Source organism: Dipodomys spectabilis, unplaced genomic scaffold (assembly GCF_019054845.1).
Source record: "Dipodomys spectabilis isolate Male_0828 unplaced genomic scaffold, ASM1905484v1 ptg000003l, whole genome shotgun sequence".
Lineage (NCBI taxonomy): Eukaryota > Metazoa > Chordata > Mammalia > Rodentia > Heteromyidae > Dipodomys > Dipodomys spectabilis.
This window is the reverse complement of record NW_024870680.1, coordinates 18,067,384-18,137,893: the sequence shown is the minus strand read 5'-3', so window position 1 is coordinate 18,137,893 and position 70,510 is coordinate 18,067,384. Positions and strand designations below refer to the sequence as shown.

Below are 70,510 nucleotides of genomic sequence, written 5' to 3'. Positions count from 1 at the left end.
AGCATGAAAGAGGAGCTAAAATTTATCAGAACACTGCAGAGAGAAGAGGAATAAGAAGGGCTAAGAAAGGTGGAAAGCTAAATAAAAGTGCCCCTTATAGGCAGAGGGCAGGCAGACTCAGTGTTAGCAAAATGAGCTCCCTTCCCATAGCTTAGTCCACTCCTTCCCTTCCCCACAGCTTAGCATGCTCCCTTCCTAGGCAACACTAGGCCCGGGTAGTAAAGGCAGTAAATAATCAACTTCCAACCCCTTTACCTTGGGATGGCACTTCTCTAGGGCAGCTACCACCATATAAAGCAACAAGAGCCCCTTAGAGTGACCTTCAGGTCAGGGCAGCTGCAGGACCCCTTATCTACTACTTGGGCAGCAGCCATAAATTCTAGTCTACCATGATGAAGTCCCTGGCCCACACATCCACGCTGGGGTCTTTGCCTCCTAGGCCCTTCTAGCCCCTCCTAAACCTCCTAGGTTATAGAAGTCACTTCAGACAATAGCTGGTGCTTCTTCTCACTTCTCCCTTGTGAGAAGGGGTTTTGCTGGCCCCTTTCCTGGCAATAAATCTTTCTTTGTTCTCGGTACCTGGATGTCTGCATGCTTTGCTGCCAAAGTCTAATAATCTTTCACTCAGGAAGATAGACTCCTTGCTCTTTGTGTTTTTCCAAGAAAACATTCCCAGCAAGATACAAAATACAGTGAAGGGAAGAGCAAAGTTAGGAATAGTAACTATGTATATTTTTATTTGGGTCCTGTGGGAGAGAAAGTCAGTAAGAGATTTTTCTGTTTCCAGCTTTCTAGCAGTTTAAGGGGAAGGTTTTACTCAACTGCTGAGCTTGCTGCCTCCTTCCTGTGAGTGTGGTCAAAAACAACAGACGTAGAGGTACCAAAGCTGGCTGGGAATGTCTTCTTAGTGGAGCCCACCTGTGCACTGAACCAGACATCAGCACCATAGAACTAGTCAAGTGCGGCATTCTGAGGCCCAGGGTAGACACAGCTCATTGGTCCACAGTTTCTCTTCCTCTTCCTTCCCCGCCCTCCTGGGTGGAGTTTAGGTGTGCAGTGCTGGGGGATCACTAGGGACGCTGGCTTCCTAGCATGCCTTTTCCCTCCTCTCCATCCATCTCCCTTGGCTTCCGAAAGCGCACTGAACAGTTGAAGCAGGACAGAGTTTGGGAACCTGGAGAAGAAAGGCACTGAAGTTTGGGTGAGTTTAATTATTTGTCAGGCCAGCTGCTCTGAAGGAAGAGGGAGCCCAGCCCACAGACTTCCTGCTGAGAGGCAGGCTGAGCAGTGCCTGTGGAGGGGAGGCCTAGGGAAGAGGATTAAAGGTGGCCAAAGGCTGCTTCCTAAAGGGACAGTTAAAAAAAAAAAAAAAAAAAAAAGCATATGCAGACCCACTTCACCAATCAAAATGAAGTTTGTGCAGATACAGACTAACAATCCTAGCAGAGACTAGACAGAGGAAAGGAGAGAGAACAGTAAAACATAAAAGAGAAAATATTCTCTTAATGCCACTCAATCTATGTTAGTTTTCCATAGCGTTTGACCATAGCATTAAACTATTGGGAGAAGTCTTTTACTAAAAGGTTGGCTAGAGTTCAGGCTTTCTATAGTCCATCTGAAAATGGAAACTTCTTTAGTCTCTTGCAAAATTTTGGAAATTTCAATGTTATTCCAGAACTTACTGGGGACTCTTTGCTTCTCCATTCTGTATATTTTTAAATGTCTTAATTTCCATTTCCCCTATGTCTTAGTCTGTTTTCTATTGCTGTAATTGAAAGTCATATACTAGAAAATTCTAAAGGAGATAACTTTGTGTCTTATAGCTCTGAAGCTGGGAGCCAAAGCAGAGAACCTGCATCTGGGAAAGGCTTTCTTGCTAATGGTTCCCTCAGTAGAGAAGCAAAGTGGTATAAGGCATTCCATGGTGAAACCAGAACAAGCCTGTCAAAGAGAGCTTACACTTATAACAAAACCATTCCTGTGATAACCCATTCATCTAATTACCCAGGAATGGATTAATCCATTCACAAGAGCAGAACCTTCATGATCCAATTACCAGCTCTGATCTCGCTTCTCAAATACCATTAACATCTGTCTTAGGGGATTAAATTTCTAGTACATGAAATTCAGTGTTAGAACACTTGCGTGGCACATATCAGGTCCTGAGATTGATACTCAGAACCATTAAAAGGAAAAAAAGTGTACGTACCAAAGCCAAGGACAGAGCCCCAGATTATCTTGTGAACAGACATTACATGCAGTAATGGGCTGGTAAGCTGGTTCTAGGTAAGTACATGGGAACCCTGATTTGTAGTACTTGCCAATTTACCTAGTATAAATGCATTCACTCTGGAAGATTCCAAGCTCTCACAGCTATGCTTATGAAATCCTTGAGTATTTCTTACTTCTTATGAACTCTGCAAGTTTTTTCTTGCCTAGAATTTCTTAGGCCTGGAAGGCTTGTCTCCTGAAGCAGTTTTCACACTTGCATCATTTGGAGATTAAATAGAAAGATTCTCCAACTAAAGCCAGTTCTGATTTGTGTTCCATGAGGACAGATGTCTTTGTTTCGTTCACTGTTCTACTCCAGTACCCACCCAGAACAGTACGGAATACTCTTCGCAAATTTGTGGTGGTGGTGGTTCTGTGGATCTTCACTGGGTTTTGGTAAGGACAAACACCTTTGCCATGTGCTGAGCCTTCCTCTGCTGTCATATTAAAGCTGTGACACAGGCAACAGAAACTTTATTCAAGTCCTAACTTGTCCTCTAGTTTCCACTTTCCTTTTCAGGAAGACTCAGCCAAACTTCTAACATTTTACTTTGCTTCTTCAGTTTATCATTTTCTTCTTTATCATGTGTCAGCAGACACTGATGCACTGATAAGTGCTTTCCTCCACATTTCCCTTTGCTTGGAAGTCAAGATGAGACTCTCTACATTCTGTCTAGTGGGGTCTAGTCATCCACAGTGAGCAACTCAAATGATTTTTCTTTTGTCAGTCATGGGGTTTGAACTCTGGGCCTAGGCCCTGTCCTGAGCTCTTCAGCTAACACTCTACCACTTAAGCCACAGTGCCACTTATGGTTTTCTGGTGGTTAATTGGAGATAAGTTTCATGGATGTTCCTGCCTGGGCTGGCTTTGAACTCTGACCCTCAGATCTCAGCCTCCTGAGTAGCTAGGATCATGAATCACCAGTGCCTGGCCCAATAATGATGTTTTGAATCAGTTAAAAACATGTGCCTTTTATCTAGTATGTAAGTTTATCTTTTTGGGGGAGAGAAAGAGGGAACACAGAAATGGTGGGACAAAGGGTGAACAAATGCAGCAGTGACACTTACTAGACACCATGTTGAAAATGAGCAATATAACTTGTGGAGGGGGGGGGGTTGGGAGAGAAAAAGAACTGGAGAAAACAAGGGAAGCGGTGACATAGTTCAAAGAGAAATGTACTCATTACCTAACTTATGTAACTGTAACTCCTCTGTATACCACCCTTTACAATAAAAATAAATTTTAAAAAATGAAAAAAAAAAAAAAGTTACCTCCCCTTCCCTGATGCAGTCTGCCTCCTCATCTGTCATTTGAATTTGTTCCTTAGTAAAAGGTACCAGAGCAGTCTCTTTTCCAGAAACAGATCATCCCTTCCTGCAGCAAACCCAGGCCTAGCCAGGCCCAAAGGATCTTTGGAAAGGAATACATGAAACACAGCCTTATCTAGGAATTTATTACAGGTGGTGGTGTAGACCAATCTGTCAAATAAATAATCACTTAAATGAAATTCAGGGAAATTTCAAAATCAGAGGTTTTTAATTCCTGCTCAGTGTCAGTCCAGGTTTAAAAATCAGTTCTGTTTAAATTGCTAGAGGAATTGTTAAATGTTTCCCTGACCTTGTTCTTGTGAATATGTGCATCTCCCCCCAGAAAGCAAATGGTCCCCTAAGAGCAAAGCTGAAATCAGTGTCCTTCATGTAAGTGATGTGAAACTTAGATTTGTCTTTTAGGGATGTTGGGTAGCCTTTGTGGGAGGACCCACACTGCTCCCCATAAACAGCAAGAAAGAAGATGTAGTTTATGGTGAGAAGTAAGAAGGTGTGCAGTAGAAATTTTGTGATGGTTATGTGACTAGTCCATGCAGTCTAGTTATGGATGCTTGGACTTACTGTACCTAGGGTGTAGGTAAGTGAGTAACTTCAGTGCTGAGGACTTGGATAGCAAAGGTCTACTATCCATGTACTGCCTTTATGCTGTCTTGATTACTGATAACACGGAGGAGCTAGATAGACTTGTCTGCCTGCCTATCTGTCTATTCTAATCTATCTACCTCCTCGAGGCTTAAAGTCTAGGCCAAGCTTGTTTGCTCCGTTTTTGACTCACAACTGGCCCTATTGTGGTAGAGCTTTTTCTCCCATCTTTGCTGGTTAATTAGAGATAAAGTCTTGAAGATTTTTATGCCTGGGTGGGCTGGTTTCTGACTGTGATCCTCAGATGTCAGTTTACAGGCAGGATCAACCTGAGCCTGACTTGATACTCTGCTTTATAACCGAGTATAATAAAGCCCATGGCTGACTCTACCCCCACTGAATCTACTCCTCCAGCTTTTTGCTGGTTGTTTTGTAAGCAGAAACTCCCAAATTTTCTTGCCAGGACTGAATTCCAACCATGAACCTCTAGTCTCAGCCTTCTAACAATTCAGTCCCTTTATTTGATAGTGGGCCTGTTGAGGTTTTACTCTTCCTAGTTCTTTTTTTTTTTCCGCCAGTCTTGGGGCTTGAACTCAGGGCCTGGGCACTGTCCCTGAGCTTCTTTTGCTCTAGGCTAGCACTCTACCACTTGAATCACAGCACCACTTCTGACTTTTTCTGTGAATGTGGTACTGTAGAATCAAACCCAGGGCTTCATGCATGCGAAGCAAGCACTCTACCACTAAGCCACATTCCCAGTCCCCTAGTTCATTTTTTTAAATATGTATTTTAAAGGAATCTATCCATTTCCTCTATGTCCCTTATAATCCCTGTGTTTGCTTTTGAGTCGTCTCTTCCCTTCCCTTCTTCCTTCCTTCCTTTCTTCCTTCCTTTCTTTCTTTCCTTCTTTCTCTTTTCTACTTAAAAAATTGAGTTTTGCTTAAAAGGAAATTTTGTTGACTAAATTGTCCTATGATCTTTCTTTTGTCTGATTGAAGTCTTTTTATTTCCTTTTTCATTTTTATGTAAGGACTAGACTTTGTCTGGGGTTTTGCACTCTTACTTGGCTTTTTTCAGCTCACCTGGCATTCTACTATTTGAGTCACATCTCTAGCCCTATCTGATGTGTTTTTATTCTGGTTTTTGTCAGATTTTTCTTCTACTGATATTTGGTTCATCTTTTTTCTAGTTCATTTTACACAGGGGGTGCCATTTTTAATCCCCTTTCCAAAGACTTTCTCTCCTAACTTCTTTTTGCTTTATAATCAGTGTTTTAATTTGCATTTAAAACAATCCTTAGAAAACCTTTTAACTAAAGTTTCCCTTTAATACAGTGTAACAATCCTTTGAGACATTTGGTTACTCCAAAATCTGATGTCTTTCTTTGTAGTCTAAGCTTAAACCCACCCATTTACCTTATTTGTGGTTTAAGTTTAAACCCACCTATTTTTTTCTCACACTATATTGACAATTTTTTATCTTGAACATGTTCACACACACACACACACACACACACACACACACACACTTGTAAACAAAGATTTTAAAGCATGCAAAATTAAATATTGGCCACACATTTTCTGGAATTAAATATTTTACAGTTAACCAAGATCTGAGACAAAACTTTTTAACACATCACCTTAGCATCCCCCAGCCCCATTTTTCCAAGGCTTGCTTGTGTTAGCAAGGTACATTAGCTAGGTACGTTATCAATTGACCTTTGAATACCTTCAGTTGGAGGAAGGTTGGATGAGGGTCACTGAAGCTAAGTGTTTAGCCCACCAGGTTGCCTGCCTCTTGTCTTTTACTCAATATTGACTTGAGCACTTTACATACCAATTTACACTGAGCCCAAGATGAACCTAGGGTAAGACTGAAGCTGCCTATGCCCTGACTCCAACTGCCTTGCTGAGCAGGCTGCAGCTTCAGCCAGATGGCTAGAACTCTGACTTCCTCCCATAGAGACACCGAAAACAAGGATCCACATTACAAACTGGTACCAATCTTAAGAAAACAGAAGATAGGACAAAGACAGACAAAACTGAAGGCTGAGTTGGGGCCTAGTGGGCCCCCAGCTTAGCTGTAACCAGATCTCTCTACTGTATGAGAGCATACTGAGCAGGCCCTGACCCACACATCTCCCACCTCAGATCCTACAGAAACATCTACAGGATGAGAGTCTGCTGAGTGGGCCCTTCCCACTCAGCAACCTCAACAGCACCTATTCTCATGTACAATAGGGAAGAAGGTAGGTCTCCAGCATGCTCCCCTTACCATTCCATTTCCAGGCAGATCAATCCCCAGAAAACAGAGGCCAACTCTGGAGGTCTCCCAACTCCAAAAATATTTTTATGGCATATCTGGTGTCTATGAGCTGATTGTCATAGCAGCAGAAAGACCATGGATCCCTGAGACATCTCAAGGAGTGCCTCCCCTGTGGGGGTTCCCATTCTGTGGCAGCCAGCTTGCAGGGACCCAAGCATACTCTTCAGCACTGGGGATCTTGCTGATTGGGATCCTGGATGAGACTCCAAATGTAGGAGTCTTTATTGGAAAGCCAGTGATTACAAGTGGACTCTTGTCACAAAGCCCTGCAGCCCCATGAATACACTTAACACTGTTAGAAAGCAAAGCCAGGACCGTAGTAAAGCAAAGAAAAAAGAGCAGAAAAATAATACCAACAAACCAAATCAACTCCAATTGCAAGCTGAAGTGGGATGTCATGGTTATCACAGGAGAAACAGGAGACACTAGACTGAGGCATGGTGTAATGGCCCTTGAACTAGTCTGGGCCTAAATAGTGTCAGGGATGGGGGCAGGGTCACAAGAAATTCAAGAGTCTTACATGTTTAAAGCACAGGACTGACAAGTTCAGTAGCCTGCCCCTGCCTCTAGGAATTCAGGCACACCCAACACCTGGGAAGTGGGACTTTACCTTCCTCCACAATGAAGACCAGATGGTGCCAGTTAAACCCTATCAACCACCATATGGCCAAGATGGTACCAGTTATATCCAGCATCCCCCCTTTCCCCACTGGTTTTATGCACATGAAATCAAAGCACTGATTTCTCAGTGAGAGAGCTGTATTGGACTTTTAGGACCAGGAGCCTGACCAAGTTACTTTAACCAAAGTTTCAGGGACGGAGTTGACAGATGTGTGACACAAAAGTCTTAGTTTCAGCAGATCTGAAACTGGCCTTTCACCAGAAATCAGCCATGTGTGATGGAGCCAGGCAGGGGTCCCATCTACTTTCACCATGGTAGGGATGGTCAGAATGATGACATAGAGTCCCTTGCAGATGGCTGCCAGCTGTCCTTGATAAACTATTTAACATAAACAACCTCCATGTTGGAAAGGATGGGCTGGACCCAGGCTGGGAGCAGCAGTGTCTCCGGCAGCATCATTCAGGCCAATTGCACACCTCTTGCTGGGTTGCCTGCAGGTTAATCTAAGGCAGAGGCCTGGTTTTAATGAAATCTCCCAATATTTTCTTGGCTGCTTCCTGAGTACATAGGCATGGCAGGCTGGGGCCCCATTGTTTTTTCAGAACAGCTTCTTACTACAGAATTCCCTTTTGATACCTGCGATAATGTACCAGGGTGACCATTTTTTTAACCTAGACTTCCTCCAATAAGGCTAGGATTTGCTCACAGATAGAAGGCTTGGGCCTGTAACACTATTTTTCCATGCCTATTCCTCTAATTTATCCTGCCTCATCTTTCCAAAAATGACTTTGTTCCCTTGATCTTAAGGGGCAGTTGATGGGTGAAGATCTGTCTTCTATAACTTCTTCAAGCTGACTCAGGGGAACTGGCCCTACCTATTTTACCAAGGGGTTGCCAGGATCAGATGTCATTAGGAGTAGTGGGACACCATGCCTTGATTCTTGTGTTTCTTATCTCCTGGGAGACATGGCATTCCACTTCAGTTAAACAAGGATTTTGCTTGTCAGGGGGTAGGGGATACTCCTGCTGTGGTCCTGAGGCTTGAACTCAGATCAAGATCTTGGTGTTGTCCCTGAACTTTGCTCAAGGCTGATCTACTTCTTGAGCCACAGCTCCAGCTCCAGTCCCAGGTTTTGATTGGCTAGTTGGGTATAAGACAAATGGACTTTTCTTCAAACCTTTTTTTCCTTTTTTTTTTTTTTTGGTCAGTGTTGGGGGTCTGAACTCTGGGCCTAGGCTCTGTCCCTCAGCTCTTCAGCTGAAGACTAGCACTCTACCACTTGAGCCACAGCACTACTTCTGGCTTTTTCTGCTTATGTGGTGCTGAGGAATTGAACCCAGGGCTGTATGCATGTAAGGCAAGTACTCTACCACTCAGCTACCTTCCCAGCCCCTGGCTTCAAATCTTGATCCCCAAATTTCAACTTCTGAGTAGATAGAATATAGGCTTGAGCCACTGGTGCCTGACAATTTATTTTTTATTTTTTTGTCAGTCATGGGGGCTGAACTCTGGGCCTGGGCCCTGTCCCTCAGGTCTTCAGCTCAAGGCTAGTGCTCTACTACTTGAGTCACAGCACCATTTCTGGTTTTTTTTCTGCTTATGTGGTGCTGAGGAATCAAACCCAGGGCCTCATTCATGCGAGGCAAGAACTCTACCACTGAGCCAACTTCTCAGCCCTGACAATTTAATTATAAGGTCTATTTCTAATGTTTAGTAAAACTAAGGAAAAGGCAACCATTACATATAGGAAATTTATAATATGTATAGCATGAACTAGTAGTAAAGTATTTAAAATTATTAAAAGTGTTTAAAAATTTGTTTTACCATGTCACCAAACATTGTAAATGTTCTTTCTGTTTTCTTTTCCGTGTGTGTGTGTGTGTGTGTGTGTGTGTGTGTGTGTGTGTGTGTGTGTGTGTATGTGTGTGTGTGTCTATGTGTATGTGTGTGCTGATACTGGGGCTTGAAGTCAGGACCTTGCACTATTATTTGGCATTTTCACTTAAAGCTAATCCTCTACCACTTGAGCCATATATCTACTTCCAGCTTTCTGCCCATTCATTGGAAATAAAATATATCTCAGATTGTTGTACCTTGGCTAGCGTCAAACTATGATTCTCAGAATCTAGCCTCCTGTATAGATAATATCACAGCTCCTTTTTCTTCTGCTGCTTTCAATATTTTAGTTTTGACCCACCCATGATTGGCCTAACTTTCTAATTTTCTCCCTTATTGTCTTGCCAATCATGCAGGAATCTCAGCAGAAGGAATCTCAGAAGTCAAGAAAAACAGTGACAGAAAAATAGACATCAATGGCTTTAGCAGTCTTGACCAACATAAAGGAAGAGGTGACCTGCCCCATCTGTCTGGAGCTCATGATAGAACCCATGAGCACAGACTGTGGACACAGCTTCTGCCAAGCCTGTATCACATCAAATGATGATTCTACCATAGTCCCAAGAGGGGAGACCAACTGTCCTGTGTGTCGAATCCCTTACACCTTTGAGAACCTCCGGCCTAATAGGCATGTGGCCAACATAGTGCACAGTCTCAAGGAGGCTAGGTTGATCCTAGAGGAAGAGAATGTGCATCACTGTGCAGAGCATGGTGTAAAACTCCAACTCTTCTGTAAGGATGATGGGAAGGTGATTTGCTGGCTTTGTGAGAGATCTTTACAGCACCGTGGTCACCACACATACCTCTTAGAGGAGGTTGCCCAGGAATACCAGGTAAGAAATTGAAGATGAGAGAGGACAGAGCACAAAATAGTCCTGGAGGGAAATCTCCACTGAGCTGGCATTCATTGTAGTTTAAATACCTCACTATCCTAGAACTGCGAAGTGTGACTCATTTCTACTCTGTGGACTTTCTCAGGCCTAAAGGACATGTCTGTGCAATCCACTGACTTACAAGAAAATGAGCCTAAGTATAAACTCTTGATAGCAGCAAATATTTCTCTACTATATCCTCCATAGATGGAGAGTTGGTGACCAACTAAGTTCCTTTTAGTGGAGCAGCAAATGAAATGAATTGAGATGTAGATTATTTTCCCTGATGCAGGACCAGAATCCTCTTCTGTTACAAAAAGAATTCATTTATCCAGGTGCTAATAGCTCATGGCTACAAAATAGCTACTCAGGAGGCTGAGATGTGAGAATCATCATATCCATGATACTCTTAGTTCCATTGAATCAGCAAAAAGCTGGAAGTGAAGGTGTGACTCATGTGGTTAGAAGACCAGCTTTGAGCAGGGGGACCAGGGGGAAAGCTAAGCCAGAGCAAGAATCCCTGAGTTCAAACTCCTAGACTGGCACAAAACAAAACAATAACAACACAGAATCAGTCTAGCTGGGGGTGATTACTTGCCTGTAGCCTATGGAGACTGAAGCAGGAAGATTCAGAGTTTTAGGCCAGCCTGGGCTACAAAGAAAGGTTGAGGCCAACTGGGGGCTACCTAGTGAAACTGTCTCAAAACAAGCAAACAGAAAGGATCATTCTGTTGTTGGTAAGAGGATTGTTATTCATTACCTGAGACAGACTTAAAGAAGACTTTTGCCACCTCACTTTTTCTTCTTTAGGTAAACTCTAGTCTCTACCTGATTTCTTCCAGGTGATCCCTTATCTAGAAACCGAGAAAGTTCAAACAGTGACTCTACTGTGGTTCCTTTCTTGTTCACAGAACAAGCTCCTGGTAGCTGTGAAGAAGATGAAGAAGAAGAAGGAAGAATCTGAGAAGTGGAAAGCTGAACTCCAAGAAGAGAAAATTTTATGGAAGGCAGGAAAGACACTTCCTGAGGGAATTAGCCAAAAGTCTGGGTGGGACATTGGGGTGGAGCTCCCTTCCTCTCTATTCCCAGAGAGTTGATAAGGCCCAAAGTCATTTGATTAGTCTTCTTCTTCCTTTCCCATGTGGGGTGGGGGCTGCAGAGTGAGGAAGTAGAAATAAGTCCCTGGTTTTTGAGGGAGCTGGACACAAGGAAGACCTCTGGTGAGAATGGCTGCTTGATCCTGTGCTCCATTCCTATGACTGATATTTGGCAGGGGATTATGCCTCTGTCTTCAGTTCAGGAATGGAATAAGAGTAACACCTGTAGTTAGTTGAAAGAGTCTTGGACACAGGGTAACTCTGGGAGAGCTAAGTCACACCCAAGCTTCCCATTTATGTCTTAGATTTGGTAGGCCTTAATAATATTGATTGAAAGTTCCTGGTTTGAAACGTCACAAAGGGAAGCAATTCCCAGGGTGTCTCCAGCCTTAGCTGATAAACTGAGTGTCTCACTCTTTCTCTACCTTGAAGAAGCACATACAGGTCAAGAGAGAAAACGTTTGGGCAAAGTTTGAAAAACTGAGAGGCATCTTGGCTTCTGAGGAGGCAAAAGAGCTGCAAAGGCTGAAGGAAGATGATGAAAGTGTTTTGAATAGTCTGGAAAAGTCTGAAAATGAACTGGCCCAGAGAAATGAGTTGGTAACAGAGCTCATCTCAGAGCTAGAGCATCGGTTACATGGATCAAGGATGGAGATGCTGCAGGTAAGTCATTAAAATAGGCGGAGATTTGGGGGAAATATATAACTCATGCTTTATCTGTTGCTATATTTGTTCTAATGAAGACTGTAAGTTCTTGGGTCACTTTCAGATGTTATGGGAATAATGAATATACATTTCAAAAAAGAAAACAATCTCATGTTTAGTAATTTCTCAAGTTCAGGAAGAATGCTGAATCTTGGAAGATATATCCAGCAATAGGTTCTTGTTCTCTGTAATCTAGTATTAAGCATTTTTAAAACACTGTGTGTGTGTATGTACGTGTGCGTGTGTGCGCACGCTCGTGCATGCACACATGCGCTAGTACTGGGGCTTGAATTCAAGGGCTCTCCCTCTTGCTTTTCTCTTTTTTGGGGGGAGGGGGTCCTGTCATGGGGCTCGAACTCTGGGCTTGTGCACTGTCCCTGAGTTCTTCAGCTCAATGCTGATGCTCTACCACTGAAGCTACAACTTTACTTCTAGTTTGTTTGGAGTTTAGTGGAGATAGGAGTGTTATATAGACTTTTCTGCCCAGGTTAGCTTTGAACTGTGATCCTCAGATCTCAGCCTCTGAGAAGCTAGGATTATAGGCATTAGTGACTGGTACCCAGCTTTGCTCTTGCTTTGCTCTTCTTCACTCAAAGCTGGTACACTATCACTTGAGCCACCTTTCTACTTCTTACTTTTTTTCTGATTAATTGGAGAAAAGAGACTGTTGGATTCAATTGCCTACTTTTTTCTGATTAATTGGAGAAAAGAGACTGTTGGATTCAATTGCCCAGGCTGGCTCTGAACTTCAATCCTCAGTTTTCAGCCTCCTGAGTAGCTTGGATTATAGGCATGAACCTCAAGTCCCCTTTCATTATGAGTTGATTTGTAGACAGGTTATGAGACATTTTAACTTTTTCCTTTGTAGAATGTGTTGCCACTTTCCCCCTTCTTTCTTTTTTCCAAAAGTATTGTGAATGACTGGCATTATTTTTCCTCTAAATATACAGTATCACCAATTCATCAGTCTATGTTTTCTTTTTGGAAAGAGGTATAACTTTTAATTATTTTTACATGTATGACATTTATTTTGATTATCTTTCCTATGTCTGTTGTAGTCAATGTATGTCTGAATACAAACCTGTTAATGTCATTTAGTTGTTAAATATCTAAATTTAGTTAATCCTTTATTTCTATTACTATAAAGCCAGCTTGAAATCACTACTCAAAAGTGTTTATATTTATCACATACAACCTGTTATTTTGAAATATGCACACATTGTGAAATGGGTAAATTAGTCTAATTAACATGTATTACCTCACTTACCTTGCTAACATCTGTCTTTTTCTTTTATGATAATAGCTATACCATGAAATGTGAAGTTAAATCTCCATAATAGTTGAAATTTAGTTACTTTATACTTTACTAACCAATCACTGTGGGCCTTTAATAAAAAATATGTCTGCAGGCTATTTTGTATTTCTTCCTCTTTTTCTTTTCTTCCTCCTCCTCCTCCTCCTCCTCCTTCTTCTTCTTTCCCTCTGCCTCTTCTTCTTTTGCCATTCTTCCTCCTCCTCTTTCTTCCTCTTTCTCTGCCTCCTCCTTCTTCTTTTTCTTCTGTCCTCCTTCTCCTCTTCTTCTTCTTTATTTTTTTTCAGTCATGGGCTTGAACTCCGGGCCTGGGCACTATCCCTCAGCTCTTCAGCTCAAGGCTAGTGCTCTACCACTTGAGTCACAGCACCACTTCTGGCTTTTTCTGCTTATGTGGTGCTGAGGAATTGAACCCAGGGCCTCATGCATGCAAGGGAAGCACTCTACCACTGAGCCACCTTCCCAGCCCCATTCTCCTTTTCCTCCTCCTCCTCCTCCTCTTACATCTCATTCTACTTCTTCTTGAGTGGAGGAGGGGTATTAAGAGTTTATACTCAGTGGTAGAGTGCTTGCCTCACATGCATGTGGCCCTGGATTCAATTCCTCAGCACCACATAAGCAAAAAGAAAAAAGCCGGAAGTGGCGCTGTGGCTCAAGTGGTAGAGTGCTAGCCTTGAGCTGAAGAGCTGAGGGGCAGCGCCCAGGCCCAGAGTTCAGGCCCCACGACCGGACCCCCCCCCCCCCAAAAAAAAGGGTTTATGCTCAGCCTTGCACTTGGAGTCAGGGCTGTCCCACCTCAGTCACGCTCTTTTCTCCTGTAGCTATTTTTCTGGTAGGGTCTTTTCTTTTCCCCCAGGGTCATACTCAAGTCATTATCTTCTTACTTCAGGGTAATTCTACCCCTAGCCCTCTTCATAGGTGATACCACAGGTGCATACCACCATACCTAGCCTTTTTGTTTAGATGAGGTCTGCATCCCAACCATCAAGATCCTCTTAATTTGTACCTCTTGAATAACTAGAATTAAAGGTTAAACACAAAGTCTTGTTTGTGTTTCTTCTTTTAAGAAAATTCCACTGAAGGGCTGGGAAGGTGGCTCAGTGGTAGAGCGCTTGCCTTGCATGCCAGAGGCCCTGGGTTCGATTACTCAGTACCACACAAGCAAAAAGAAAAAAGCTGGAAGTGGCGTTGTGGCTCAAGTGGTAGAGCGCTAGCCTTGAGCTGAAGAGCTGAGGGACAGTGCCCAGGCCCAGAGTTCAGACCCCACAACCGGACCCAAAAAAAAAAAAAAAAAAAAAAAAAAAAAGAAAATTCCACTGAGGTCCTTTATCCGTTTTATGACAGGCAAATGCCTTTCAAGACCATAGTTTTTCCTAAAAATTGGAAAAGACTTTTTTTTCTTCTTTTTTTTTGTCAGTTGTGGGGCTTGAAATCTAAGCTTGGAAGCTGTCCCTCACTCAGCTCTTCAGCTCAAGGCTAGCGCTCTACCACTTGAGCCACAGCACCACTTCCAGTTTTTTGGTGGTTAATTGGAGATAAGAGTCTCACAGCCTTTCCTGCCTGGGCTGGATTTGAATCACAATCCTCAGATCTCAGCTTCCTGAGTAGCTAGGATTATAGGCATGAGCCACTGGCACCTGGCTCTAGAATTTCTCCATTCTGATAGGTATTTATCAGGAAAGCCACATGTCCTTCATTTATTAGGAATACTCAATATAGACAAAAAGAAATGCAATTTAGAAAAGGACATAGAAGAGATCCTAAGGATAAATTTAACCTTCCAAATTTGGCTATGATTGAAGTTGTATTTCCATCCCCCCAGTTTTATTTTGTTAGTTGTGGACCTTGAACTCAAGGCGTAGGTGCAGTCAATGAGCTTTTCTACTCAATGCCAGTGTTCATTACATTAAGCAACAGCTCTACTTCTGCTTTTCTAGTGGTTAATTGGCGACAAGATTCTCACAGACTTTCCTGCCCATGCTGACATTGAAACTTCATCCTTAGATCTCAGCCTCCTAAGTAGCTAGGATTGCAGGCGTGAGCCACCAGTGCCCAGTCCAGAATTCTTTTTGTTGTTGTTGTTGTTGGTTGTGGGGCTTGAACTCTGGGCCTGGGCTCTGTCCTTCAGCTCTTTAGCTCAGACTAGCACTCTACCACTTGAGCACAGCACCGCTTTTGGTTTTCTAAGTGTTTTATTGGAGATAAGAGTCTCACAGACTTTCCTGCCCTGGCTGGCTTTGAACTTGGCTTTGAACCATGATCCTCAGATCTCAGCCTCCTGAGTAGCTAAGATTATAGGCATGAGTCACTAGCACCTGGCCCAAAATTCTTTGAAGCATTGAATTCAGTTTTGTCTATTTTTTGTTATATGCAACACAAAAATGCAACTATAAAAATTAAAACTTGGGGGCTGAGAAATTGGCTCAGTGCTAGAGTGCTTGCCTTGCATGCATGAGGCTCTGGGTTCGATTCCTCAGTACCACATAAACAGAAAAAAGCCAGAAGTGGCACTGTGGCTCAAGTGGTAGGGCACTAGCCTTGAGTTGAAGAGCTGAGGGACAGTGCCCAGGCCCAGAGTTCAGGCCCCACGACTGACACAGAAAAAAAAAAAAATAGAACTTGGCTGGGAATGTGGCTTAGTGGTAGAGTGCTTGCCTAGCATGCATTAAGCCCTGGGTTCCATTCCTCAGTACCACATAATCAGAGAAAGCCAGAAGTGGTTCTATGACTCAAGTGGTAGAGTGCTAGCTTTGATCAAAAGCTCAGGGATAGTGTCTAGGCCCTGAGTTCAAGCCCCAGGACTGGCAAAAGAAAGAAAAGAAAAAAATCAAAGCATGTGTGTGTTTGTGCACACACATGTATGCACATGTAGTGCAAACCAGATATTGACCTAGTTTTTTTTTATTTAAAAAACCAAACACATAGTCATTTATCTGATCAAGTAAATAAGATGATAGTTGTGATGGTTAGACAAAAAAAAAATAGAAAGAGTAGATGGCTGGAAAAAAATAAGGAAACAGCTGGGCGTCAGTAGCTCATGCCTGTAATCCTAGCTACTCAAGAGGCTGAGATCTGAGGATCACAGCTCAAAGCCAGTCCAGGCAGGAAAGTCATGAGACTCTTATCTCCAATAAACCACTAGAAAACTGGAAGTGGCACTGTGGCTCAAGTGGTAGAGCACTTGCCTTGAGCTGAAGAGCGCAGGGACAGCGTCCAAGCCCTGAGTTCAAGCCCCATGACCAACAACAAAAAAAAGGAAACAAACTAAATCAGGCTGGTAGAGACTGGAGTTCAGGAATAATATAATTTTTACAAAAATGGTTGAGTTATATTGGCCACATAATGAGAATGGGGTATATAAGAGATAAGAAAGCCAGACATGGTGGTAAATGCCTAAAATTCTAGCAGTGGAGATGTAGAGGCAAGAGGTTAGATTAACTAAAGGAAGTCAGTTTGGTTGGTGTTAAATTATCAGACACCTAGAGTTTATGATATTTGTGGTGATTTCATTATGAAATATATGAAACTTTGTTTAAGTGAAAACTCAATAAAATAAATTTCTCAAAGAATTTCATATATATGTGCATTGGGTCAATTATAGAAGAGACACAATTCATCTTTGATTCACTAAGGCCTACTGATACTAGGCAGACTACAATGTGTCAGGTGTTTAGCTGTGTATAGTATGGTATAATTGAAACCATCACAGATAAGCTATGGGATAACTATCTTTAGACGGTAGTCTTTACGTTTTTGTAAAAAATCATATCTAATACCAGAACAGTAAGGGCTAGTGAGAACTTGATGAAGCTTGATAAGATGGGAAAATTGAATATTTCTTAAATCATGTTCTCTACTTTCTCCCTAGGACGTTAATGAAATCACAAAAAGGTATGTGTGCGATACCAGGATGGTCCTTTGTTTGGTGAGACAAGATTTATAGCTACTAGAATGATCTAACGGTCAATTAGAATATAACATCTTCCAGGCAAATTTGCTTACAATACTGTCTCTAAGTACTGGTTGCAAATCAAGATTTGGGTGCTTTTTGACTATTGAGGGATAAATTAGATCCTCTGGTAAGGAATCTGGGTTGAGAGGAATTAGAATGTGGGTCAGGAGTGGTATTGAGGATAAGGTGAGACAGTAGCAGACCCTACTGTAAACATAATCATTTGCGACGGACCAGCTCGGTCGGAGCACTGGGACCGACGGGACAGAAGTCTCGGGATAGGTGGGCAAGGAGTGGGCTAAGTGACAGACACAGACTCAAAAGAGTTGCGTCTGAGTGTGTCTTTATTGAGGAGAATTAACATTTTTATACAATGTGTGATTACGACATTGATTCTTTGTTTATTTAAGCACGTAATCAGTTTTTAAGAAAAGCAAAGCATTAATGGGTTACATGAAAATTGATGACTATTCCACCAACTGTTTAAGCTAAGTGGTGCGAAACAAGTCTAGCATATAGTTTAGTAGAATGCGTCATCTATTCAGCCTTTTTATGTTTAATAATTTACAAACCTAAGACAGGGCTGTACTTATATTGTACTCTTTTTATTTTTTCCATACATTTTTAAGTCCCTTTGAAACCATCCTAAAAACCACTCCCAGGTTGGTTGACTCAGGCATTCTCCGTTTTCTATGATTTTGATCCCAATATTTTTTCACATGAATTTCTAATTGTTATTTTAAACTATCTTGTTGTTGTTTTGATAATAAATACCACAATGGTCTAGATCTACCTAATCTTTGCATAAAAATCTAATGAATACCAAGATACTCTTTTTCCTTTTACATTAATCCATCTATGTCCATCTTTATAAACGCCTGTATAAGGCAATGGTTCATTGGTCAGCTCAGGAAATGTGATGCCACTAACTTTATATTTTGTGGGAAACTACTATCTATTCCCTATAACATAAGCTGGACCAAACTTAGTCATAACGGTTGGGGGAATCTTTCTTTTCCTTTTATTATCAGGGGTCCCTTTTTCTAGAACTCTCTGTGCTCCGGGGATAACTCCTTCTGGTTTAGTTTAAATCATTAATTCTGCCCGTTGCAACATATCTGGAAATTTCAAATTTCTATATTTACTATGAGTGAGCCACAAAACTGCTTTCAAAAATGGAGGGGCATCTGGGGGCATCTAGTCTGTTTACATCTAGTCTTTTGTTTTTGTTCTTCATTATTAGAAGAAGGCGTAGTTACTGGACTGGAAAGGAACATTGTGCCTTTTCCATGGACCAAGAAGAGAACAATAAGGATAAAAATAGAGGCAGTAAAGGTGCAGCCAAGTATATAGGAAGCCTTGAAGCAGCACCCTCTTCCTGCAGGCATGCTTCCTTGAAGCTTATGCTTTGCCTGGCCTGATCTCTCACACAGACTCCACAGGAGGTGGCGTGGCAATCATTTATTCATCTTATGTGCCTATATTAGCCCTGGTCCTAGATCTGACAGATGCTTTGTTTAGTTTACATGGAACAAATCTTTGTTTTGTACCTAGAATTGTCCACTGCCAAACTTCCAATATGTTTGTATATTTCTCCTGAAAACCAATGACTAGTTACATATTTGTTCTCTTGACCTGTAGGAACAGAGTTTGGGCTCTGGTGCAAATGGTCCATTGGGCTCACAGACTTTAGACAAATGATGGAAGGTGTCCCTGTTAAGGATGCACAGCCACCTGGCAGCATCACCGTCTCTCCTTAGTCGTAGATTTCAGAGCAGCATTGTTTCTATGGTTGTTTTTTGTGGGTTTTTTTTTGTCGATCGTGGGCCTTGAACTCTGGGCCTGGGTGCTGGCCCTGAGCTCTTCAACTCAAGGCTTAGTACTCTACCACTTGAACCACAGTGCCACTTCTGGCTTTTTCTGCTTGTATGGTGCTGAGGAATCGAACCCAGGGCCTCATGCATGCGAGGCAAGCGCTCTACCACTGAGCCACCTTCCCAGCCCTGCTTCTGTGTTTCTGAACCCTCCTTTTCCAAATGTTTGTAATTTCTCCCAGAGAACCTGAAGGCTAAACTATTCTCTCCGAGATCCTCTGTAATGACAACTGGCTTTGAAGTTCTTGGGTTTCTCCACATGTGATTTTTACACCTCCTATGCCTGGAATATCCAGGAAGATCCAGGTTTTGCCAACATATTTTCTGCCTATTTTCCTAGGAACCAAGATTCATGGCAGTATGTATTTTTTTCTCCTAGGTATCCAAGTTTTGTTGTGATTTAAAAACCATGAGTGGGGCTGGTAAAGTAGCTTCAGGAAGTTTAATGTCTTCCCTATGTCCCACAGAAAGTACGCAGGAAGGTGAACATGAGTGATTTATTATGACTTCACCCATAGTCTATCCTTTCTTTTCTCAGGACCCCAAGGTAGGTACATATAAGTGTCAGAAGGGTGAAACAACAGGTAGTTGGTGGCAATGAAGGTTATAAAGTCTGAGGTGTGGAAATTCATTCTTTTCATCCGTAGATGTGATATCTTGACAATGGAGAAGCCAATAACTTTCCCCAAGGAAGAACGGAGATTGTACCAAGCTCCCGACCTGACAGGAATGCTGCAAGAGTTTCAAGGTGAGGATAGCTGGGTGAGAGTCAGATTGTGGGAGTCTAGCTGTGGTGGGGGCTAAATGAGGAACAGTATGTGGCGTATGGATATGGAGGGTGGATGCTGTGTTGATGATGTGATCACATGTCATGGGGAAATGCCATTCACCCACTGACCATGTCACCACCCTGTCTCAGTTCCTCTCCTTCCCTCTGGGCAAGAAATGGATTCCAGAAGACTCTTTTCCTTACATTTAATAGTGTAAATTCTTGTCATTTCAGAGCTGACAGATGCCCACCGTTATTGGGGTAAGGAGCAAAGTGTGTTACCATCTATCAGAATTTGTTTTTCTGCTAGGTCTCATATTTTCAGACTCATATTTCTGTTGACTATATATGAAGAGAAGCTTTTGTTGTGGTCCACCTTTCCTTCTAACTTCAAAGTGCTTCCCGGTTCTCTGTTACATTCTTGTTATGAGTCTGCTTATAACATCATAAAAAAAAGCTACATTCTATCTCTCACTCAAACCTGTCATTTTTTTTTTTCTACAGTTCATGTGACAATAAATGAGAACAATCATCGGGAAATGGTCATTTCTAAAGATCAGAGACAGATAAGATATAAAGAGCACTATTATTTTTCAGACTCACGAGGTTTCCACGTAGGTCAACTTTACTCACCTGGGGCCCTGGGGCTCCCTTTGATCACATCAGGGAAACATTACTGGGAAGTAGATTTGTCTAAGAAAGCATCCTGGCTCCTGGGGTTAAGTGATGGAAGACACTTTACTGGGCCTAATAAATCATCCTGCTGCATGGGGTTACAAAGTGTCCAATACTTCTCTTCCGTGGCAAAATTTAACGTTGAGAAAGAAAAACATTATCAACGCAAAAATGGCTACTGGATTATTGGGATGGAAAACAAATATGAATATATGGCTTTTGAGCCAAGTCCTACTACCTATAATTCCTTGACCTCGAAGTTCTTCCCACCTACTCCTTTGAAGCGTGTTGGGGTTTTTCTAGACTATGAGGCTGGCACGGTCTCATTTTATAATGTTACATACCACGGGCTTCTAATCTATAAATTCACTAAGTGTTGCTTTACCACTGAAGTCTTTCCATATTTCAACCCTTTACAATGTTCAGAACCCATGATGCTATGCTGATCAAACTCTGTGCATGGCCCCTGGCCCTCTTGTGTGTTTTATGCATCTGAGCCCTTAGGTACACTTGAACCATCTTTTTCTCCCAACTCCAGTCTATTTGATTCAAAGTCCTTCACTCATAAATGGTATGTACATCTTTCCTTGTGCTATATTCTTCCTGATATCTTGCTTGCTTGCAAGACAGTCTTATGCCTTATTGCTCCTAATAGTCCCAAGGAGAAATGACTGAATTCTCATTCAGGAAGAGCTGTATTGACGGAATACCCCTTCCAACTCTGTACAGCCCCTTTTCTCTCTGCTACTGACAGAAGATGAATTGTTTCTGCTTTTGCAGACTATGTATAGGAGTCACTCCCTAAGGAGTAAGCCCTTAGCAGTGTCTTAGCTTTACCCTGGTACTTCTTATTAATCAAGGAGCTAAGAAGAAAGTGTCAAAATAGGCAGCTGGGATTAATTTAGTCAAATCTCATATTTAGGCCAAAGTTACTGCCATCAAGAATTGTCCAGATCTGATAAGTACCTGGCTCATTTTTTTTCTTTTCTACATTTAGACTTTTTTGTAATCCTAATATGGCACGTATTGATCCCTATCAACTAAACTACATTGTATTGTATTCAGATGACCATTTGTATAAAAAAATACTGATAGCAGTAATGATGAAAAAGATTAATTTATGCAGTATGGTAAAAATTTTAAAAAAGAGAATGTTCTCAGTAACATGTTTTGTCTGGCATAGAAGGAAGTAACTCAAATATGATGTCTATTAATTTTTGTCTTTTGTTCACTTTCATTAAGCGAAACATTAAAAATGTCTAACAGTTCATTTCCAAGATTATTACTTCATTTGTTTTGCAATAGAAAAATGAAGTCACTGTTTTTCTTTTGTTTTCAACTAATTGTAAATAAATCATTTAGTAAAATTCTTGCTCTTAAATTCAGAGATGTCCAGGATTTTTTTTTTTTTTGGTGAGAGTTCTGTAACAATGCCATCTCATTGGAAAATTTTATATTTCTATAATGTGCATTGTGCACAGTGGTACAGCTAGAATCATAAGTACATTTTTGGGATTTCTCTGCAGTCATATTGTGCTGGTTAGCTTTAGGCTCCTGGAATAAAAGCACAAGGTAGTTGACAAGTGCAGAAGAAAAAGTCTGCTGTTTTCCTTTAGTATAATAGATAAGGGGCTGGAATTCTTTTTCTTTTTTTTTTTTTTTTGTCTGTTGTGGGTTCTGAACTCTGGGCCTGGTGCTGTCCCTCAGCTCTTCAGCTTAAGGCTAGTGCTCTACCAATTGAGCCATGGCGCCACTTCCGGTTTTTTTCTTTTTGCTGATGTGGTGCTAAGGAATTGAACTCAGGGCTTCATGCATGCAAGGCAAGCACTCTACCACTGAGCCACCTTCCCAGCCCTGGAATTCTTTTTTGACATATTTGTTTCCAGTTCTATTTTTTTTTTTGTCTGTTGTGGGTCCTGAAATCTGGGTCTGGGCACTGTCCCTCAGCTCTTCAGCTCAAGGTTAGCGCTCTACCACTTGAGCCACAGAGCCATTTGCACCTTTTTCTGCTTATGTGGTGCTGAGGAATCCTCCCAGGGCCTCATGCATGCAAGGCAAGCGCTGTACCACTGAGCCACCTTCCCAGCCCTGGAATTCTTTTTTGACATGTTTCCAGTTCTATTTTTTATTATTATTATTATTATTATTATTTTTTGTGGTTGTGGGGCCGGAACTCTGGTTCTGATCGCTGTCCCTCAGCTCTTCAGCTCAAGGCTAGCATTCTACCACTTGAGCCACAAGGCCACTTCCGTTTTTTTCTGCTTATTGGTACTGAAGAATTGAACCCAGGGCCTCATGCATGGAGGCAAGCACTCTACCACTGAGCCACCTTCCCAGCCCTTGTCTAATTCTCTGATGGATAAACATTGCATCAGCTTTTTTTTTGTAGCCACCATTTGCACCTCAGTTTTGTAGCCACCTGAGTTTCACTAACTAGCCAATGTTGCTGGTGATATGATTCTTTTGCTTTGATGCTGTTCTAAAGATTTGGAACATAGGCAATTTTGCATCAGTGGCTATGGAGGGGTACAGAGGGTGTGTGTGTGTGTGTGTGTGTGTGTGTGTGTGTTTGTGTTTGTGTGTGTATGTGTGTGTGTGTGTGTGTGGCAATTTCCTAATCCTCATCTACAGTTCAGATTTATCAAGGATTGTTGATTATGGGCCTGTGAGAAAAGGTTGGATTGGAGGTATTTGTTTTGACAAAGAAGTTGACTAGATTACTGTCGATCACTAGAGTCAAGGTCATCAATGTCACCAAGTCCCTTCTTCCCAAATATTGTTTCATCCTTACCAGATTGCTGCAGTTTTACCACGGTGTGCTAACTCTTGAAACCTGTGCAGTCCACGCCTGCCAGACTGCCAGTCACCACAATTCAGACAGATAGTCTCAGAAAGCCAACAGGAAACACACATCTGTCCTACCATGTAATTTATGTATACTGTCTATCCTATAATGCATGTTGCTTGCTTGTCACCCAAAATATATGTTGTTATCGTTATAACTCACTTAATGGAAGGTTATGCTGCTCTAAAACTCTCCTAAAATATAGTTCTTTGTTTCTTTCTTCAACACAATCTAAGCTAGTGTTTATGAATTAAAAGAGAAATTAAGGGATGGTAGGGGAAATACAAAGGACGGTGTAACAATGCTCGATAGGAAATGGACTCATTACCTTGCTCATGTAAATGTAACCCTCTGTACAGTATCTTTACAATAAAAATATATATTAAAAAAAGAAATTATTTGTTGTTGTAAATTAGCTTTGTTTTCTTCCCCTTTTGTATTGTCTGTGTTGTAGTTTATACTGTTGATACCATTTCTGATTTATAGAATTGTCTTCTTTAATTTTAATTTTGTCAAGGTGATGTACAGACTGGTTATAGTTACATACGTAGTTGTCTTATAAACATAAGGTTTTGCAGGTTTTACAAAGCTTAAAAAGTGTTCAATTGTAGATAAGTTATTGTGGCTTAAAGAATTATGCCACTAAGAAAAAAGCTTCTAGATTTATTGAGCTTTGAGTTCTGCTTAAGCATGCTTGACAGGGCCAAACCAAATGATTTCGTGTACTTTATATGACCTGCACACTGAATGTCCCCTATTCCTACCTAGAGTCTCAATTAAATCGCTTTGAGGTCCAATTAAGAGACTTACTGCTTTAATAAACATGAGTTTTGCAATGTAGAGGACTAATTACAAACCCCTTCTTGAGAATGCTCTGACATCAGCAGCCACCAAGACAGCAAGTAATAGTAGGAGCAGAAGCAGCCAAAGCACCCACATCCTGAGCAATGCCAGCGAAGCCCAGGCTAGGTCTGGACTCCATTCATACCAGCCTTCCCTGCATAGCACCCTAAACAGATCCCCACCTGGGCCACTGCTCCATCCTGCTATCTCGTCCTTCTCTCCTGCCTGGTGGCCTCTGTTACTCAATCAAAATTCTGTTCCCTCTGCTCTTGCCTGTGTCCTGCCTATGCCCAGTGGCTATGTACCATGGTAGAACAAATTCCTCCATAAGTACCTCTGTTGCAGGGTCTCTGTTATGAAAACTTGAACCCAAGCCAGTGATCAGAAGTTTCTCTATATGGGGAAAACTACAATGCAAGAAGGATAATAGGATCATGCAGTGGGAGCTAATGGTGATACTTAATAATGGTTAGAGCTGGGCGCTGGTGGCTCACGCCTGTAATCCTAGCTACTCAAGAGGCAGAGATTTGAAGATCGTGGTTCAAAGCCAGCCGGGCAGGAAATGCTTATCTCCAATTAACCACCAGAAAACCAGAAGTGGCACTGTGGCTCAAGTGGTAGAGCCCTCGCCTTGAGCCAAAGAGCTGAGGGACAGCTCCCAGGCCAGAGTTCAAGCCCCACCACCGACAAATAATAATAATAATTAGATTTGTGTACCTTGCTGTAGTTGGCTGGTTGGAGATAATGTTCATCTACCTCATTGTTACTTAAACTGTATAAGCACAAGCTCTTACTCATATGAGTAAGCCTGATTTGAATCATAATTACTGGGAATTAAAATCTCCCATTCAGTCTACAGCCTTGAGGAAACTTACAGACAGACCCAAAATCTCTTGAAGGAGCTGGACACTACATTTCCAGTTAACTGGCAAAATGCAGGCTGGTGGTATGGCTGTAGCAGTAGAGAATCAGGTATGAGCAAATAAGTGCTAGAACTAGAAAAAGAAAAACACAAGAATCTAGAGAATGGGCTGGGAAGGTGGCTCAGTGGTAGAGTGCTTGCCTTGCATGCATGAGGCCCTGGGAGGATTCCTCAGCACCACATAAGCAAAAAGAAAAAAGCCGGAAGTGGTGCTGTGGCTCAAGTGGTAGAGCGCTAGCCTTGAGCTGAAGAGCTGAGCGACAGCGCCCAGGCCCAGAGTCCAGGCCCCACAAGCAGACCCCATCCCCCGCCCCCCCCAAAAAAGAATCTAGCGAACAAGACCTGAAACAACAGAAGGCAAGTGACTGAATTAAGCCTGCAGATTTTGCAGCATGATTAAATGGTATTTTCAATAGGCCTTGCTGGGTTAATTAGAGAAGAAAAACAAACCTGTATTTCCTCTGACTTACTTCATACAACAAATAATTCTTTATAAACTCTAGAAATAATGGTGAAAGCCAAAATGCAAAGCTTCCTTGTATTTGCAGTAAGCACAGTTTTGGAGGCAAGACACAAAATGTATTCCCCACACACAAAAATACAGATAGAATGAAATTAAATTTTGGGAGGTAATAGAAACTTTAGAAGATCGGACACTCCAGAAGAAGTAGGTTACTCAGGGTAGGCTTTTGAAGGGTATATTTAGTCCCAATCACTTACCCTCTCTTTCCTTCCTGGTTCCCAAGAGACAAACAGCCTCTGGCACACACCACCACTGTCACAGCAGACTACCTCTTTCTTTAGGTCCAGAGACACAGAACCAAGTGACCATGGACTGAACTCTGAAAACACGAGTTCAAAGAATAAGTTCTGTCTTCCTTGAGTTGTATAGGTAAGGAATTTTGTCATGGCCACGAAAAGACTGCAATTGAGGGAGGAAAACTGGAATCTTTGCCATAATAAAGTCCAGTATTGGCTGGTCCTCTAATGCTCACAGCTAAATATGCAATTCTCGCTCCAATAGGATGACAACATGGCTGCTGATGCCTCAGCAAGATCTGGGAAGGCAGAGTGTCTGGTAGACTACACCTTGTGGGTATAGACAAAAGTTTGTTAGAATCACTACATGCTTATCTATAGCATACACACCAAGAAAGTTCATCTCAGTGAACAAAGAGTTAATCTTAGTTTTATGAGATCGAAAGATTACAAACAATAAACAAAGCACAAGTGTTTAAGCATCAGGGAAGTGTCTAGGGGTTGTTCATGAGGCCATTTGGAGGGCACAAGGAGCACATTCCGCATGCCTTTGCTGAGGTCAAGGTGAGGCATCTGGACTGTTGCCCAGACTTTGGTTTTCTTCTTCTCCCTCCCCTCCCCCTGCAGGCTGCAGCTAAGTGCTGAGACTGTTGCCAGGGATATGGAGGAGTTTTCTCCTCCCGTGTCAGCACACATTACCTCACACAGTACACAAATCCTCAGGTGGGGTCACGCTAGCAACATGGCTTCGGGGAAAATCACACATCTTATCACACGTCTCCAAGAGAGAATTCTCCCTACAGAGTTGGGACTTGAACAATGTCAGCTTTCTAGGGCCATGCCGTTGTCTCATCTAGCAGAAGTTGGACTTGCCAGTATCAATATTTTTATCTTTTGTTGTGGCCATTTCTCATAGAAGCCACTCCTACCACCACCGTGATCACTGTCTTTTGGTGAAGTGCAACTTAATTCTTGAACTCCAGATCCTCCCAACAATAGCTTCACAAGGGCTGGGGTTACAAATATAACCCAAAGCACTGAGCAGCTACTAGCATCCATTGAGTTTGTGTCACTGAATAGAGGTGAAGTTTAGAGGTGAAGTTAAGTGAAGCTTCCTTTTAAACACAGGAACTCTTCACTTAGGGTCTTGACTTTGATCACAGAATAAGAACTTATGTCCTGTTATCCTAGCTACTCAGGAGGCTGAGATTTGAGGATCACAGTTCAAAGCCAGCCTGGGCAGGAAACTCCATGAGACTCTTATCTCCAATGAACCACTAGAAAACCACAAGTGGCTCTGTGGCTCAAGTGGTAGAGCGCTCACCTTGAGTTTAAGAGCTCAGGGACAGCGCCCAGGCCTAGAGTTCAAGCCCCACGACCGACAAAAAAAAAAAACAACAGAAAAAGAAAAAAGGATTTATGGACATGTCACTATGGTAAGAAAACTTGGCAGAGCTTTATTGAGTTAGTAAACAAGCAAGCAAGCAGACAAACAGGCACAGAAGGGTAAGGGCAATCCCCCAACAACAAATCCTCAAAGAAACAACTGCCTAATAAATAAGTGGGCGAAAGACTTAAAGAGAAACTTCTCTGAAGAAGAAAGAAGGATGGCCAATAGACACATGAAGAAATGCTCAACCTCCCTAGCCATAAAAGAAATGCAAATCAAAACAACTGTAGTAGGAAGACCCCCTACTCAGGCAGGCAAGCCCACCTAGTGGTCCGGAGTGACAGAGGCCACAGCAACAAAGTTGTTATTAAAGAAGCAACTTTATTGAGAAGGTTCCTACACTGACCGGCCAGGACCGCAGCACAGGCTCAGGAGCTGATACTGCGACCCCGAGCGGCCCACGTGCTTAGGTTTTTAAAGGCAAAAATCACAAGGTGAAGCCTGGTCACGTAGGCAATCAATGAGATTGTCACACACCCAAAAGATCGCACAGTCATACCAGACCACATGCAGGTGGCCAATGAGGTTACACTTTGTCACATAATGGCTGTTTAAACCAGCCTATCACTTTTGGTTTAAATGATTCACGAATTCAAAGGTAAAGCGGAGCTTAAGGTAAACATACACAAAGGAGTTTAGTGGAGTTTAACATAAGGATGTGAAAAAGGCGGAGTTTATAGTAAACTCAGGATGTCGCCAGCACACCAGCATTACTAGCCAGATTACTGGCTATCTGTTTAGTGGGTCAGTCATTAACAGAATAATGAAGGTGGGTTAAGTTAAGGGGAGGGGAACTCAGAGGCATTCTTTTCATTCCAAGAACTGGGCTGCTTGGAGCCAAGGTTTTTGTTTTTTGTTTTTTTTTCTAAAATCCCTAAAACAAAAACAAAACCTGTAAAGAAGCTGTCCCAGCTCTAGTCTCTCAGGGACTAATTCACAACATTGAGATACCACCTCACCCCAGTTAGAATGGCAAAAATCAAGAACTTTAATAACAACAGATGCTGGAGGGAATGTGGACAGAAGGGAACCTTACTTCATTGTTGGTGGGAGTGTAAACTTGTTCAACCACTTTGGAAAGTAGTATGGAGGTTCCTCAAAAGACTCCACATAGAGCTGCCCTATGACCCAGCAATCCCACTTTTGGGCATTTACCCAAATGCTTACAAACAAGGCCACACTAAAGCTACCAGCACAACTATGTTTATTGCAGCGTTATTTACCATAGCTAAGATCTGGAACCAACCCAGATGCCCCTCAGTAGATGAATGGATCAAGAAAATGTGGTATATATACACAATGGAATTCTATGCCTCCATCAGAAAGAATGACATTGCCCCATTTGTTAGGAAATGGAAAGGCTTGGAAAAAATTATATTAAGTGAAGTAAGCCAAGCCCAAAGAAACATAGGTCCCATGGTTTCCCTTATTTGCAATATCTAGTATATGTATGAGTCAAGCAGAAAAGGTCAGATAAGGTGATGTTAGGAAAATGAACACTAAAATATGTATTTAAATGTTTTTTTTTCTTTCATGCATTTGTTTCTAATGCATTTATAAGATTATTTCTTTGTTGCTTTGTATGTCCCTCCCCCACAGTATAACCCCTGCTTTCACTATATTTGATGTCGGTATAATTTGTGGAGAAGGGGAAAAACAAGTCGTTTAAGGATACAGGTGGACCCGTTGCAACAATGAGATGTACAAGTTGTCATGTCGAAAATGAACTTTACAACTTTGGGGGGGGAGGATTGGGTGGGGTGGCAGGGGAAGGCTGGGAAGGGATGTGAAGGGTAAACAAAGGAGGAGGCTGCAATGCTTGATAAGAAATGTACTCATTATCTTGCCCATGTAATTGTAACCCCTCTGTACAGTATGTTCACAATAAAAAAAAATAAAAATAATAGAATTTCAAAAAAAAAAAGGGTAGGGGCATACTCTAACAGTGTGGGTGCTCTCATGAGAAGAGACAGAGACACAAACACGCAGACACACACACACACACACATATGCAAGGAGAGATCCAGAGTAACACACAGCATCTTGAGATGTTGGGTATTTCTAGAGTAAAGGTAGGGTGTCTGGCTTTCAGTTATGTAAAGCTAGGTGCTTTGTCTTTGCTCTAACCATACCAGATGATATTCTCTGAGTTTCCAGGCAAAATGTGTCCTGTCATAAAACAGATGCTTATCCTTGAAGCAAGGAACTCCTGGCTATCTGCATTTTGGGGCATCCTGTCAGGCAGTTGTGAATTCTTGGGTGAGAAATGCATCCCTTAGAAAAGAATGCATTCAATTGTCTCTCTTTGAAACAAAGTTATCATTTTTAAGATTCTAAATACCATATTTCTGAGTTGCCTTCACCAGGCCTCAGTTTCCTTAAGTTATCCTGTGTCAAAGTAAGGCCATTTCTTTAATTTCTTTGTCTATATATAAATAAGTTATCGGCTCTACTGCTATGGAAGCATTGATAATTTAAGGGTTAATGCAAAGAAACACACAAGAAGTGTATTGGGTATATTTACTTATATCTATATGCATTATTGATATCTATAGAGGAGGAAAGGCTTCATGAATGAATGTGTTTATGAGTAAAAGGTGAGGGTGGGTGTAGGATGGGGTCTTAAGGAAAATGGAGTTGCTTAGGTTCCTCAGTGGCTCAAGTGGTAAAGCGCTAGCATTGAGCTGAAGAGCTAAGGGACAGTGCCCAGGCCCAGAGTTCAGGCCCCACAACCAGCAAAAAAAGAAAAAAAAGAGAAGAAAAAAGAAAAAAAGAAATGTAGATATCTACCACAGCCACCCAGGTGCTTAACTGCTTTACTCAAGCCTATATCTTTGAAATTTTCTTTTAATGACTAATGTGGAATTTCTTTCTACAAAGAGGTTCTGCCTTGGATGTTTGGCCCTATTTCTGCTAGCTACATTGAATTTTCCCCTTCTTTTTTCCCTTTTAACACTTGGTCTTTGTGTTTTTGCAGGAAAAGATTTCTAGTAAGATACAAAATATAGGTAAGGTTAGAGCAAATTTTTTTTTTTGGGGGGTCCGGTTGTGGGGCCTGAACTCTGGGCCTGGGTGCTGTCCCTCAGCTCTTCAGCTCAAGGCTAGCACTCTACCACTTGAATCACAGCGCCACTTCTGGCTTTTTTCTTTTTGGTTATGTGGTGCTGAGGAATCGAACCCAGGGCCTCATGCATGCAAGGCAAGCACTCTACCACTGAGCCACCTTCCCAGCCTAGAGCAAATTTTTTTTGTTTTTTGTTTTGGCCTGAGCGTTGTCCCTCAGTTCTTCAGCTCTACCACTTGAGCCACAGCACTACTTCTGGTTTTCTGGTGGTTTATTGGAGGTAAGAGTGTCATGGACTTTCCTGCCTGGGCTGGCTTTGAACCATGTCCTCAGATCCCAGCCTCCTGAGTAGCTAGGATTACAGGTGTGAGCCACTGGCGTCCAGCTATAGCAAAGTTTTTAATGAATAGTGCATTTTTATTAGGGTTGTCTTAGAGAGGAATCAATATCAGACTTTTCTATGTCTGGTTTTATAGGAGTTTAAATGGAAGGTTTTAGTTCTAGCCCTAGGTGGGCTCCAACTTCTGATCCTGCTGACTCTTGCCTGTGAGTGTGGACAAAAACAGACCTGGAGGTACCAGAGCTGGCTGGGAATGTCTTAGTGGATCCCACCTGTGCACTGCGGCAGACACCAGCACCTTAGAACTAGTCAAGCTGTGGCATTCAAAGGCCCAGGATAGACACAGCTCATTGGCCCACAGTTTCCCTTCCTCTTCCTTCCCCGCCCTCCTGGGTGGAGTTTAGGTGTGCAGTGCTGGGGGATCACTTGGGACACTGGCTTCCTAGCCTTTTCCTTCCTCTTCATCCAATCTCTCTTGACTCCCAAAGGTGCAATAAGCAGTTGGAAGAGTCCAGAGTTTGGGAAACTGTAGAAGAAAAGCACTGAAGTCACTTGGGTGAGTTTATTGTTTATCAGGCCAGCTGCTCTGAAGGGAAGGGGAGCCCAGCCCACAGACTTCCTGCTGAGAGCGCAGACTGTGAGCAGTGCCTGTGGAGGGGAGGCCTGGGGAGAAAAAGAGGGTTAAAGGTGGCCAAAGGCTGCTTCCTGAAGGGACATTTACCTCTCCTGGTGCAGTCTGCCTCCTCAGCTGTAATTCTGAATTACTGCTAAGGAAGTGTATTGGAGCAGTCTCTTTTCCAGGAACAGATCATCCCTTCCCCCAGCCACAGGGGCCTATCAGGCCAGACAGATCATTAAAAAGGAATGCAGGGAACACAGCCTTATTCAAGATTTTTTTTTTTTTTTAAATAGCAGTGGTGTCGATGGAGCCTGTCAAATAACTGAACACATACATGAAATTCAGAGAAATTTCAAAATTGGAAGTGTTTAGTTCCTGCTCCAAGTCAGTGCTGGTATAATCATGAGAGGATTTGCTCAATGTTTTGCTGACCTTTGGTGAATTACTTCTCAGGCACTTTGCAAATATGTGTTTCTTTGAAATTAGTAACTAGAGAATTGTTCTGTTCCCTTGCAATGTCCTGATTCCTTTCTTTTCCTCATGGTTTGCTTCCCTGTGTTGGTGATGTCTGCAGGTACAATGGAGCAGTCATCGCTCTCAAGCTTTACCTATCCCTTTCAAAGGGGAAAAGCTTGTAAGGAAAGTGGGCTACAATAGTGATTGATCAGCCTGTGATGGCTGTGGTTCTTGGTTGGCACAGTGGTTTACTCTCCATGCAGCTCTCTGAGCTGTGCTCATGGATGGCCGAGCATCGTACAAAAATAAGAGTCTCACGTGGTAAAATTTTAGCAAGAATGTACTTTTAGTAAAGCAGGGTTCAAGTGGGTGAGAAATAGAACCATTTCTTGTTCCCTATACAGGCAGTGGGAGTTAAGGACTCAAAATGGCAGCTGTTACTTGCTGCCTTTGTTTTTTTCTGAGCTGGGAGAATACAAGTGGCTTTTCAGCTCCCTCCCCTACCAATAATTAGGCAATGCTTCTGCATGGGTCGAGGGATGAGCCTCCTCTCCCCTCACAAACACCAATGGTAACATTCAGAAGTTCTTTTGCAAGGCCTGCTTTTCCTTTGCTCAGTCATTAGTGGGGTGCCAAGCCCATGGAAGATGATTAGTGAAAACATCTCTTCTCAAATACTTGAGTGTAACAGCATAGAAGTCATTGCAGGTAGTAGACATGAAGGCAGACTGATCTTTAGGGCATTGGCTTGGGGAATCAGTCAAGAACATGAAAAGATGGGGCTGGGAAGGTGGCTCAGTGGTAGAGCACTTGCCTTGCATGCATGAGGCCCTGGGTTCGATTCCTCAGCACCGCATAAGCAGAAAAAGCTGGCAGTGGTGCTGTGGCTCAAGTGGTAGAGAGCTAGCCTTGAGCTGAAGAGCTGAGGGACAGCGCCCAGGCCCCCAAGACTGTATTTTCACAATTTAAAAAAGAAAGAAAGAGGGCTGGGAAGGTTGCTCAGTGGTAGAGCGCTTGCCTTGTATGCATGAGGCCCTGGGTTCGATTCCTCAGCACCACAAAAGCAAGAAGAAAAAAAGCCAGAAGTGGCACTGTGGCTCTAGTGGTAGAGCGCTAGCCTTGAGCTGAAGAGCTGAGGGACAGCGCCCAGGCCCAGAGTTCAGGCCCCAGAACGGACCCCAGAAAGAAAGAAAGAAAGAAAGAAAGGGAAAAAGAAAGGAAGAAAGAGAGAAAGAGAGAAAGAGGGAGAAAGGGAGGAAGGAAGAAAGGAAGGAAGGAAGGAAGAAGTCATTGTTGGGTACCAGTGGTTCATGCCTCCTAGCTACTCAGGAGGCTGAGATCTGAGGGTCCAGTTCAAAGCCAGCCCAGTCACAGGAACATCAGTAAGACTTTTATCTCTAATTAGCCACCAGAAAACTGAAAGTTGTGTTGTGGTTCATGTGGTAGAGCCTTGAGCTGAAGAGCTCAGGTACAGGCCCAGGCCCAGAGTTCAAGCCTCATGACTGACCCCCCACCAAAAAAAACAAAAACAAAAAAACCATTGCAAATGTATTGCTAGAAACAGTATTGTTTATACTCTAATCACTTCAGCCCTTTCTTATAAGTTAACACTTAGGGAAAGTATTAGAATGAATAATACTAGCCGGGCGCTGGTGGCTCACGCCTATAATCCTAGCCACTCAGGAGGCTGAGATCTGAGGATAGCGGTTCAAAGCCAGCCCGGGCAGGAGAAACTGTGAGACTCCTATCTCCAATAAACCACCAGAAAACCGGAAGTGGCGCTGTAGCTCAAGTGGTAGAGCGCTCGCCTTGAGCTGAAGAGCTGAGGGACAGCGCCCAGGCCCAGAGTTCAAGCCCCACGACCGACAAAAAAAAAAAAAAATAATACTGATACAAAAAAAAGGAACATCTGTGCTCAGTGGAGCAAATGCAAAGATCCTGAGGCAGTAATGGTCTGGTGGGTTTGATTCTAAGGTTGTACTTTTGGTCTGGATAAGAAAAGAAAGATTGTGTGTGTGTGCATGTGTATGCGTATGTGTATGCACTGTGTCCTGAGGCTGAATCAGGTGAGGATCTGGATATTATCCCTAGGTTTTGCTCCAGGTCAGAGCTCTACTGCTGCATTCCCCAGGCTGGCTAGAATACAGTGGCTAGAACACAGTATCTAGAATACAGACTTGAGCCACTGGTTCCTGGCAGTTGTTGTTAAGGTCTACTTCTGGAAGGATGGACCCCCACACTGTTTTCCCAGGTGCATACAGACATCAGGCAAGCCACAAAGATATGGGCAGACTTCCTGATGCCCGCAGGGCAATCTATAAGCCTGGCTGTAAATATTTCATTGTGGGCCCAACCGAAAAGCCCCCCACCTCCTAAGATCTAATGGCTTTTTCATCAACCTCCGCTTTCTTGCTCGGATCTCATAAAAACCCAACTCCTGTCCCACTTCTTTGGACAGTCTTCAAGTCCACAAGAAGGTTGTGCCCCTCACTGCTACATCTCAATAAACAGTCCTTGCCTGTGGAAGATCAGGTCCAGGCTCTTTCCTTCCTTTCTCTTCCATTTTCTTAACACTTCTAAAGTTTAGTGAAAAACAAGGAAATGGCAATCATGACACACAGGAAATTTATTATAGTGCATGAACTAGTAGTAGAGTGTTTGAAATTATTATGAAAAGTTTATTTTTCCACATTCCTAAGCATTCTGTTTTCTGTGTGGGGGGTTGGGGGGGAGTAATAGTAGTATGTGCTGGTACTGGAACTTGAAGTCAGGACCTTGCACTATTGTTTGGCATTTTCACTTAAAGTTAATCATACATCTACTTCTAGCTTTCTGCTGATGTATTGAAAATGAATGTATGTCAGATTGGTTTACCTGGGCTGGTTTCAAACCATCCTTCTCGGGTAGTTAAAATTAGAAGTGCGAGCCAATAGCATCCAGCTCCTTTTGTTTTTCTGACTTTTGATATTGTAGTTTTGGCCTATCCATGATTGGCTGACCTTTCTAATGTGCTCCCTTTTTATCTTGGCAATCCTGCAGCTACCTCAGCAGAAGGAACTTCAGAAGTCCAAGAAAGACAGGAACAGGAAAACAGCCACCAATGGCTTCAGCAATCTTGGCCAATGTAAAGGAGGAGGTGACCTGCCCCATCTGTCTGGAGCTCATGATTGAACCCATGAGCATAGACTGTGGACACAGCTTCTGCCAAGCCTGTATCACATCAAGCTATAAATCCACTATAGGTCCAAGAGGGCCTGTGTGCCCCGTATGTCGATTCCCTTATGCCTTTGAGAGCCTCCGGCTTAATCGACATGTGGCCAACATAGTGCAGAATCTCAGGGAGGTCAAGTTAAACTCACAGGAGCCGACTGTGCATCACTGCACACAGCATGGTGAGAAACTCCAGCTCTTCTGTAAGGATGATAGGAAGGTGATTTGCTGGCTTTGTGAGCGATCTCAGCAGCATCATGGACACCATACATGCCTCTTGGAGGAGGTTGCCCAGGAGTACCAGGTAAGAAATGAGGGATGAGGGAAGACAGAACACAAAATAATCCCTGAGGGAAATCTCTACTGGGTGGGCATCTGTTGTAGTTTAAATACCTATCATTCCAGGACTGAGAAGTATGACTCCGTTCCACTCTGTGGGGACTTTCTCAGGCCTAAAGGACATGTCTGTGTAATCCACTGACTTACAAGAAAATGAGCCTAAGTATGAACTATTGACAGCAGCAAATATTTCTTTACTATATCTTCCATCTATTAAGATTTGGTGACCAAGAAAGTTCCTTTTAGCGAGAAGTAAATTAAATGAGTTGAGATGTAGATTATTTTCCCTCACACAGGACCAGAATCTTCTTGTTTCAAAAAGAATCCATTTATCCAGGGTCTGGTAGTTCATGCCTGTAACACTAGCTACTCAGGAGGCTGAGATGTGAGAATCATCATTCCAATTCAGCCTAAGCAAAAATGTCCATGATATTCTTAGCCCCATTTAATCATCAAAAAGCTGGAAGTGAAAATGTCGCTTATGGGGTTAGAAGACCAGTTTTAAATAGGGGAGGAAAAACTAAGGAGGAAAGCTAAGCCAGAGCAAGAGGCTCTTGAGTTCATTCTGCAATACTGGCACAAAAACCAAGAAAGAATCAGTGTAGCTGGGTGTTTTAGTACAGGCTTGTAACCTATGAATTACTGCCATAGGGAGACTGAAGCAGGAGGATTCAGAGTTTTAGGTCAGCGTGGGCTATAAAGAGAGTTGGAGACCAAATGAAGGCAATCCAGTGAGACTGCTTCAAAACAAGCTAATAGAATCATTCTGTTATTGGTAAGAGGATTGTTACTCTATTACCTGAGACACACTTAAAGAGGACTTTTGCCACCTCAGTGTTTCTTCCAACTGTTAGACTTAATTCTCACCCTTTCTGTAAACTCTAGTCTCTCACCTGATTTCTTCCATGCTATCCCTCATCTAGAGGCTGAGAAAGTTCAGAGAGTTACTGTGCCGTGGTTCCTTCCTTGTTCGCAGGGCAAGCTCTGGGCAGCTCTGGACAAGTTGAGGAAGAACAAGGGAGAATCTGAGAAGTGGAAAGCTGAACTCCAACAAGAGGAAATGTCTTGGAAGGCAAGCTCCTGAGGAGCTCCTGTCCTCTCTTTCCCTGACAGTTGATAAGATCCAAAGTCATTTATTTAGTCTTCTTTCTTTTCCCATGGGGGTAGGGGCTGGAGAGTGAGGAGATCACAGAGGAACCCAACTTTCTGGGGGTGGCCATTGCTGTGATGCTGGTAAGGGAAGGTATTTGGCAATGGATCTTACTTCTGTCCTCAGTGTTTGAGATCTGACGGGGAATTCAGGAATGGGATGAGGAGTGACACAGATAATCATGAGTCTTGGACACAGGATAGCTGTGTAAAAGCTAAGTCAAACTCAGTCATCCAGTTTTGTCTCAGGCTAGGCTTTGATCATGCTACTTAAGGTCCTTGGTTTGAAATGTCACGAAGGGAAAATATAGCTCACTAAGTACTTCTCCTCTCCTTGAGCCTCCCTACTCTATGAGACCTCCCCACCTGATAACCCTGAGTGTGCCTCTCTGTCTCTTTCTGTTTCAAAGACTCAAATACAGGGCAAGATACAAAATGTCCAGGCAGATTTTATACAACTGAGAGGCATCCTGGACTCTGAGGAGGAGAAAGTACTGCAAAAGCTGAAAAAGGAAGAGGAAGATGGTTTGAAAAGGTTTGCAGTGTCAGAAAACAAGCTGACCCGGCAGAGCAATTGGGTGACCAAGCTCATCTCAGATGTGGAACATCTGTTAAAAGGGTCCACAATGGAGATGCTGCAGGTAAATCTCTGACTAGTTCCCTGTATCTGAGATTCAGAAAATCTTCCCTTCTCTTTTCTTTTCACTGTGTGGTGTGTGTGTGTGTGTGTGTGTGTGTGTGTGTGTGTGTGTGTGTGTGTGTGTGTGTGTGTGTGTGTGTGTGTTGTGTGATGAGTGTAAAGTTCTTTAGGCTCCATAGGACCTCTTTTTCGAGTCACTTGCAGATGTTATGGAAATAAAGAGTGTATGAGTGCCAAACAAAACTTCCATGTTAAGTAATTTCTCACATGTGGTAGAAACATTGAATCTTGGGCTGGGAAGGTGGCTCAGTGGTAGAGTGCTTGCCTTGCATGCCTGAGGCCCTGGGTTCGATTCCTCAGCACCACATAAGCAAAAAGAAAAAAGCTGGAAGTGGTACTGTGGCTCAAGTGGTAGAGCGCTAGCTTTGAGCTGAATCGCTGAGGGACAGCGCCCAGGCCCAGAGTTCAGGCCCCATGACTGGACCCCCCTCCCCCCCCAAAAAAAAGAAACATTGAATCTTACAGAGAGAAGATCTCTTGTAGTTAGTAATAATTTATATGCTCCCATTTGGTGTCATCTAGTATTAATTTCTAAGCACCATTCTGTGTGTGTGTGTGTGTGTGTGTGTGTGTGTTGATACTAGGGCTTGAAACAAGACCTCTCACTCTTGGCTAGGTCTTTCACCCAAATAGAATACTATTTCAGCCACCTGTTTTTGGTTGGTTATTGAAGATAAGAGTCTCTTGGATTTGTCCACCCAGCCTAGCTGAAGCCACCAGCTTCAGTCTGAGCCTCCTTGAATAGCTAGGATTATAGGTGTGAACGAGTCACTGGTCATGTGATTTGGTCACTAGTAAACAAATGAACTTCTGGGTATAAGTGATGTTTTTTTTTGCCTTATAGAATGAATATTGATACCTCTCCTTTATTCCTTTTTTTTTCCCCCAGGCCTAGGGTTTGAACTCAGGGCCTGGACACTGTCCCTGAATTTTTTTTTTTTTTTTTTTTTGCTTAAAGCTACAGCTCTACCACTTGAGCCACAGTGCCCCTTCTGGCCTTTTCTGTGTATGTGGTACTGAGAAATTGAAAGGGCTTTATGCATGCTAGGCAAGCTCTGTACCACTAAGCCACATTTCTAGCTCTCCTTTATTCTTTCTACCTGAAAATGTTGTGAATGATAGGTATTATTTTTCCCTTAAATATACTATAAGATTTTTGTCAAACAAAGCCATCATACCTATTTTTTTCCCTTTTGATTATGTATCATTCCTAAGTTTTAGGCAATATATGTCTTCTATCCTTTCAGAAATCTCTGTTCTGCCACCACTGGTGGCTGTGACTCATGCCTGTAATCCTAATTAGTCAGGTGACTGAGATCTGAGGATTGGGGTTCAAAGCCAGCCCAGTTAGGAAAGTCTGTGAGACTCTTATCTCCAATTAACCACCTGAAAACTGGAAGTGGCGCCACTGTGGCTCAAGTGGTAGAATTTTAGCCTTGAGCTGAAGAGCTCGGGGACAGTGCCCAGGCTCAGAGTTCAAGCCCCATGACCGACAAAAAAAAAGAAAAGAAATCTCTGTTCTAATTGACCTTTTCTGTCTTTGATCCAGTATATCTGTTCCTTTTTCTCTGTCCCATAGTTCATAAGGACCCCATTCTACTCTCTGCCTCTGGGAGATCAGCCTTTGTACATTCCATACAGTTAATGTTTATCATGAGTTATTTTTGTGTTTCTGTGCCTGGCCTATTTCATTTAATATAATTTCTTCTCAGTTGATCCATTTTACCCCAATGAAATGTTTTCCTTCCATTTTTTAAGTCTGATATGTATTTTATTGTGTTTATCCCATTGTTATAATCCCTTCATCTGTTGCTGGGTGTTTAGACTGACTTCATATCTTAGCTTTTGTGAATAATGCCCCAAATGAAGCTTACCATGTAGAAAGCTCTTAGATATGCTGGTCCAGATCTGGTAGGTAGATTCAAAGTAGCTGGATTTCTGGATCAAACAGAACTTCTATTTAAATCTTTGGGGAACCTCCATAGTGCTTCCCGTAATGACTATACTAATTTACATTTCTTTAAAAATAATTTTTCTGCCAGTCCTGGGGCTTGAACTCAGGGCCTGGGCACTGTCCCTGATCTTCTTTCACTCAAGGCTAGCCCTCTACCTCTTGAGCCACAGCACCACTTCCAGCTTTTTCTGGTTATGTGGTACTGAGGAATTGGACCTCTGGCTTCATGCATGCTAGGCAACCACTCTACCACTAAGCCATATTCCCAGCTCAGGTTTTCTTTTCTCTACATCCTTCCCAACATTTGTCTTTTGCCTTTATGAATAGGTATTCTGCCATGTCTGAAGTCAAAACCCAACTGCACTTTTACTTTGCCTTTCTCCAATGATTAGGAGTATTTTTTTGTATGTTTACAGGCTACTAACTATCTTTCTCTCCTGTGTGTGTATTTGGGTTTGAATTCAGTGCCTTGTGCTTTCTAGGCTGCTTCTTTACCACCTGAGCCATGCCTTCATGGCTGATTTTTTTTTTTTTCAATTTTAGCTTTTCAGTGAACCAATTTTTGTTTCCTTGATTTTTATATTTCTTAGACTGTCACAATTTCTGCTCTAATCTTTATTACTTTGTTCCATTTGTTCATGGTGCTGTTTTTAAGATGGACTTCTTATTTATTGCAGATAAAAGCCATGTAAGATCAGAATTCTTCTGTAAGAGTCTGCTAGTTTTGGTGTGTGTGTGTGTCTGTGTGTGTGTGTGTGTGTGTCTGTGTCTGTGTGTGTTTTGTGCCAATCCTAGGACTTGAATTCAGGGTCTAGGTACTGCCCTTGAACATTTTTTGCTTATAGCTACCACTCTAACACTTGAGCCACAGGTCTACTTCTGGCCTTTGGGTGGTTAATTGGAGATAAGCCTGTCCTGGGCTTTCCTGTCCGGATAGCTTCAAACTGCCATCTGTAGATCTCCGCCTCCTGAGTGGATAGAATTATATAAGCTACCAACCCTCAGTTCTATTAGGCTTTTGTTAGGAGAGTAACATTTCATGCATGTCCTATGAATAAAGTCAGCGAAGACCAATGTGATTTCGAAAAAGACACAGACCAGATCCTGACGACAAGTTTGGGCTTAAAAATTTGGTTATGACTGAAGTTATGTTTGTTCCCAACAATTCTTTTTACCATTTTTTTTTTTTTTTTGTCGGTTGTGGGGCTTGAACTCTGGGCTTGGGTGCTGTCCCTGTGCTCTTCAGCTCAAGGCCAGTGTTCTACCACTTGAACTACAATGCACTTCTAGTTTTCTAGTAGTTTATTGGAGATAAGAGTCTCTCGGACTTTCCTGCCCAGGCTGGCTTTGAACCGTGATCCTCAGATCTCAGCCTCCTGAGTAGCTAGGATTACAGGCGTGAGCCACTGGTGCCCAGCTCTTTTTTACCATTGACTGTAGTTTTGTTGTATTTGTTTGTACAATTCAAATACAAAAAACAGAACTCCATGTTTATGTGTAAGAATCCATCCCAGCCAGGCGCAGGTGGCTCACCTGTAATTCTAGCTACTCAGGAAACTTTGATCTGAGGGTTGAGGTTCAAAGCCAGCCCTGGCAGGAAGGTGAGACTCTTATCTCCAGTTAACTACCAGAAAACAAGAAGTGGTGCTGTGGCTCAAGTGGTAGAGCCTTGAGCTGAAAAGCTGAGGGACAGTACCCAGGCCCAGAGTTCAAGCTCCAGACCAACCAAAAACAAAACAAAACAAAAAAAAACAAAAACAAAAATCCATCCCAGGCTTCCCAGGGCACCTCACAGAGACAATCCCAAAGGGAGGAGGGGGAGGGGAAGGGGAGGGGGAGGATTATAAAGAGGTTTATTGGGAGAAGGGGGAGGGGGAGGGGGAGGGGGAGGAGGATTATAAAGAGGTTTATTGGGAAGAGGATTATAAAGAGGTTTATTGGTGGGGCCGGCCATCTTCCCTGCAGGAGAGGGAGACAAATGGCTTCTGCCCCTATCCAGGTGGTAACTGGTCACTATGGGGCTAGTGGTTGGAGATACTCTGCCTGTGCAGTAGGTCTGGGTGGAGAATGGGCGTGGCCAGCTATCCTGGTTGGGGCTCTAGGGCAGGGAGGGGCTCAGGGTCCATGGAACTGGGGGCTACCAGCTGCCTCAGGAATGTAGTGGCCGCGGCTGAGGACCGGAAGTGGGGAGAATGCTAACAATGTGGGCATCTGTGTGGATACAGGTTTAGTTTCTTGTTTTTTGTTTTTGTTTGGTGCTGGGGTTCGAACCCTGGGCTTTGCCCTTCCTAGGCAAGCACTTTGCCATTGAGTTACATCCCAGCTCTGCCCTTGGTTTTTACAAGGAAACCAAGTATATTACCACTTATCTGTTCAAATCAATAAAATAAATATACTCTATCTGCCATGATAAGGAATAGAATATGGCTTAAAAGAAAGCAAGCAACAGATGGGTGCCAGTGGCCCCAGCCTGTAATCCTAGTTACTCAGGAAGCTGAGATCTTAGTGGTTCAAAGCTAAGCCAGGGCAGAAAAGTCTTTGAGACTCTTATCTCCAGTTAACCACGGGAAAACCAGAAGTGGTGCTGTGGCTCAAGTAGTAGAGCACTCACCTTGAGCTGAAGAGCTGAGGGACAGTATCCAGGCTCAGAGTTCAAGCCCCAAGACCAACCAAAATGAAAAAAGAAAGAAAACAAACCATGTAACACCTCAAGGTGTAGACTAACCCAACCAGGTAGACACTGAAGTTCAGTGTAAATACAATAGTATTTTATGACAGTGAGATGGTAACATTATTCCTCTGGAATACAAAAGAGAGGTGGCAGCCTTTACTTGTGGAATAGGGGTATGATCTAGGCAGAAGGATGAGGAACTAAGAGCTCAAGGTCAGTTTGGGCTACACAATAAGGCACTGGAGAGAGACCACACACAAATATAAATGCATAGAAATATGCACAGCAAGGAAGAGAGGGAGAAGGCGGGGAAGGTGGCTTAGTGGTAGAATGCTCGCCTAGCATGCATGAAGCCCTGGGTTCGATTCCTCAGCACCACATACACAGAAAAAGCCAGAAGTGGTGCTGTGGCACAAGTGGTAGAGCGCTAGCCCTGAGCAGAAGAAACTCAGGGACAGTGCCCAGGCCCTGAGTTCAAGCTCTAGGCCTGGCAAGAAAGAAAAAAAAAAAAAAAAGAAGGAGAGAGAAGGGGAGGAAACAGAAACTGGTATTTAATATCTGATAACCAGCTGGTGGCTTCCTCACTATTGAGCATCTTAAATTATATTAAAGGGAAAGAGGTATTTGTAAATGAATTTGGAAAATAACTTCTCGTACACGTGTGTTGAATCTTAGGGAGAACATTTTAGTTGGTGTCTAGAATAAGGACAATTGTTGTGAGCTCCATTTATGCTGTAAGGTAAATCCAGTTAGTGAGATGCAGAGAAGCCACCTTTTGAGAGACCTATTAAAGATGGAGTCTATTAAAAAGCCAGAATCTGCATGGCAGACTCTTATCTCAAAGACCAGCAGCTTGCACCAAGTGTAAAAGGACAACCACATTTGGGGTAGAGAGCAAACCTGGCACAAGGCACAGGGCTGGAGCTCATCATCATGACATATATGGAGCTAAAATTGCATCTGAAATTGGAAGGATGGCTAGTGTCACCTCTGGGCATTTCAGTGCTGTCTGGAGAGCAGATACCAGGATGTCTGTAAGAACAGGTGACATTACTGAGACTCAGTCTTCTTTACTTTATAACAAATTATTTAGAAGAAACAGCTTTAGGTCTCAAAAGCAGCCAGCCTAGTACTTGGCAAACATCTATCAGTTTATATTTGTGTTTTTAAAAAATGGAAGAACCATGCATTATTTAAAATCATCTCCTAGAGAGCCAGGTAATGACTAGACTTATTTAGTCTTCTCTTTCTGATTTTTGTCCTCCTCGTGGGTTCATCTCTAACCTCCTTAGTACCACAGAGGTGGGTGTGATTCTGATGACACTTTATAAGAAAGGACAGTCTTATTTCCTTAATCATGTTTTCTGCTTTCTTTCTAGAATGAGAATACCATCATGAGAAGGTATGTGTGGGATACTAGGAGGGTCCTTTGTTTGGTGGGACAAGATTTGTAGAACTAGCTAGTACTCAAATATAGTATAACATCTCCTAGACCAGGGAAATGAACTTGTAGTATTGTCTTCAGTTCTGGATAAAAATCAGGGTTTGGGTGCATTAGGACTATTGGGACTAAATTAGTTCCTCTGTAGGGAGTGAAAGTTATGAAAAATTAGAATGTGTCAGAAATGATATTGGGGATCAAGTGATACAGTAGCAGATACCTTGTGGCATACCATTTATTTACACAATATTCCTAAATCAGCTCTGGTCCTGGATCTCAGAGGTGTTTAATTAATTAATTAATTTATTTATTTATTTATTTGTCAGTCATAGGTCTTGAACTTTGGGCCTGGGTGCTGTCCCTCAGCTCTTCAAGGCTAGTGCTTTACCACTTGAGTCACAGCACCACTTCCGGTTTTCTGCGTGGTTTATTGGAGATGAGTCACATAGCCTTTCCTTCCCCAGGCTGGCTTTGATTCAAGATCCTCAGATCTCAGCCTCCTGAGTAGCTAGGATTACAGGCGTGAGCCACCAACACCCACCTCATTTATTTTCAAATACAACAAATCTTCCTTGTCTACCTTGTACCCAGAATTGTCCACTGACAAACTTCCTATGTGTTTGTATATTTCTCCTGAAAACAAGTGATCAGTCGAATATATGAGTTCAAAAACAGTTATCTTGACCTGTGGGAACAGGATTTTGTCTCTGGTGTAAATAGTCCATGCAGCTGACAGACTTTACAAGAGTGATGGAAGATGTCCCTGTGTCTAAGGATGCACAGCCACCTGGCAGCACCATTCACCTGGCAGCATCACCGTCTCTCCTCCCCAGTGGATTTCAGAGCAGCATTATTTGTTGTTCATAAAGCTCCCTTTTCCAAATGTTTGTATTTCCCCCAGAGAGCTTGAAGGCTGAGCTCTCTCAGAGCTCTGTAATGGGCAACTGGCTTTGAAGTTTTTAGATTTCTCCAGTTGTGATTTTTTTTTCCTTTGGCAGTCCTGGGGCTTGAACTGTCTCTGAGCTGTTTTTTGCTCAAGGCTAGCACTCTCTCAGCTTCAGTTCCACTTCCGGTTTTTGCTGTTTATGTGGTGCCGAGGAATGGAATCCAGGGCTTTGTGCATGCAAGGCAAGCACTCTACCGCTAAGCAAGCTTCCCAGCCATCCAGCTGTGATTTTTATACTTTGTATCCCTTGAAAATCCAGAATGAGCCCGGTGCTGGTGGCTCATGCCTGTAATCCTAACTACTCAGGAGGCTGAGATCTGAGGATCATGGTTCAAAGCCAGCCCGGGCAAGAAAGTCCAGGAGACTTTTATCTCCAATAAACCACTAGAAAACCAGCAGTGGCGCTGTGGCTCAAGCGGTAGAGCACTCACCTTGAGCTGAAGAGCACAGGGACAGACAGAGCCCAAGCCCAGAGTTCAAGCCCCACGACCGACAAAAAAAAAAAGAAAAAGAAAATCCAGAATGATGGGTTGGGAAGGTGGCTTGGTGGCAGAGCGCTTGCCTTACCTTGCATGCATGAAGCCCTGGGTTTGATTCCTCAGCACCACATAAGCAGAAAAAACTGGAAGTGGCGCTGTGGTAGAACGCTAATCTTGAGCTGAAGAGCTGATGGACAGTGCCCAGGCCCAGAGTTCAGGCCCCATAACCAACCAAAAGGAAAAAAGAAAAAGAAAAAAAAGAAAAGAAAATCCAGAATGAGCCAGATTCTGTCAACTTATTTCCTGACCATTTCCTAGAAACCAAAATTCATGGCAATTTAGGGTCTTCCATGATCATGCAGATAGCAGGAAGGTAGACCTGAGTGTATTTATAATGACTTCAGCCATAGTCTATCCTTTCTTTTCTAGGAATCTAAGGTAGGTACATCTAATTGTCAGTAGGGTAAGCAACAGGTAGATTGTTGGCGATGAAGGTTATAAAATCTGAAGTTTAGGGCTGGGAAGATAGCTCAGTGATAGAGTACTTGCCTTGCATGCATGAGACCCTGGGTTCGATTCCTCAGCACCATATAAGCAGAAAAAGCCAGAAGTGGTGCTGTGGCTCAAGTGGTAGAGCACTAACCTTGAGCTAAAGAGCTGAGGGACAGAGCCCAGGCCCAGAGGTCAAGCCCCACAACCAGCCAACCAACCAACCAATAAATAAATAAATAAAGCTGAGGTATAGAACCTTGTTCATTTCATCCCTAGTTGTGAGCTATTGACAATGAAGAAACCAGTAACGTTCTCAAAGAAAGAACAGACTGTGTTCCCAGTAACTGGTCTGAGAGGAGTGCTGCACATTTTTCGAGGTGAGGAGATCTGGGTTAGGGTGTGGTTGTGGGGGTTTAGCTGTGGTAGGGGCTGGTGTAATTTCTAGATCTGGCTCCTAGCTGTGAAGGGTGGACACTGTGGTGATGTGGTCTCCTGTTGTCATTTCAGAGCTGACTGATGTCCGCCAATACTGGGGTAAGAAGCAATCAGTTCCTTGCCATCTATCAAAATGTTTTCATTCTGACTTAGGTTACTCTTTTCTACACACAATGATGCTTATGTAGTGTTCTACCTTTCCCTGTTTCATTATGATTTCAAAGTTCTCTCCAGGTCTCTCTCACATTCCTGTTATGCTTCTGCTTATAACATCACAAAAAGAGTTTCTTCTGTCCATTACTCAAACCTGTCATTTTTTTTCTACAGTTCACGTGATAATGACTACAAATAATGATTCCAGAATTGACATTTCCCCGGATCAGAAACAGATAAGATACCGGAGTTCTCCTGTCCCTTCCAATACATTTGCCTTCGGGGCTTCATATGAATCTTTTTATGAAAATCCTTTTTTTGATCCAGTTTTCGGTTATCAACAAAGTTTTTCTCAACTTCAAGAATATAATTTACCTCTGCTAGGGGCCCTGGGTGTCCCTGTAATCACATCAGGGAAGCACTACTGGGAGGTAGATGTGTCTAAGAAAACATCCTGGCACCTGGGATTAAGTGACGGAAGATATTTCACTACTTATAAGAAAGAATTCCAGCCCCTAAGCAGACGTGGTGGAAGACAATTCAAACCCAGTCTAAGGTGTAGTCATACTGTTTATGGAGTTCCTCAACCTAAAATTGGTTACTGGATTATAGGGATGGAGGATAAATCTGGGTATAAAGTTTTTGGGGAGGATCCTACCACCCATTCTCCTTTGTCCTTGCCCCTGTCTTTGCCTGTTGCTCTTGAACGTGTTGGGGTTTTTGTAGACTACCAGGCTGGCTCAGTCTCATTTTACAGCACTACATACAATGCATTTCTCATCTACAGGTTCACTAACTGTGCCTTTCCCCGTGAAGTCTATCCATATTTCAATCCTTTACAATGTTCAGAACCCATGATTCTATGCGATCCAGCTCTTAAGCCTTTTTACCCCTTTTGACACTTCTGTGCACTGTCCCTGGCCCTGGTATGTGTTTCATGCATCTGATCCTCTGTGCCACTTGAAACATTGTTTCTTCATGATTTGCATCTTTCTGATTAAGTGTTCTTTGTTCATAGCTAGGACATAAACCTTTCTGTGGGCCATATTCTTCCTGATACTGTGTTTGTTTTGGGGAGACAGGGTTTTTGTTGGTGGTGGTGGTTGTGGGGCTTGAACTCTGGGCCTGGGATCTGTCCCTGAGCTCTTCAACTCAAGGCTAGCTCTCTACCACTTAAGCCACAACACCACTTCCAGTTTTCTGGTGGTTAGTTGGAGATAAGAGTCTCACAGACTTTCCTGACTGGGCTGGCTTTGAGCCACAATCCTCAGATCTCAGCCTCCTGAGTAGCTAGTGTAAGCTTATTCACCTCTATTTTGGGTCAAGCACAAGCCAGGCCCAGCCACAGTTGCCTATTCCCACCGGCCCTGACTGCATCAGCAACGGAGTCCAGATGTCAGTCCCAGTCACACTGGTTCTAGTGTATAATCCCAAGGTGCCTATTATAGAATGTATTGTCTTTGCTCTAAGATGTTTCCCCTGGCTACATGACTTTGCTATGCGCTGGGTATAGAATGTATTGTCTCTGTAATAGAATGTTTTTCCTGGTTGCAAGCTAGCTACAGAATGTCCTGCCCTGGCTTCTGATATCTCTAGTGTCCAGCTGTGACTACAAAGATTTCCTGCCCCCAGCTCCTTCTGCCTTCAAACTGCTGAGACTATATCTACCTCTAAGGCTGCAAGAGCAGTTTGCTACTCTGTATCTCATGAGAGATAGCCTGTCAGCTTCAGCTCATAATAAATGCTTCTTTCTTCTATGTGACTGTTTGTCCGAGTGACTTTCTGGGTCAGCGCTTACAGTTAGTATTACAGGTGTGAGCCACCAGCACCCAGCTATAGCTATACATTGTGTTTTAAATTCATATTCCTGCTCTCTATATGCAATCTTGAATAAAATCCTGAAATGCCTGTGCTTATTTTCTTGCAAGTTGCACATAAACAGTAACTCATTCTTTTTTTTTTTTTTTTTTGGGGGGGGGGGGGGGGGGTCCGGTCTGGAGCCTGAACTCTGGGCCTGGGCGCTGTCCCTCAGCTCTTCAGCTCAAGGCTAGCGCTCTACCACTTGAGACACAGTGCCACTTCCGGCTTTTTTTCTTTTTGCTTATGTGGTGCTGAGGAATTGAACCCCGGGCCTCATGCATGCAAAGCAAGCGCTCTACCACTGAGCCACCTTCCCAGCCCCCAGTAACTCATTCTTTAGATAAGTGTAACAATAAGTTATACATTAAACATCTACTGAAGTCTCAATAAATATTCTAGTCATTACTATAAAACATGGGTTGTATCAGTGTCCATAAAATGGGTGTGTAAAGTTAGAATCTGGAAATGACTTTACTCAAGTATCCTATTTAGGTTCATTGGGAGACAAAGCAATTTTTTTTAAATTTTCCTTTTTTTTTTTTTTGGATCGGTCATGGGGCTTGAACTCTAGGCTTGGACACTGTCCCTGTGCTCTTCAGCTCAAGGCCAGTGCTCTACCGCTTGAATCACAGCACCACTTCTGGTTTTTCTAGTGGTTTATTGGAGATGAGAGTCTCCTGGACTTTCCTGCCCGGGCTGGCTTTGAACTGTGATCCTCAGATCTCAGCCTCCTGAGTAGCTAGGATTACAGGTGTGAGCCACCAGCGCCTGGCAAAGCAATTTTTTAATCCAGACTCCATAGAGGAGAAAAAACTAGTGAAGTGATTTCCAATGTCCAAAAGAGAGTTTTTAGTTGGCCTAAGTTAGGGGCTGGAACTGCTATCTAGTGGGTAGATGCCAGTAATTCTGCAGGACATTCTACAAGGCATAGGATAACTCTTGCTGCAATGTTACTCAGTTCAAAATGTCAGAAGTACTGAGTTTAAGAAACCTTGTTTAATCCTTTTGACTTGCAGGGTCAGTGAAGTACCCAGTGTCTCCACTCCTTCCATTTTCATAGTTGTGCAAGGATCTCCCAATCATTCTAACAATTTGTATTCTTTGAATCTCCACCGAACAGTATTCTACCTCCTAGATGGGAGGGGGTGGAGGAGGGGCAGAGGAGCAGTTGATGAGAAGAGCTGGCTTATGCAGCTCTTTGGACTAGTGGAAATGCTCTACATTTTTTTTCTGTACTAGTTACACAGTATAAAACATTCCAAATTTGTCAGTTTCTGCATTCTAAGGGGTGCAGTACTGCATGTAATATGTGCCTCAATAGCACTGATTACAAAAGAAGATTAAGTTTTCTAGGTGACTCCTAAGTGAATCTGAGCCTAAGGGCCATTGTTTTCTTTCTTTTTTGTTTGTTTTACTGGTTGTGAAGCTTGAACTCTGGGCCAGGGAACTGTCCCTCAGCTCTTCAGATCAAGGCTAGCACTTTACCACTTGAGCCACAGTGCCAATTCTGGTTTTCTGGTGGTTTTAGAGAAAAAAGTCTCTGGGACTTTCCTGCCTGGGCTGGCTTTGAACCGTGATCCTCAGATATCAGCCTCCTGAGTAGCTAGGATTACACAAGTAAGCCACTGGCACCCTACTGGGCCATTGGTTTGAAGTAGTACCCTAGTTAGATAAGAAAGGGGTACTTAGGGCTGGGTGTTGGAGCCTTATGCCAGTAATCACAGCTACTCAGGAGGCTGAGATCTGAGTGAGGACTGTAATTCAAAGCCTGTCAGGGCAGGAAAGTCTATGAAACTCTTATATCCACAATAACCACCAGTAAACCAGAAATGGTGCTGTGGCTCAGGCTAGTAGAGTGCTAGCCTTGAGCAAAAGAGCTCAGGGATAGCCCCCAAGCTATAAATTCATGCCCCATAACTTGAGGGAGGAGTACACAGAAATTGAAAATAACCTTCGTTTCTTTCTTCTCTTCTTCCTTCTTAGCTCTCTCCCCTCCACCCTGCATCAATATATATCGATATATTGATATGAAATATATTGATATATTGGTATCTATATATTGGTGAATCTCTCTCTCTCTCTCTCTCTCTCTCTCTCTCTCTCTCTCTCTCCCTCCCCCTCCCAAGTCCTTAAGCTTGAATTCAGGGCCTGAACACTGTCCCTCAGTTCTTCAGCTCAAGGCTAGTGCTCTACCACTTGAGTTTCAGTGCCACCCACTTCTGGCTTTTTCTGCTTATATGGTGGTGAGGAATCAAACCCAGGGCCTCATGCATGCTAGGCAAGCACTCTACCACTGAGCCACCTTCACAGCCCTGTGAGACTCATCTCCAATTAACCATCAGAAAACCAGAAGTGGTGCTGTGGCTCAAGTGGTAGAGCACTCACTTTGAGCTGAAGAACTGAGGGACAGCGCCCAGGCCCAGAGTTCAAGCCCCAGGACTGACAAAAACAACAACAACAACAACATTAAAATGAAACTCGGTGCTAGTGAGTAACACCTGTACCCTAGCTACTCAGGAGGCTGAGATTTGAAGATCACAGTTCAAAGACAGCTTGGGTTGCCACCCGCAGTGTGCTCCTTAATCTGCTGTGACAGGGAGCAATGCAATAAAGGAGACCAAACCAGGGAACTGAGCTTTGCGGTACCAGGGGACCTGTAGCTTTCAGCCAGCAAAATATCCCAAGGTTCCATTAATTAATTTTTTTTTTCTGGTCATAGGGTTTGAACTCTAGGTCCAGGCACTGTCGCTCAGCTCTTCAACTCAAGTCTAGTGCTCTACCACTGGAGCTACAGCACCACTTCTTGTTTCCTGTTGGTTAATTGGAGATAAGAGTCTCAGGGACTTTCCTGTCTGGGCAGGCTTTGAGCCACGATTCTCAGATCTCAGCATCCGAAGTAGCTAGGATTATAGGTGTGAGCCACTGGCATGAGGCTTAACTAAGTTTTCTGTTGGTCTTGTGCCAGGAAGTAAGGTACAAATTCAACCTGTGATAGTATTTTGATTACAAGTATTAGGTGACCTTATTTTGGGAAGGAGAGTTAAACAGTAAACAGCCTGTAGTTTGCATAAACCTTAGTCTTCCTTGGAAGCCCTGGACTGATTGATCTTTTTAGGAAATTCTCAGCATTCTGAGAGCATATTGGGAGAAGGCATTTCAAACTTCCACTCTTTTTGGCCTCTCACAACTTGAATTTCCAAGCTCTCACAAGCTTGGGGAGGAAAGTCTGAAACTCTTATCTCCAATTAACTCTTCTCCAATTAACTTATCTCCAATTAACTCTTATCTCCAATTAAAGCCAGAAATGGCACCGACTTGAAGTAGTAGAGCACTCTTAGCCTTGAACACCAAAGTTCAGGGACAGTGCCCAGATCCTGAGTTCAAGCCCTAGGACTAATGCAAAAGACAAACAAAAAGAAAAGTAAAATGAAACAGGTGAAATGAGTAATAAATTTCATTTCACTCAATATATCCAGGGCATTATAGTTGCCATATACAATGCAAAAGCTGTGAGTGAGGTATTTTGTGGAAATCCACTGTGTACTTTGCACCTCCATTCAGTCACAAAACAGTAATCAACAGCTTCCATTTCCCCTCACATCCACTCAAGTTTAATAGTTGGCTCAGAAAGTACACAGAACCTCTCCACCAACAGCAACTCATTCACTGCTGTTGGCTCTTGGGCAGAAAGAGAATGGGTGTCAACAGGCATGATGGGGTTCCTGTGACTTCAACTACTTGGGAAGCAGATATTGGAAAGATGGAGCTTCAAGGACAATCCAGTAAGCTGGCACTGGTAACTTACTTGGATGATCGTAGTTACTCAGGAGGCTGAGGTCTTAAGATCATGGTTTGAAGCTAGCTGGTATGTAAGATTCTGAATCTTACTTCCAATTAACCACCCAAAGGTTGGAAGTGGACCATGGCTCAATTAATAGAATGGCTCAAGTAGTACGACAACAGCCTTAAGCAAGAAATCCAAGCTAGAGTATGAGGTCCTGAGTTTAAACCCTAGCATTGACACAAAAAGGAAATCAAGAAAGATTAGCAAATCCAGGTGTTGTACTACTGGATGCAAGCATTTCAAGTCTGTAATCTCAGGTCTGTAATCGGGAGGCCATAAGTAAGTAGAAAAATCCTGGTCTCCAAAATATTTAGAGTCCAGGATATGGTTCAAGCCCAGATTGTAAGCCCCCGTCTAGTACAAGCAACCACATTGTAAGGTCTGCACAGGAACACCTCCCTACCTCTTGGCTAAGTTTCTGAGCAGTATCTGTTACCTAGGTAACTGACAGACCTAGAAGCAGTCACTTTCCCCTCCTCTTAGGTCATATCCTAAGTCACCTCTGGTCACATGCCTCCCATCGGTCCTTAGGAGGGTCGCAGACCCTGAGGTCACATCCAGATCCAGTGTGGCCACACCTTTCCCCCACTTGATCACACTTCTTCCTGTCTCTGGCCTAGATAAGTCCTGGCCCAGGGGTGGGTCCCCCCTTCCTTTTTTAGCCATGCCTCTCCACCGTGCACAAGAGGGCAGCAGTTCTGTAAATAAACATTTTCCTGCCTGAATAGCATGTGGTGTTCTCTTCATTGGCTACCTAATGAAACCTATTTAATATACCTTACAAACATCAAGGAAAAATGAAGGTGTGGACAAAGAGGCGAAGGAGTGGTAAGGTGGTGAGTGTCCATAGTTATCTGGAAGGATGAAACAAGAGAATATGAAGTTTGAGGCAGGCCTGGACTAAATAAGAGAGTTCAGGTTCAAGGTCAGTGTGGGAAACTTAGTGAGGCCTGTATAATAGGAGCTGGAAGCCAATGGTTCAGGCATGTAATTCTTGGCACTCTGAATGCTGGGGTCCAGAGAATCATGTCTTGAAGCCTATGCTAGACAGAAAGTCTAAGACTACCTCCAACTAACTAGCCAAAACCTAGGCTAGAGGTGTAGCTCAGGTGGTATTATGCTATCCATAGCAAGCAGGTCTGAGTCTCAGGGCCTGAATTCAAGCCCTAGAACCAGCACAAAGAAGAAAGGGCTGGGATGGGGTGGTAGCTCAATGGTAGTTTTTGCCTGGGATTCACAGGACAGGTCCTGTGTTCAATCCTCTGTAGCACAAAAAGGAAAAGGATGGAAAGAGAAGTAAGGAGCAAGCAACAAGGAGGGCTGAGACAGGTGTCCTAATGCAAAGCAAAAAAAAATACTCCTTTCAGACAGAGCTCAGGTAGACTCATGAAGTTGGGCTCCTTGGTCTTTGTGTTTTTCCAAGAAAACATTTCCAGCAAGATACAAAATATAGGGAAAGTTAGAGCATAAGTTTATTATGAATAGTGAATCTTTATTAGGTTGTCCGAGAGAGGAAATCCATAACCAAGACTTTTCTGTGTCCAGTTTTATAGAAGTTTAAAGGGAAGGTTTTAGTTCTAGCCCTAGCTAGACTCCAACTGCTGATCTTGCTGCTTCCTGCCTGTGAGGTACCAGGCCTGGAGGTACCAGAGCTGGCTGGGAATGTCTTCTTAGTGGATCCCCTGCTCTACACAGAGCCAGACACCAACACCATAGAACTAGTCAAGCTGTGGCATTCAAAGGCCCAGGGTAGACACAGCTCATTGGCCCAAAGTTTCTCTTCCTTTTCCTTCCCCACCCTCCTGGGTGGAGTTTAGGTTTGCAGTGCTGGGGGGACACTGGCTTCCTAGCCAGTGTCCCTTGACTCCCAAAGGTGCACTGAGCAGTTGGAAGAGTCCAGAGTTTGGGAAACTGTAGAAGAAAAGCACTGAAGTCGCTTGGGTGAGTTTATTATTTATCAGGCCAGCTGCTCTGAAGGGAAGGGGAGCCCAGCCCACAGACTTCCTGCTGAGAGCGCAGACTGTGAGCAGTGCCTGTGGAGGGGAGGCCTGGGGAGAAAAAGAGGGTTAAAGGTGGCCAAAGGCTGCTTCCTGAAGGGACATTTACCTCTCCTGGTGCAGTCTGCCTCCTCATCTGAATTACTGCTAAGGAAGTGTATTGGAGCAGTCTCTTTTCCAGGAACAGATCATCCCTTCCCCCAGCCACAGGGGCCTATCAGGCCAGAAAGATCTTTAAAAAGGAATGCAGGGAACACAGTCTTATTCAGGATTTTTTTTTTTTGGGTCCGGTCGTGGTGCCTGAATTCTGGGCCTGGGCGCTGTCCCTCAGCTCTTCAGCTCAAGGCCAGCGCTCTACCACTTGAGCTACAGCGCCACTTCTGGTTTTCTGGTGGTTTATTGGAGATAGGAGTCTCAAGGTCTCTCCTGCCCAGGCTGGCTTTGAACCGAGATCCTCAGATCTCAGCCTCCTGAGTAGCTAGGATTAAAGGCGTGAGCCACCAGCGCCCGGCGTTATTCAGGATTTTTTTAAAAAATATTTTTACTTTTTTATTCAATCATTGGAATTTGTGTTAAAAATGCACAAAGTTATTAAGAAAGGAAGTTCCTACTCATGATCAAGGTAAAGAATATGTGTAGTCATGGTAGTTTCTACTTTGGCAGAGAACATGATGCCGTTTTTTTTTTTAAGTTACAAATATGTAATCTGATACCTAATTGCATTTATTTTGGATTATTGATTTTAAAAGATTGGTATTGGTTTGTGTAGCTCTAGTCTATTCATTTCTAAACTTCTAGTGGCTACCTAGTTAATGGACTATATTTGAAGCTGGTAAAATAATGCTTTTTGTGAATAAATAATTCTATGAAAAAAAAAAGTAGGCAGTGGTGTAGATGGAGTCTGTGAAATAACTAAACACATACATGAAATTCAGACAAATTTCAAAATTAGAAGTTTTAAATTTCTGCTCGAAGTCAGTCCTGGAATAATCAGTAGAAGATTTGCTAAATGTTTCACTGGTCCTACTTTTGTAAAACTATGTCCCTTACCCCAAAAGGCAAATGGTGCCCCCAGAGCAAAGCTGAAGTCAGTTTCCTTAGTGGTGAAGTGAAACTTAGATTTGTCTTTGTTACAATTACATGGGCAAGATAATGCTTATTAAGCATTGTAGCTTCCTCCTTTGTTTCCCTTTCCCATCCCATCTTCCCCCTCTCCCTCCCACCCAACCCTCTCCGTCTCCACCCGCCCCCCCCAAAGTGGTAAAGTTCATTTTCGATTTCTTAGTAGAAGTTAGGCAGCCTTGTTGGGAGGACCAGCAGTGCTCTAGATAAACAGCAGGAAAGAAGATAGAGTTTCTGATGAGAAGTAGGAAGGTGTTGGGGCTGGGAAGGTGGCTCAGTGGTAGAGTGCTTGCCTTGCATGCATGAGGCCCTGGGTTCAATCCCTCAGTACCACATAAGCAGAAAAAAGCTGGAAGCGGTGCTGAGGCTCAAGTGGTAGAGCACTAGCCTTGAATTGAAGAGGCGAAGGACAGCACCTAAGTCCAGAGTTCAGACCCCACAACCGACCAAAACAAAAAAAAAGAAGTAGGAAGGTGTGCAGCAGAAATTTTGTGATGGTCACACAGTCTAGTTATGGTTGCTCAGGCTTAATGCACTCAGGGTATAGGTAAGTGAGTAACAGTGCTGAGGACCTGGTTAGCAAAGGTCTGCTATGTTTATGCTATCTTGATTACTGATAACACAGATGAGCTAGATAGTAGACCAGTCTGCCTGCCTATCTATTCTATCTACTTCACTGAGGCTGGAATTCTAGGCCTTTACATGCTTGCTCAGTTTTTGACTCACAATTGGCCCTCTTGTGGTGGAGCCTTTTCTCCTGTCTTTGCTGGTTAACTAGAGATAAAGTCTTGAAGATTTTTATGCCTGAGTGGGCTGGCTTCTGATGTGATCTTTAGATGTCAGCTTACAGGCAGGATCAACCTGAGCCTGACTTGACATTCTGCTTTATTACAGTCCTAGTAGAGTTCTCTGAAAAGATGAACAGAAAAAGAGAGCAAGGGAAACCTGTCATCTTCACAGGAAGAGCCCACTCAGATAAAATATGCTTTTCTTTTCTTAGCACATATTAAATATAAAATGATTTGTTTTGATTCTATCATAGTAACATATAGACTTTGATTGATTAAATTCATCCTCTATATTACCTTCTTTTATTCCAGCTTCTCCTTTTAAAACAATTGAACTCATTTGATCTTTTTTATTTGTTGTTGTTGGTTGTGGGGCCTGAACTCTGGGCCTGGGCACTGTCCTTCAGCTCTTCAGCTCAAGGCTAGTGCTCTACCACTTGAGCCACAGTGCCATTTCCAGCTTTTTCTGCTTATGTGGTGCTGAGGAATTGAACCCAGGGCCGCATGCCTGCAAGGCAAGCACTCTACCACTGAGCCACCTTCCCAACCCCTAAAATTTTCTTTTTTGATGTATTTAATCAGTGGTTTATGAGAATGTTGTGCAATTGCTATATGTTTGTGACTTTTCCCCAATCTTCATGCTGCTGATTTCTATTTTCTTACTATTCTGGCTAGAAAAGGTACTTCATATCATTTCAGTCTTATTAAATTTATTAGTTTTTAGTTTGTGCCCCAATAAATAATTCAGGAAAGTGAGTGGTTAAAGATAAGTATCCCAGGGAAGGTGGCTCAGTGGTAGAGTGCTTGCCTTGAATGCATAAGTCCCTGGGTTCAATTCCTCAGTATCACATAAGCAGAAAAAGCCAGAAGTGGTGCTGTGACTCAAGTGGTAGAGTGCTAGCCTTGAGCTGAAGAGCTGAGGGACAGTGCCCAGGCCCAGAGTTCAGGCCCCATGACTGGCAAAAAACAAACAAACAAACAAAAAAGATAAGTATCCCAGGTGTGGTGGCTCAGGCCTGTAATCCTAGCTACTCAGGAGGCTCAGATCTGAGGATCCCCGCAGTTCAAAGCCACCCCAGGCAGGAACATCCTTGAGTCTCCTATTTCCAATTAACCACCAGAAAACTGGAAGTGGCACTGTGGCTCAAAGTGATAGAGTGGTAGCCCTGAGCTGAAGAGCTGAGGAAAAGTGTTCAGGCCCAGAGTTCAAGCCGCAAGACTGACTAATAAATGAATGAGTGAATGAATAAATAAATAAATAAAAGATAAGTATTTCTTGGCTGGTGGATGCCATGTGTTATATGTCTGTTAGTTCTACTTGGTCTATGGTATAGTTTAATACAAAGTCTGTTATTGATTTTTGATCTTCTCTTTATCATTTCTTGTCCTTTTGGAACACGGGTACTGTGTGCTCTCTTTGCTAATGGTTTCCTGTAAGTCTGTAGAAAGCCAAATACATGTAACAGAGCCAGAAAATAGGCTAAAGAGGAAAGGAAGGGCTGGGAATATGGCCTAGTAGCATAATGTTGCCTAGCATGCATGAATCCCCAGGTGTGATTCCTTAGTACCACGTATATAGAAAATGCTGGAAGTGGGGCTGTGGCTCAAGTGGTAGAGCGCTAGCCTTGAGCTGAAGAGCTCAGGGACAGCACCCAGGCCCAGAGTTCAAGCCCCACTACGACTGACAAAAAATAAATAAAAAAGAGGAAAGGAAGAACAAAACAATACCAACAACCCCATTTAGCTGAACTGGGATGCTATTATGACTGAGGGATGAGCCAGGAGACAGGACGCAGGACAGGGTCACAGACACACGTGGCATGGCGTGATGGCATTGATCGGGCCTCAATAGGGTCCAAGCAGGGGGTGGATCCTCAGGAAATTCCCAGTCCCAGGCACTGGACTGACAGATTCAGTAACCAATCAGACAAGTGGCTGCTCCTGCTGCCAGGGTTTGGAGCACACCCATCATCTGGGAGGCAGGTGACCGGTGGGGGTGTTTCCTTTCCCCAACATGAAGACAAGATGCCAGACCCTATCATCCACCATGTGGCCAATATGGCACTGGCCAGACCTGACCTCCTTACTTCAACATCTAATAAAAGGATTAATTCACCACGTGAATTAATTAATTAATTAACACATAATCATTTATTTTCTGGTGATAAAAAGAAATCATTAGCTGGGTGCTAGTGGCTCACGCCTGTAATCCTAGCTACTCAGGAGGCTGAGTTCTGAGGTTTGTGGTTCAAAGCCAACCTGGGCAAGAAAGTCCAGAGACTAATCTCCAATAAACCACTAGAAAACTGGAAGTGGTACTGTGGTAGAGTGCTAGCTTTGAGTTGAAGAGGTAAGGGACAGGACTCAGGCCCAGAGTTCAAGCCCCACGACTGACAAAAAGGAAGAAACAAAGTAAGAAATCATTGTGAATGTATAACTAGAAACAGTTTGTTTTTACTCTATGCACTTCAGCCATTTCTTATAAGATAATACCTAGGGAAAGTATAAGAATGAATAATACTGATTAAAAAAAAAAGGAACATCCGTGCTCAGTGAAGCAAATACAAAGATCCTGAGACAGGAATGGTGTAGTAGAATTGAGTCTAATGTGCTTTTGGCTTGGTTAAAAAAAGACAAAAATAGATGGTTGGTTAAACAAGGAGAGTGAGTGAGTGTGTATGTGTGTGTGTGTGTGTGTGTGTGTGTGTGTGCACGCGTGTGTGCGTGCGTGCTGGTACTGGGGCCTGAAGTCAGGATCTTGCACTGTTGTTTGACATTTTCACTTAAAGTTAATCCTCTACCACTCCAGCTATACATCTACTTCTAGCTTTCTGCTGATGTATTGGAAATGAGTGTATGTCAGATTGGTCTACCTGGGCTGGTTTCAAACCATCCTTCGCAGTAATTAGCCACCTGGGTAGTTAAAATTAGAAGTGTGAGCCAATAGCATCCAGCTTCTTTTGTTTTTCTGACTTTTGATATTGTAGTTTTGGCCTATCCATGATTGGCTGACCTTTCTAATGTGCTCCCTTTTTATCTTGCCAATCCTGCAGCTACCTCAGCAGAAGGAACTTCAGAAGTCCAAGAAAGACAGGAACAGGAAAACAGCCACCAATGGCTTCAGCAATCTTGGTCAATGTAAAGGAGGAGGTGACCTGCCCCATCTGTCTGGAGCTCATGATTGAACCCATGAGCATAGACTGTGGACACAGCTTCTGCCAAGCCTGTATCACATCAAGCTATAAATCCACTATAGGTCCAAGAGGGGAGGGCAAATGTCCTTTGTGTCAAATCCCTTACATGTTTGAGAGCCTCCGGCATAATCGACATGTGGCCAACATAGTCCAGAGTCTCAGGGGGGTCAAGTTGAACTCACAGGAGCAGACTGTGCATCACTGTGCACAGCATGGTGAGAAACTCCAGCTCTTCTGTAAGGATGATAGGAAGGTGATTTGCTGGCTTTGTGAGCGATCTCAGCAGCACCGTGGTCACAACACATGCCTCTTGGAGGAGGTTGCCCAGGAGCACCAGGTAAGAATCAGGGATGAGGGAAGACAGAGCACAGAATAGTCCCTAAGGGAAATCTCTACAGGGGGGTGGGGGAGGGGAGGGTATTCACTGTAGGTATTTATCCCAGGACTGAGAAATGTGACTCCTTTCCCCTCTGTGTGGACTTTCTCAGGCCTAAAGGACATGTCTGTGCAATCCACTGACTTACACGAAAATGAGCCTAAGTATAAACTCTTGATAGCAGCAAATCTTTCTCTACTATATCCTCCATAGATTGAGATTTAGAACTAAGTTCCTTTTAGTGGAGCAGCAAATGAGATTAAGAAGTAGATTATTTTTCCCTGACATAGGACCAGAATCCTCTTCTGTTACAAAAATAATCCATTGATCCAGGTGCTGGTAGCTCATGCCTATAAAAGTAGCTGCTCAGGAGGCTGAGATGTGAGAATCACCATTCCAAGCCAGACTAAGCAAAAATGTCCACAAAACTCTTAACTCCACTGAATTTGCAAAAAGCTGGAAGTGGAAGTGTGGTCTTTGTGTTTAGAGGATCAGCTCTGAGCAGGGAGGTCAGGGGGAAAGCTAAGCCCAACAAAAGGCCCTGAGTTCAAACTCCTATCCTGGCACAAAACAAAACAACAAGAATCAGTCTTGCTGGAGGTGTAACCTAGGAATTACCACCATAGGAAGATTGAAATAAGAAGATTCAGAGTTTTAGGCAAGCCTGGGCTACAAAGAGAGTTTGAGGCCAACTGTGGAGTACCTAATGAGACTGGCCCAAAACAAGCAAACAGAAAGAATCATTCAGTTGTTGAGGATTGTTACTTTATTACCTGAGACAGACTTAAAGAAGACTTTTGCCACCTCAGTTTTTCTTCCAACTGCTAGAAGTTAATTACAGTTTTCATCCTTTCTGTAAACTCGACTCTCTTCCTGATTTCTTCCATTCTATCCCTTTTGGAGAGGCTGAGAAAGTTCAGACAGTGACTCTGCCGTGGTTCCTTCCTTATTCACAGAACAAGCTCCTGGCGGCTCTGGACAAGCTGAGGAAGAACAAGGAAGAATCTGAGAAGTGGAAAGCTGAACTCCAACAAGAGAAAACTTCCTGGAAGGCAGGAAAAGACACTTCTTGAGGGAGTTAGCCAAAAATATCTGGGTGGGACTTTGGGGAGGAGCTCCTTTCCTCTCTATTTCCTGACAGTTGATAAGGGGCCAAAGTCACTTGGTTAGTCTTCTTTTTCCTTTCCCATGTGGGGGAGGGGCTGGAGAGTGAGGAGATCACAGAGGATCCCAACTTTCTGGGAGGAGCCATTGCTGTGATGCTGGTGAGGAAAGGTATTTGGCAATGGATCCTACTTCTTTCCTCAGTGTTTAAGGAATTCAGAAATGGGATGAGGAGTGACACAGATAATCATGAGTCTTGGACACATGATTACTGTGTAAAAGATAAGCCACACCCAGTCATCTAGTTTTGTCTCAGGCTAAGGTTTGATCATGCTTGCTGACTTAAGGTCCTTGGTTTTAAATGTGGTGAAGGGAAAACATGCTCACTAAGAATTACTCTTCATTCCCCAAGTAGTCTCCCGCCCCACCAGATACCCTGAATGGCTCTCTTTTTCTATTTTAAAGACTCAGATACAGGGCAAGATACAAAATGTCCAGGCAGATTTTACACAATGGAAAGGTATCCTGGACTCTGAGGAGCAGAAAGTACTGCAAAAGCTGAAAAAGGAGGAGGAAGATGGTTTGCAAACCCTGGCAGTGTCAGAAAATGAGCTGACCCAGCAGAGCAAGCTTGTGACTGAGCTCATCTCAGATGTGGAGAATCAGTTAGAAGGGTCCACAATGGAGATGCTGCAGGTAAGTCTTTGAATAGTTCCCTGTATCTAGATTCAGAAAATCTTCCCTTCTCTTTTCTTTTGGCTGTGGGGTTTGTGTGTGCACCCCACACACATTTGTGCACGCACACACACATGTGTGTTTAGGTTTGAATTCAGTGCTTTGTGCTTTTTTTCCCCTCAAAGTTAGTACTCTACTACTTGAGCCACCGTGTGACTTCTGGCTTTTCTTGTTGTAGCTGTTTATGTGGTACTGAGGAATCTAACCCAGGGCTTCATGAATGCTAGGCAAACACTCTACCATTAAGTCACACTGGCAGCCTGCCTTGTGCTTTCTAGGCTGGCTCTTTACCATCAGAGCTGTGTCTTTGTGGCTGAATTTTTATTTCATTGGTTTTTATATTTTTTAGATTGATTTCATGATGTCTGCCCTAATCTTTATTATTTCATTCCATTTGCTCATGGTATTTTTTTTTTTTTTTTTGTCAGTCGTGGGGCTGAACTCTGGGCCTTGGTGCTGTCCCTCAGCTCTTCAGCTCGGGCTAGTACTCTACCACTTGAGCCACACCATCACTTCTGACTTTTTCTGCTTATGTGGTGCTGAGGAATTGAACCTAGGGCTTCATGCATGCAAGGCGAGCACTCTATCACTGAGCCACCTTCCCAGCCCTCATGGCGTGTTTTTTTTGTTTTTTGTTGTTTTTTTTTTTGTCAGTTGTGGATCTTGGACTTTGGGCCTGGGTGCTGTCCCTGAGCTCTTCAGCTCAAGACTATCATTCTACCACTTGAGCTACAGAGCCACTTCCAGCTTTTTTCTGTTTATGTAGTACTCGGGAATTGAACCCAGGGCCTCATGCATTCAAGGCAAGCACTCTACCACTGAGCCACCTTCCCAGCCCCATGGTGTTGTTTTTAAAATGGACTTCTGATTTATTTCAGATAAAAATCATGTAAGATCAGAATTCTTTAAAAAAATTTTGAGTCTGGTGATTTGTGTGTGTGCGTGTGCGTGTGCGTGTGTGCGTGTGTGTGTGTGTGCGTGTGTGTGTGTGTGTGTGTCTATGCCAGTCCTGGGGCTTGAACTCAGGGTCTGGGTACTGTCCTCGAGTTAACTTTGAACTGCAATCTACCCTATCACTTGAGTCAGCTCCATTTCTGGCATTTTGGTGGTTAATTGGAAGTAAGATGTTCATGGATTTTCCTGCTTGGGCTAACTTTGAACTGCAGGCCACAGATTTCAGCCTCTTGAGTGGCTAGGATTATATGAGCCACCAGCACCGTATTTTGTCAAGTTGTTATTAGGAGAGTGATATTTTCTGCACGTTTTATGAATAAAGTCAGTGAAGACCAATGTGGTTGGGAAAAGGGCATAGACCCAATCCTGATGACAAGTTTGAGCCTCAAAATTTGATTATGACCCAACAGTCCTTTTCACCATTTACTGTAGTTTTGTTAAGTGTAGTACAAAATTCAAATACAAAGAACAGAACTCTTGTGTGTTTATGTGGGCATATGTGTGGAGATAGACTGGGATATTGGCCCCATCTCCGCCATAACCTTAATTCCCCAAAGTCCTGAGAGTCAAGACTCTGTCTGGCATGAGAGCGCTACTAGAGGCCGGGAGACTCTAACCATGACCAAGCCAGATGCCAGGTGAGTGGTCCACAGACCCCAACCATGGCAGTACCAGAAACAGAACCCCCTTACCTCTACAGTGTTGGGGGAGGAAGGGTGGGTCCTGAGCACATCTGCTCCTCGGCAATTTCAACATGGATTGATCCCCACAAGGCAGAAAGACAGACAAACAGAAAACAGAGATAGACACACCTTCAAAGGAATTGGTTGTTGGCCTGTTGGGAGGCCATGATCTTATCTGAGTGGTGGAAGAGCAATTGGGCCCTGAGAAAAGTCTCAAGTGGTGCCTGCTCTATTGAGTCTCCAGTCCTCCAGCTGCCTGGACAGGCCAGGCCATCTGCTAGTGTGGCTTTAAGGAACCCAAGTACCCCTCTTGGCACTGGGATCATGTTTGTAGAATCCAGGATGAGCCCCCATTTTAATGTTGTGAGATCCACTTACGTTGTAAGGTAAATCCAGTTAGTGAGATACAGAGAAACCACCTTTTGAGAGATGGAATCTTTATTAAAGATGGAGACTTACAGGTAGACCCATTGCAACAATGAGATGTACAAGTCCTTATGTCGAAAAATGAACTTTACCACTTTGGGGGGAGGAGGGGGGCAGGAGAGAGAGTGGGAGATGGGAAGGGATGGGAAGGGGAAACAAAGGAGGAGCTACAATGCTTGATAAGAAATGTACTCATTATCTTGCTCATGTAATTGTAACCCCTCTATACAGTATTTTCACAATAAAAAAAATAATAAAGATGGAGACTTTATTAAAAGGCAGGCTTCTGTAAGGTGGACTCCTGTCTCAATGACCAGCCGCTTGCACTAGGCTTTCAAGGACAAAAGCCACATGTTTTGGGCAGAGACCAAGCCCCAGCATAAGGAGCAGGGGGTTCATCAACATGATATCTACATATCCTCTGTGGGGCTAAATAACAGGCGCATCTACAATTCAAAGGATGGCTAGTGTCACCTCTGGGCATTTCAGTGCTAGCTGGAGAGCAGGCACCAGGATGTCTGTGAGAGCAGGTGACATTACTGAGACTCAGTCTCCCTCCTTTATAACAAATAATTTAGAAGAAACATCTTTAATTCTCAATAGTAGCCTAGTACTTGGCAAATATCTATCAGTTTATCTGTGTGTTTTAAAATGTGAAAGAACCATGCATTATTTAAATCATTCTTGGGAGAGCCAGGGAATGACTAGACTTATTTAGGCTTCTCTTTCTGATTTTTGTCCTCCTAGTGGGTTCATCTCTAACCTTAGCACAATAGAGGTTGGTGAGATTCTGATGACTACTTAATAGAAAGGACAGTCTATTATTTCTTAAATCGTGTTGTCTCCTTTCTTTCTAGGAAGTGAATGCCATCATGAGAAGGTATGTGTGGGATACAAGGGTGCTTTGTTTGGTAGGACAAGATTTGTAGAATGATCTATAGTACTCAAATTATAGTATAACATCTCTTAGACCAGGGAAATGTACTTGTAGTATTGTCTTCGGTTCTGGACAAAAATCCGTTCTGGTTTGGGCCCATTAGGACTATTGAGAATAAATTAGATCCTCTGGTAAGGAGTGGAAGTCATGAAAAATTAGAGTGTGGGTCAGGAGTGATATTGGGGATCAAGTGATACAGTAGCAGACTCCTTGAAACATACCATTTATTCACCCGATGTACCTATATCAGCTCTGGTCCTGGATCTCATAGGTCTTTCATTTATTTTAAATACAACATATCTTCCATGTCTTCCTTGTGCCCAGAATTGTCCACTGATAAACTTCCTATGTGTTTCTATGTTTCTCCTGAAAACAAGTGACCAGTTGCATGTATGTTTTCAAAAACAGTCACCTTGACCTGTGAGAACAGGGTTTTAGCTCTGATGCAAATGGTCCATGTGCCTCACAGACTTTGGAAGAGTGAGGGAAGGTGGCATCCCTGTGTCTAAGGATGCACAGCCACCTGGCAGCCTCGTTCACCAACTCTCCTCACCTGGGAATTTCAGAGCAGCATTACTTTGGTGTTCATAAAGCCTCCTTTTCCAAATGTTTTTAATTTCCCTCAGAGAACCTGAAAGCTGAGCTCTCTCAGAGCCTCTGTAATGGGTTACAGGCTTTGAAGATCTTGGGTTTCTCCAGATGTGATTTGCCTATTTTCTATACCTTAAACATCCGAAAGCAGCCAGGTTCTGCCAACTTATTTTCTGACTATTTTCCTGAGAACCAAGATTTGTGGTAGTGTCTTTATCTATGTATGTATGTATTTATTTATTATTTTTGTTATCTTTAAGTAGTTGTACAAAGAAGTTCCCATTCTACAAAACAGTAGATGAGTACAAAGTATCTGAAAACATTGTCACCCATCTCTCTTAACCCATCCCTTTCTATGTATTTTTTTCTCCTAGATACCAGTTTGTTGTGCTTTAAAACCCATGAGTTTAGCACTGTGGCTCAAGTGGTAGAGCACTTGCCTTCAGCTGAAGAGCTCTGGTAACAGTGCCCAGGCTCAGAGTTCAAGCCTCACTGACAAAAAAATTAAAAAAAAATAAAATAAAATGAAACCCATGAGTTCATTTCTCTTGAACTTTAAGAGTTTGAGAGGGAGAAGCTGACTGTTTCATTTTAGACAGGAGAATCTACTTCAGAAAGTTTAATGTCTTGCCCAATTCATGCAGAGTGAGGAGGAAGGTAGACATGAGTGTATTTATTATGACTTCAGCAGTAGTCTGTCCTTTCTTAGGACTCCAAAGTAGGTACATATAATGGTCAGTAGGGGAAAACAATAGGTAGTTTGGTGGTGATGAAGGTTATTAAGTCTGAGGTATAGAGGTTCATTCTTCTCATCCCTAGATGTGAACTCTTGACAATGAAGAAGCCAATACCTTTCCCCAAGAAAGAACAGACAGTGTTCCCAATAACTGGTCTGAGAGGAGTGCTGCAAGTGTTTCAAGGTGAGGAGAGCTGGGTTAGGGTATGGTTATAGGGATCTAGCTGTGGTGGGGACGGTGTAGATTCTAGATACGACTTCTAGATGTGAAGGGTGGACACAGTGGTGATATCATCTCTGTTGTCATTTCAGAGCTGACTGATGCCCACAAATACTGGGGTAAGAAGAAACCAAAGTTTCTTGTCATCTATCAGAATTAGTATTGTTACGATGTCTTACGTTTTTAGACTTACGTTTCTCTTCTCTACACACAAAGAGAAATGATGCTTTTGCAGTGTCCTACCTTGTCTTATTTTCTCATGATTTCAAAGTTCATGATTATCTCATGATTACCAGTTCTCTGTCACATTCTTACTATGATTTTACTCAATATGTCACCAAAAAGTTCTGTCTCTTACCCAAATCTGTCATTTTTTTTTCCCTACAGTTCCCGTGACAGTGACTAGAAATGAGGATTCCAGACTTGTCATTTCTCAGGATCAGAGACAGATAAAATACCAGGATATTCCAGTCTATTCCAATTCACCTAACTTGTTTTCACATAATACCCGTTCTTTTATGAATTTTCATAGCCAACCTTTTTCATTTGGTTCACCTAACTCGAATATACCAAAAAATAATATATCTCTTCCAGGGGCCCTGGGTGCCCCCGTAATCATATCGGGAAAACACTACTGGGAGGTAGATGTGTCTAAGAAAACATCCTGGCACCTGGGATTAAGTGATGGAAGATATTTCACAACTTATAAGCCCCGAAGCATATGTGGTAGAAGACAATTCCAACCCAGTCTAAGGTGTAGTCATACTGTTTATGAAGTTCCTCAACCAAAACTTGGTTACTGGATTATAGGGATGGAGAATAAATCTGAGTATAAAGCTTTCGGGGAGGATCCTACCACCTATTCTCCTTTGTCCTTGCCCCTGTCTTTGCCTGTCGCTCTTGAACGTATTGGGGTTTTTGTAGACTACCAGGCTGGCTCAGTCTCATTTTACAGCACTACATACAATGCATTTCTCATCTACAAGTTCACTAACTGTGCCTTTCCCCGTGAAGTCTATCCATATTTCAATCCTTTACAATGTCCAGAACCCATGATTCTATGCTGATCCAGCTCTTAAGCCTTTTTACCCTCTTTGACACTTCTGCGCACTGTCCCTGGCTCTGGTGTGTGTTCCATGCATCTGATCCTCTGTGCCTCTTGAAACATCATTTCCTCCTTATTTGAGTCTTTCTGATTCAATGTTCTTTACTCAGAACTAGGATGTACACCTTTCCTTGGGCCATATTCCTCCTGTTAATGTGTTTGTTTGGAAGACAGTCCTCTGTCATGGAGAGAAGATGTAGAATTGTTTCAACAAGGTGTCTATGCTATTTAAAGTCTATATAAAGGAATCCTTACCTAAAGAAGTGATCCCCTGGGGCTGGGAAGGTGGTTCAGTGGTAGAGGCTTGCCTTGCATGCATGAGGCCCTGGGTTCAATTCCTCAGCACCACATAAGCAGAAAAAGCCGGAAGTGGTGCTGTGGCTCACATGGTAGAGCACTAGCCTTGAGCTGAAGAGCTGAGGGACAGCACCCAGGCCAAGTTCAGGCCCTACGCCTGAAAAAAAAAAAAAAAAAAGTGATCCTTAGCAATGTCTTAGATCTACTCTCAGACAGACATTAGCTATTCATCAAGGAGTTAAGGAGAAAAATGTCAAATGATCTCGACAAAGAGGCAGATTCTTTTTATATTGTGTTTTAAATTTATGTCTCTTCTCTTCATATATTTGCAATGTGAACGTGAGTAAAATCCTGAAATGCCTGTGCTTATTTTCTTGCAAGTTGCAGATAAACATACTTTTGATAAGTGTAACAAAGTGAGTTATGATTAAACATCTATTGAAGTCTCAATAAATACCTGTTCTATTCATTAACGAAAACCGTGAGTTTTCAGTGTCCATAAAATGGGTGTGCTAGTTGGGCACCGGTGGCTCACACTCGTAATCCTAGCTACCCAGGAGGCTGAGATCTGAGGATCACAGTTCAAAGCCAGCCCAGGCAGGAATGTCCATGAGACTCTTATCTCCAATAAAACTACTAGAAAACCGGAAGTGGCGCTGTGGCTGAAGCAGTAGAGCACTCGCCTTGAGCTGAAGTGCGCAGGGACAGCGCCCAAGCCGAGTTCAAGCCCCATGACCAACAAAAAAAAATCCAAAAAACAAACCACCACCACCAACAACAAAAAAACAGGTGTGCAAAGTTAGAATGTGGAAATGACCTTACTCAAGTATCCTATTTAAGTACTCTGGGAGACAAAGCAATTTATTAACCCAGCCTCCTCCACCATGGAGAAAAGACAATGTGTAATGTGGTGATCTCCAATGTCCAAAAGAGTTTTAGGCTGGGAATGTGGCTTAGTGGTTGAGTGCTTGCCTTGCATGCATGAAGCCCTGAGTTCAATTCCTCAGTACCACATAAACGAAAAAGCTGGAAGTGGTGCTGTGGCTCACATGGTGGAGTACTAGCCTTGAGTAAAAGAAGCTCAGGGATAGTGCCCAGGCCCCGAGTCCAAGCCCCAGGACTGGTCAAAAAAAAAAAGTTTTAGTTGGACTAAGTTAGGTCTAAATTACTGACCTCTAGTGGGTAAATGCCAGGAATTCTGCAGTACATTCTACAAGGCATAGGATAACTTGCTGTAGTGTTATTCAGTTCAAGGTGTCAGAAATGCTGAGTTTGAAAAACCCTGTTTAATACTTTTTGCTTTCAGGGTCAGTGAAATACCCAGTGTCTCCACTCCTACTATTTTCATAGCTGTGCAATGACCCCCAATCATACTAACAATTTGAATAATCTCTTTGGGTCTCCACAGACACAGTACCTCCTAGAAGACAGGAGGGGGTAGAGGAGGGGCAGAGGGGCAGTGATGGGGACTGGCTTATGGAGGACCCATGGAGCTCTTTGGATGCTGGAAATGCTCTTATTTTTTTTTTGGTCTGGTTGTGGGACCTGAACTCTGGGCCTGGGCGCTGTCCCTCAGCTCTTCAGCTCAAGGCTAGCACTCTACCACTTGAGCCACAGCGCCACTTCCGCCTTTTTTTCTTTTTGCTTACGTGGTGCTGAGGAATCGAACCCAGGGCCTCATGCATGCAAGGCAAGCGCTCTACCACTGAGCCACCTTCCCAGCCCCTATTTTATTTTTTTTGTTAGTCTGACCTCTGGACCTGAGTGCTGTCCCTCAGCTCTTCAGCTCAAGGCTAGAACTCTACCACTTAAGCCACAGTGCCACTTCCAGCCTTTTCTGCTGTGGTGCTGAGGAACTGAATACAGGGCCTCAGGCATGCAAGGCAAGCACTCTACCACTGAGCCACCTTTCCAGCCCCATGCTCTATTTTTGTTGTACTAGTTACACAGTATAAAACTTGTTAAAACTCGTTAGTTTGTGCATTCTAAGTGTTGCACTTTATTGCATGTAACATCTACCTCAATAGCACTGAATATAAAAGAAAATTAAGTTTTCTAGATGACTTTTTTTTTTTGCCAGTCCTGGGGCTTGAACTCAGGGCCTGGGCACTGTCTGTGAGCTTTGCTCAAGACTAGCATTCTACCACTTGAGCCACTGCATTACTTCCAACTTTTTCTGTGTATGTGGTTCTGAAGAATTGAACCCAGGACTTCATGCATATGAGGCAAGCACGCTACCACTGAGCCACACTCCCAGCCCTCACTTAACTTTTTCACTCAAGGATGGTTGTCTACTACATGAGCCATAGCTTCAATATTTTTGGTGGTTAAGGGACCTTTCTATCCTGACTACCTTTGGACTTTGGCCATCAGATCTGTCTCCCAAGTAGCCAGGATTATAGGCATGAGCTATTGGTGCCAGGCAAAACTGGAGTTACTTGAGACCTCACCTGAAGTGGAAGAACCTGGAACAGGAGATTCCCTATCAGAGTCCCTTTCCTTCTTGGGTATAGAGCAATCCTGTCACTTTCCTTCTTAAAGATCATGCTGTTCTATGAAAGCAAACTGATGGATTCATTTTTTCCCCCATGCTATATTCAAGAAAATCTGGTAGGAATAGGTCAGTGGTGGAATGCTTGCCTAACCCAAAACACCATATGTTGGGTATCCATGCCATAAAAACAAATAAAAGTCCTACCTCCTTTAGAAGTCACAATGTAACAAAAAATTCCACCTTTGGAAAATATTTGTCAAGGCATAATAGGCCCTTCTTTCCATTACTGATCCATGCTTGGAGAACTAAGAGCAAAACCTAGTCAGGAGGATACATTCAATTTTGCCTGAAGATTCACAACTATCCAATAAAAATTGGATAGTTGGGCATGTGCTTTGGCTATATATTAAGTAAGTCCTGGGGCTTGAATTCAGGGTCCAGGCACTGTCCCTGAGCTTCTTTTGCTACCACTTGAGCCACAGCACCACTTCAGGCTTTTCCTGGTTCTGTGGTACTGAGGAATTGAACCCAGGGCTTCATGCATGCTAGGCAAGCACTCTACCTCTAAGCCACATTCCCAGCCCCAAGGTAGCTAATTATTACTTTCTCATTCTGGTTTCCTCTACTTAGTTCCATGATAGTAATTCTTATCCCTCAACAGGCAATATTAGTTGAGATGTATTTATTAACTTAGTCCATTCATTCTCTGTGTGTAGTGGCCAAGTTTTTATCATTGAAGTTGAATGCTGGTGGGTCACACTAATAATCCTAACTACTCAGGAGGCTGAGATTTGAGGATTAGTTTGAAGACAGCTTGGGCAGGAAAGTCGAGACTCTTATCTCCAATTAACTACCAAAAAGCCGGAAATGGTGCAGTGACTCAAAGTAGCAGACCAGTATTAGTCTTGAGCACACAAGCTCAGGGATAATGCCTAGACACTAAGTTTAAGCGTGAGGACTAACACCAAAGACAGACAAGGCTGGGAATGTGGCTTAGTAGTAGAGTGCTTGCCTAGCATTCATGAAGCTCTGGGTTTGATTTCTCAGTATCACAGAAACAGAAAAAGCTGGAGGTGGTGCTGTGGTTCAAGTTGTACAAGTGGTAGAGTACTAGCCTTGAGCAAAAGCAGCTCAGGGACAGTGCCCAGGCCCTGAGTTCAAGCACCAAGAATGAAACAAACAAACAAACAAAAAACAAAAAGGAAGATGAAACAGGTGAAATCAGTAATAAATTTTATTTCACTCAATATATCCAGGGCATTATCATTGCCATATACAATGCAAAAGCTGTTAGTGAGGTATTCTACGGTTTTGTGGAAATCCAGTGTGAACTTTGTTCTTTTAGTGCACCTCCATTCAGTCACAAAACAGTAATCAACAGCTTCCATTTCCCCTCACATCTACTCAACAGTTTGTTTTTAGAGTTGGCTCAGAAAGCACACAGCACCTCTCAACCAAAGTCACAGCAACTCATTCACTGCTATTGACATTTGGGCAG

General features: G+C 43.1%; 2 protein-coding genes across 5 annotated transcripts; both read left to right on the top strand.

Moving 5' to 3' along the window:
• The first annotated feature begins 1,057 nt into the window (after positions 1-1,057).
• On the top strand, positions 1,058-21,663 carry LOC122114988 (tripartite motif-containing protein 5-like). Its single transcript, XM_042688265.1, has 8 exons — positions 1,058-1,201; positions 9,383-9,859; positions 10,810-10,905; positions 11,428-11,658; positions 16,881-16,903; positions 19,486-19,586; positions 19,842-19,868; positions 20,112-21,663. The coding sequence occupies exons 2-8, from the start codon at positions 9,443-9,445 to the stop codon at positions 20,726-20,728; spliced, it is 1,512 nt and encodes a 503-aa protein (XP_042544199.1). The 5' UTR covers positions 1,058-1,201; positions 9,383-9,442; the 3' UTR covers positions 20,729-21,663.
• Positions 21,664-30,917: 9,254 nt separating this feature from the next.
• Positions 30,918-66,561, top strand: LOC122114953 (tripartite motif-containing protein 5-like). Of its 4 annotated transcripts, XM_042688234.1 has the most exons (9): positions 30,918-31,061; positions 34,620-35,094; positions 36,106-36,201; positions 36,689-36,919; positions 42,983-43,005; positions 45,238-45,338; positions 45,469-45,495; positions 45,724-46,034; positions 65,812-66,561. In XM_042688234.1, the coding sequence occupies exons 2-9, from the start codon at positions 34,681-34,683 to the stop codon at positions 66,181-66,183; spliced, it is 1,575 nt and encodes a 524-aa protein (XP_042544168.1). In that variant the 5' UTR covers positions 30,918-31,061; positions 34,620-34,680; the 3' UTR covers positions 66,184-66,561. The 4 variants fall into 4 exon arrangements, with proteins under 4 accessions (XP_042544168.1, XP_042544158.1, XP_042544177.1 ...); XM_042688224.1 differs by lacking the exon at positions 65,812-66,561 and having other exon boundaries at positions 45,724-46,707; XM_042688228.1 differs by lacking the exons at positions 30,918-31,061; positions 34,620-35,094; positions 36,106-36,201; ... (3 more) ...; positions 45,469-45,495; positions 45,724-46,034 and adding exons at positions 53,071-53,194; positions 58,214-58,691; positions 59,687-59,782; ... (2 more) ...; positions 64,980-65,080; positions 65,209-65,235 and having other exon boundaries at positions 65,504-66,561.
• The last annotated feature ends 3,949 nt before the right edge of the window (positions 66,562-70,510 follow it).

Excerpts from the sequence above, each read along its gene's own strand:
- LOC122114988 (XM_042688265.1), top strand. The coding sequence starts at position 9,443 with ATGGCTTTAGCAGTCTTGACCAACATAAAGGAAGAGGTGACCTGCCCC. Across the intron at positions 9,860-10,809 it reads AGGTTGCCCAGGAATACCAG|AACAAGCTCCTGGTAGCTGT; the intron begins GTAAGAAATTGA and ends TCTTGTTCACAG. Across the intron at positions 19,869-20,111 it reads AGATGCCCACCGTTATTGGG|TTCATGTGACAATAAATGAG; the intron begins GTAAGGAGCAAA and ends TTTTTTCTACAG.
- LOC122114953 (XM_042688224.1), top strand. The coding sequence starts at position 34,681 with ATGGCTTCAGCAATCTTGGCCAATGTAAAGGAGGAGGTGACCTGCCCC. Across the intron at positions 36,920-42,982 it reads CCACAATGGAGATGCTGCAG|AATGAGAATACCATCATGAG; the intron begins GTAAATCTCTGA and ends CTTTCTTTCTAG. Across the intron at positions 45,339-45,468 it reads AGTGCTGCACATTTTTCGAG|AGCTGACTGATGTCCGCCAA; the intron begins GTGAGGAGATCT and ends TTGTCATTTCAG.